This window comes from Callospermophilus lateralis, chromosome 2, assembly GCF_048772815.1.
Source record: "Callospermophilus lateralis isolate mCalLat2 chromosome 2, mCalLat2.hap1, whole genome shotgun sequence".
Classification (NCBI taxonomy): Eukaryota; Metazoa; Chordata; class Mammalia; order Rodentia; family Sciuridae; genus Callospermophilus; species Callospermophilus lateralis.
The window spans coordinates 194,087,373-194,159,461 of NC_135306.1; the positions used below are offsets into that span (position 1 = coordinate 194,087,373).

At 35.7% G+C, this 72,089-nt stretch overlaps 5 protein-coding genes and 1 pseudogene across 5 annotated transcripts; 1 reads left to right on the forward strand and 5 right to left on the reverse strand.

The window, feature by feature from the left end:
• Positions 1 to 917: 917 nt before the first annotated feature.
• Positions 918 to 1,850, reverse strand: LOC143391665 (olfactory receptor 4C16-like). The gene has a single exon (XM_076844425.1). It carries the CDS (start codon positions 1,848 to 1,850, stop codon positions 918 to 920), a length of 933 nt encoding a protein of 310 aa, XP_076700540.1.
• A 17,872-nt stretch (positions 1,851 to 19,722) lies between these two features.
• LOC143391666 (large ribosomal subunit protein uL18 pseudogene) lies at positions 19,723 to 20,614 on the forward strand (annotated as a pseudogene).
• A 1,320-nt stretch (positions 20,615 to 21,934) lies between these two features.
• Positions 21,935 to 22,831, reverse strand: LOC143391667 (olfactory receptor 4C11-like). The gene has a single exon (XM_076844426.1). It carries the CDS (start codon positions 22,829 to 22,831, stop codon positions 21,935 to 21,937), a length of 897 nt encoding a protein of 298 aa, XP_076700541.1.
• Positions 22,832 to 35,606: 12,775 nt separating this feature from the next.
• On the reverse strand, positions 35,607 to 36,521 carry LOC143391668 (olfactory receptor 4C11-like). Its single transcript, XM_076844428.2, has one exon. The coding sequence runs from the start codon at positions 36,519 to 36,521 to the stop codon at positions 35,607 to 35,609; it is 915 nt and encodes a 304-aa protein (XP_076700543.2).
• An 8,071-nt stretch (positions 36,522 to 44,592) lies between these two features.
• On the reverse strand, positions 44,593 to 45,534 carry LOC143390307 (olfactory receptor 4C15-like). The gene has a single exon (XM_076842763.2). The coding sequence runs from the start codon at positions 45,520 to 45,522 to the stop codon at positions 44,593 to 44,595; it is 930 nt and encodes a 309-aa protein (XP_076698878.1). The 5' UTR covers positions 45,523 to 45,534.
• A 14,415-nt stretch (positions 45,535 to 59,949) lies between these two features.
• LOC143390320 (olfactory receptor 4C15-like) lies at positions 59,950 to 60,873 on the reverse strand. The gene has a single exon (XM_076842766.1). It carries the CDS (start codon positions 60,871 to 60,873, stop codon positions 59,950 to 59,952), a length of 924 nt encoding a protein of 307 aa, XP_076698881.1.
• Between the last annotated feature and the right edge of the window lie 11,216 nt (positions 60,874 to 72,089).

The following is a 72,089-nucleotide window of genomic DNA, read 5'->3' on the forward strand; positions in this document are numbered from 1 at the left end:
TCGAATTCACAATCCTCGTGCCTCAGCCTCCTGAGCTGCTGGTATTATAGCTGTGGGCCACCAGGCTCAGCAACTAACCTTCATTCTACTCTTCATTTCTAGCCAACATACATATTCTTACTTTAATTGGAATGTCACCTGCTACAATAATAACTGCCAAATATTATTAAAAAAACTGTTATAATCATCATGATTCAAGAAAGTTTATGCTCCCCAAATTGGAAAAAAAAATAGGGATAAAAAGTATATTTTACAAAAAGAATCATTGCATGACTACAACCCCGGTAAGGAGAACAGAGCATCCCTAAGATCAAGGAGTCTTTCAGAAGCATGAATTTTCTCTCCATGTACCATCAGGGTCTTAGAAGGATCTAGGTAAACACATGTTAGGTTTTCAGTGTGTGTCCTAAAATGGGAAGGGGGTTTACCTAAAGTATATGTACTGTCCCTTAAAATAGGAAAACTCAACAGTCACTTGAATTTGGTACTTTCCACTGAGTCAGGAAGGAAAACTAAGTTGATGATGATTCCTGATGAGACCAAAACCTCTTACAAAGGAAACTGTTTGGAAGAGGGAAAACACTCCATGCTCTGGATCTAAGCTTTGGTTACAAAGAAGGGTAACTACTATCAGAGAATCCCACATAGAGACTAAAACCTACACACTAAAACCATGAGTGATGCTAGGTTGTTTAGCAAGGCCTCTGCGATCAGCAACATCAGAGGCAATGGGTCATATATACCTGTCTGTACCTCAAGATGCCCTCTACATAAGACATTAATTAGTGTCTGTATAGTACACTGTCTATAGAAAGAACTAATCCACAGGATCTAAGGTTTTAATATATTAAGCAAACAATAAAAAGATAATATTCTCTATTTACTTCTTCCAGGTCAATACAAAATAACAATGACATTCATCTCATGTCATCAGAGACCAATTTCTTGCTCCACAACTTCCTCATGGCATTTTTCACTTCTGCATTCCTCAGTGTGTAAATCAGAGGGTTGAGCAAAGGTGTTCCAATGGTGTAAAACACAGCTATCATCTTATCCATGGGAAAGGTGGTCGCAGGCCGTGTGTATATAAATATGCAAGGTCCAAAGAACAAGATGACCACGATGATGTGGGAGATGCAGGTGGACAGGGCCTTTCTCCTCCCTTCTGCACTGTGGTTTCTCAGCGAATGCAAGATGATGACGTAGGAGAACATGAGCATGACAAAACTCACTGTGCAAATGGCCCCACTGTTGGACACCAGGAGGAGGTTGGTCACATATGTGTCTGCACAGGCGAGCTTCAACAAGGGTTCCAAGTCACAGAAGTAATGATCGATCTCATTGGGACCACAGTAAGGCAAACGCAATGCAAGAAAAATCTGAGCTAAAGAATGCACACAGGACCCCACCCAGGCCACAGCCACCAACACACTGCAGACCCGACGGCTCATGATAGTCATGTAGTGCAGGGGCTTACAGATGGCCACATAGCGGTCAACGGCCATGAGGATGAGGATGAAGATCTCCAGGCAGCCAAAGAAATGGAATGTAAAGACTTGGATTATGCACTCACTGAAAGAAATAGTGGTCTTCTCTGAAAGGGCATCCACAAGTGTTCTAGGAGCTATGGATGTAGAGAAGCAGGTGTCAGATAAGGATAAATAGAAAAGGAAGAAGTACATTGGACTGCCAAGTGCCCGACTGGTCTTGATGGTGGTGATAATCAGCAAGTTACCCAGCAATGTCCCCAAATAGAAAAGCAGAAATGTTACAAAAACTATTTTCTTCCTAAATGGATCTTGTGTCAACCCAAGTAGGATGAACTCAGTCACATTATTGTTTAACTTCATGATTCCATGAATGAGGAGAAGGGGTGAGTGTGAGATGGTTTATCTGCAAAAATAAATGAATTATTAATGATGTACTATGTGATGTTATGAAATATTTAAAGATATATATATATATATATTTTTTTTTTTTCTCATCAGGGGAAGTCTGTGCTTCCTCCCTTCCTTCCTTCATTTCTTCCCTCCTTCCTTCCTTTTGCTTTTCTACTGAGCTACACCTCAAATTTTTCTTTTTTTATTTTGAGATAGAGTCTCATTAAATTGTTGAGGGTCTAACTAAGTTGCCGAGACTAGTCTCAAACTTGTGATCCTCCTGTCTCAGCTTCCAGAGTCTCTGGAATTACAGGCATACACCACCATGGCCAGCTGTCTAGGGTTTCTTAATAACTCACTTAAACACATGTTCCTCAATTTTAATGACTAATTCACGATATTATGAATCTCAAATATTCTTATCTACTTAGTGCTTTTCTATAACCTTCTTCAAATATAAATGCTGCTTAGTTATAACACAATTCTGCTCCATTTTTGCCAATTGGATTAATGTAAAATTAAGAGGTAGGGATCAATGTAATAATGCCTTCATTTTTTCCATTGTCAGTAAATATCAGGACCAATGTTATACAGATATACCACTCAATACCGACTTGGGGTTTCATAATATGAATATAAAGCACACATCATTGTCCTCCTATATAAAAATTTCATTTGTGTTATATATTTTTATTTTATATCATTATGCACATTTATATAAACATATTATTTGTGAATAGATGATATTGTCTACTCTTTGCACAACCTCTCCCAGGTACTTCAACTGGAAAAGTGAAATAGGAAACACAATCTCTTCATAAGTTTTTTCTATCCTTGAAATGTCCTCAAAATATGTGCTACTTGATATATAATAATTATTATATATGAAAGTTCTTGGTAAAATCTTAAATATACCCCATTTCCAAATTTCTTCTACTATTTTATTAGAAACTGTTTTGAGGATTTGGAGTCTTGATTACATTTAAATGACTACTCCATTTTTCATATTATCCTCATTTAAGTTTTTAACATATGAAGTTTCAAACTGGGGTGGTTTGGAAGGACATCACCTGGCAGTTGGTATAGGACCAGATCATGATTGTAATACCCCCAGTAGAGTTTTTATTATTCAATCTTAATACTCCAAGTTCTTGGAATAGAGCAGAAATCCAGAAAAGGAAAGAATGTGTTGTTATTCCTGTCTCTTGGTAATTTTTTTTTCCTTCTCAATAGACTTGAAATGTCCAAAATCAAAAGTTTTTACTTTTGACTCTATGGTCTTTGGAAAGGATCTTAAACTATAAAGGATCTGAGTTGATTATTACTCTTGCGCTGTGTTAATCATCATAAGAAGCTAATTCTTTCTTGTATTCTTTTGAAAGATGTTTCCATCATGAAATTATTGTACTTGAAAAATGTTAGGCCTTGGGGACATGAAAATGTGAAAGAATTTTGAACCTCCAATAGTCCATGATTTTAGCCACTCCTTTGAGTATAGCTTTTGGTTTATTTATTATCAATCCTATTAGAGTATACATTGCTAGAAAAAGTTTGTTTGCCTTATACAATTAGCCATGGATTTTTAAGCTTAATTAAGAATCATAAACATGTATGATTTAATTAATTTAGTAAAAGTTGTAGATCTTCATCATATATTTCATCAACAATTTAATCAATAATCAATAAACATCTTTCTTTCTGGAACTCTATTTCTAGCTATTTAAACTATCTTGAATTTATAAGATTCAACTTTAGAAAAATTTTTTTCAATGATGGCCATATGATAAAGGAAAAATATTTCTGCTCTCAAAAGTTCTTACTCATATCTTTTCTTTTTTTTTTCTTACACATGATTATGTATGTGTATCTCCTTCCTGGAATGAATATATTATAAACCTATGTGTTCTCAGGATATTATCTCCATTGTATCAAACTCAATATCTTGTCTAATTTCTTGTTTAAGTAGGTGTTCATTAGTGTTTCTAAATTGAACATTCTTAATTTTTAAAATGTAATATGTATCTGATTATTTTAGTACTCTTCTGATTGCAAAACATCTTCACATCATTAATTTACTGTGGCTTTCTAACCACTATGCATGATAGAAAAACAAATACGATTCTAATTTTTTTTTTTAACAGCTTGAGAGCCAAATAACATGGTGAATCATCCTCACAATCTAGAGCAGAAGATGTGGTCTGTAAGGGACCACACTTTATGAATGACATTGGGACTCTGACACCCACAAAATGATCATTCATCTTCAGAATTTGTTCTCATTTTTTTTATGAACCCATAGTCCTTAAGAGATGCAAGGAGAGACAAGACATTTTTCACATCCTTTTACTACTGAGGCACAGTTCTTTCCTCACTCCCAGAGAAGAATGGTAACACCTTTCATTAGATTCTTGAAACAAACACAAAATGGATTACAAAGGTCTGGAGACAAAACAGCACCAGGGACATAACATATCTTCTAGTAACTACTGTACTTACCTCAATCCTTCAAATAAGATTATCCAAGGGTAGAGTGGCTACACTGGCCCAAACAGTCAATAGACAATGTGTTGATGTTGGAGATCATAAATGGTCAGGAGCTGAAACAAAGCCATCAAGAAAAGGTGGATTAGGGTGGAAAAACCATTTTATCCCTTCCAAAGCAAAAATTAGTGAGTGACATAATCTACCCTCCTCCAGCTCCTCTCTCTGTAACTCAGTCCCATGGTTCCTGCTCTCTGGTCAAGTGATGCCCACCTGAGGATCCGGGGCCATCATAAATTCGATGCCATCACCTACACTTTGTATATCTGGTTGCCATAACTGTCATGAAATTAACATTTAATGGTTCTTCTTTCCAAATCTTACCAGACAGAGAACAGGAGCATTGTGGAGGGATGAGGGTCGATAAAGTGACATGTTAAACAAGTTGGGCAGGAGAAAATATTGAAGAATAGGGAAGACTTTTACCCAAAGTATTTTCAGGATCACTTCTATTACTTTCACTTTCAGTATGTGTGTGTGTGTGTGTGTGTGTGTGTGTGTGTGTTTGTGTGTATACATATATAAGTCATATATATTTACATAAGGTATTATGCTGTTATATATTGTGTTATATATTATAATAAACTAAATTTATATTCTTATATTCATCACATATAGTGTGTATTATATTTAATTTCATTTTTGTATTGGTCCCAAACATTCTGAGTAGTAATTTAGCTTCTCAAAGTAAACCTTATATGTAAACCAATTACAAGTTATGTCCTTATGTTGTCATTTAAGAAACATGCAAGGAGTAATATTTCTGTGGTGTGAGCTATAGCACTGTTTTCAACTTTATTGGTTGTTATTTAAAAAGTGTACGTCTTCCAGAAAACTTGGCAAGGTCAAAACTCTGTTAACCTTTCTTTAATTGCTTATCAGGCACAATCATTTCCAAGATTCTGGTGCCCATAAATGCTAATTGAGGAGTTATCTTGCCCAGTTGCCTTACATGGAAAAGCATCTGGGCAATTTTGTAAGCTCTGCCATCTCAGGAAGCAGGAAGTTACGATAAATTTTAGCACATGGAATACATACTTCTCTTCCCATACAGTAATGATATTCTTAATCTACCTGGTGCCTACAAAGTATTTGTTGAGTTCAAAGGATGATTTTTATCCTAATGATTGTATTTCATTTAGCTCACTTCCTTCATTAACAGTAGATCTGTAAAAGTTTGGGTTATTCTTTTTTCTTTCGTGTCTTACTCATGTATGAATGATATGATTACAAGACTATGAAAATGCACTAAAATTATATTAAATTAACATGTAGTAATGACTTTCTCAACTCAAAAAGATAAATAATGTATTACCTACCAGTTAGAGAATTTCTACATCTGCCCATCCCCTTTTGAAAGCAACCTTTACACAGAATACTAAAAAAGAAAAAAAAAAAAAAGTTCTTTCTGCATTCCAGAAGGAATCATTAACCCATAATACTGTAATATATTACCATCTTAAAAAAGAATTATTCCTTAAAGTTTCTTTTATTTTGCTAATTAAAAGCATTTTAGATGTTATCATAAATTATCTTTTGTCTATTTAGGCGATTAAGAAAAGCAATTCCATCCTCCTCATACCCAGTAACCACATGGGAAGAAGGATGTGGAGGTGCCTCGGCATATCAAAGGCATCAGGGAAAGAAGAAGAATGGAAAGTGTGTGGAGGAAAGGGTGATAGAGCATAGGAAGATGAAAAAGCAGTGCTATTGGCAAAAGAGAAAATGGCTCACCAAGAAATATGTCTTCTCCCCCAAGTGCCCTAAGTTACCATTGGCTGTGTCAGGAAACCATCTGTTCTAGATCCTGTAACACACTTGGAGCATATTGGCAAAGTTTTAACAAACAAAGGAAAGCCAGTTGGTTCCCCTAAATCAGAGGCTCTATTCCCTAAGGTACAAACACCCCCTTTCATGGATTCTTAGGCTTGTATATAACCCATGGTTTGAGTATTAATATATATTCCAAGTTAGCACTGAATCTCATATTTTTAAAAAATTCATTTCATTCATTTTACTAACTCCTGTTAGTAAAGAAGAAAACTCGAGAAGAGGATTAATATGAAAAATCCTCTATATTTTTGTTGTTTTAGTTAGATATATGGACAAAACAGTAATCCCCCAAAACTTGAGCTTTTATTTCTAATGTCAATTTCTAAATGTTGTTTATTCTGTCTTATATTCGGCAGAAAATATTTGAACACTAAAATAAACTGATGTCCTTTATTTGTGTCATAAAGACTTACATTTATCTTCTAAATACACTGAAATATGTGACCTAGAAGGTTAGACTTAGGGTTTAAAATTATTCTATTACTTACATGCACATTTATAAGAAATTTCCTTCCACTCCTTCCATAACAATGAAACATAACAACGAAAAATATTAGAAAATCATTTGAGACCTTAGTGTTCTTTCTTTCCTGAGCAAAACTTAGAATCAAAAATCTAGCCAAATAGAATTATATTTCCCATTTGGAAAATGATAATGAGATGTATTGTCTTTAATCTTTTATTGATTTGTTATACAACTAAAAAAAATAGATGAACTTTCAGAACTTTGAGTCTTACCTGCTACCTTCTAATGGAGGACCCTGTATGCAGATATTTTTATCCATAAGAAATGACTTAAAGTGAATATTCAAAATGGTTTTCTAATCAAAGATTATCTTCATCCTGTTTCATAATTTAAAAGACCAAAATGATTAATTTGCTGATATATAGAGGGTTGCAGGCATATGCCAAGAGTTTCTCTAGGGTGTAATTTCTTAGGGATATGAGCTATTCTGAGGGCATGACAATGATCCATTCTTTAGATCAGACCTGCTTACAGATCCCTTGAAACTCCAGCTGTGGCTGCTGGCTTGAGAAGCTGGGAAGGGAAAGGAGCATTCCCTGAGGGATATGGGAAGCTGTGGTCAATAGCTCCTTCCAACACAGTCCCTTGGTCTCCAAGGCTGATGCAATGCTCTAATTATTCAGAATATTTGCTGCCAGAACCATTTCTACACTAATGGGCATTGTTGTTTATCAATTCCCCAGTGATAACTTCTAGCAGCCAACAGTTTTTGGCAAGAAGCTTTGGAGCGGAATCCTACTACTGAACTACTGAAAATGGCTCCTACTAGCAGACTCCAATTCCCTCAACCCAGGAAAAGATTCTCTGAAGTCATTACATCATGATATCTAGCACGATGTTTCTGCCTCCAGTGTCTGGTCTCTTCAATAACTGTCACTAGGACCTTGCTTTCCATTCTCCCTGACCATAAATTCATGTCGATTCTCTGTCTCTGCAAGAGTGTCCTCTTGAGATGACTTTTATCTTCTCACACCTTTATCCTCACTTAAGACTTACATGTCCCTTGGGATTTTCCATTGTTTATATACATGACCTCAGAGAGCACCTTTGTAACAAGTAAACATTTTTTTTTCTCAAATTTAAGTATTTGATGAAGGATTTTAAATAGGGATGCTCTGAAGTTCAAGTTCATCTGTTTTTTTTTTTTTTCCCAATGAATCACTTTGACCTTAATATTTGACAGGCCAAAGAGATAAACACCTACATGAGAGTTATTATTGTTATCGCTGCTCTGCAATAATACAACTATATAGGTCACCGTCATATCCAAAGTGCATAATACCACTGTTACTACTAGTCCTGGACATAAGATTCATTGGCAATATTCACTTTCAAATACTGGTGAACATTCAAGATGTAACTTACAGAGAATATTTCCCTTTTTGTCTTATTTTCTCTGCTTCAATTTTCTTTTGAATATAAAACATTAACCAAAGGAACAGTCTTATAATGTGAATAGTTACAACATGAACCTCTTTCTTGCAATGCAAAACCAGGCAGGATAGGATAGCCACAGCCACAACTGATGGTACAAATATTAACAGTTTCACACACAAAAAGAAATTGTGCAATCTTTTCTTCCTCCCCTCACCTTTTTTTTTTTTTAACTTAATACTGATTGCTACAGAATGGAAGCCTGTTTTATCTTTCTGTAATAAACTAATAAGATTATCTAGTAAGGCTTCATAGTTCTGTTGTATCTCTGTGTGTGCTGCAAGTTGGAGCTGGTGACTCTTTCAAAGTCAGGTTTTAAGGTTTGCTGGTGATTCTGTGGCATTATTGGGAGGTGCTGGAACTTTTGGAGGAGGAGCCTTGTGGAAATAAATTATGTCAATGGGGATGCGCCATTCAATGGAGTGTTGGGACTTAAGCACATTCCTCTCTCTCTTTCTTTCCTTTTGCTTTTCCAGATGCCACAAAATGCCTCATGTGCTCCTCCAGCACATGTTCCCACAATTACTTACCATGTCACCACAGGCCCAAAGCAACAGAACCAAGAAAACATTGACTGAAACCTCCAAAACTGTAAGCCAAAATAAAACTTTCCTTTTAAGTTGATTATCTCAGGTATTTCATCAAAGTAATGCAAAGCAGAGAGACAAAGAGCATGCACATATACCCATATGCGCACCCGCGCGCGCGCGCACACACACACACACACACACACACACACCAATCCCCTAAAGTTTAGAGATTTTTTTAATTGGAATAATATTTCATTTTTGTTTTCTTGGTTTGAACATATATAAAGAATACTGACCATCAGAAGGAATCTAGAAAAATTATTCTAATGAGATGTTGAAGAAATGTTTCCAGAATAGAACAGGGAAGATGAAGAGGAGAAAAAAAAGTTAGAAATATGATACTTGATGTTATAACAATATACCTGATACTAGGTATTTTATACCATAAAGAGGTTTATTTAGCTCCTATTTTTGGAAGCCAAAAGTCCAAGATTGGGTGGCTTTATTTCTTTGGCCTTTGGTAAAGGCCTTATGATAGATCGCATCACAATGGCAAAAGCCTATGCTGAAGAGAATATGTAATGAAACAAGAAAATAAAACAATTTATGTATCAGGCTTGTTCTCTTCCTAGTAACTCATTCTCACGTGATCTAACTCACTCTTCAAGATCAGCATTATACTTTGTAATGGTGGCATCATCATAACCAAATTACCTTGCTCCAGGCATTATCTCTTCAAGGCTTCACCACCTTCCAATACCTCCACAGTGAGGACCTAGTTTCTAGCAGATGCACCTTTGAGGGACAAACTCAAACCATGCACTGGATCAACATAAAAATGCACAGTCACTGGGAAGGTAGAAAATAAGCTCTTCATTCCTGGGATTTGTGGATGCTTGAAGTACCAGTTCTTACATAGTAACATTTTCAGAGTTATCTCTTTGGATTATTTTGCAGCAGAGAATGTCCAATATAAATTGATCTAGGCTTTTCAGCTATTGAGAAACTAAAAGTCTTCAAGAGAGTTCTGTTCTTGCTGTGTAGCAGAAGGGATAGGTGCTTGAGTACATAGGGAGATAACTATAAATCAAAGGTATATGGTGACCCAACACAGTGTGTCTGGAGTCAGTCTGTGGAGCACATTGTGTGGACACTTACCCTCTGAGAACATGGGATCAGTGTCCCTCGTTAGGTTGTGGGGACTTATGGTAAAATACACTGTCAGTCTGAAGAGGACTTTGGATGGACACTCCTTCATCATCAAAGATGTCAAAGGAAATAAATTTGACTGGTTATCTAGACATAAACCAAAACCACTTTGTCTTCAGAGTCATCATATTATTTATTTTGTTGAATTTACTAAAAAAAATACAATTCACCATGTATTTTTTCATATATACTTTGAGTATTTTCTTGTTGCTGATATTTTTAGATGAAAGAGTGGATATTCTGTTTTTAAAATTCATCACTTCCCAATGATGGAAACTTCCAAATTGTGCTTGAAGGATTCCCAACCCAAGTGAATTAAATAGATAAATAGATAAAATAACATTATTAAGGATCAATTTTGTTGACTTTATAACTGCTACAAATAAAACTTATATAATTTTTTTTACTTGTTCTAGCCATTATTATTCCCCTTGATTAAAAATATTTAAAAACAGTTTTCTTTCCCTTTTAAACTAAATAAAATTATTGGAATCCCTGCTGGGACCAGCAGCTGGCAAAAATGACCACTTCTGCACCTCAATTTTGCAACCCATCCTAAAATAAGATACATTCTATCCTAAAGTTTCAAGGAGGAAAAGTTACCTGTGAACAGTGAAATTATTAAACACATTGCATCATAGGAGGCTGAGTTCCTCTGAAAACATGAGGACTACTAACTTGATCCTTCATGTCTTCCTATAAAATCTCCTATGACAAAAATAAAGTGCTAAAATATAAAGCTAAGATCCTTTCTTTCATCACAATTTAAAGAAATTTGCACTTTGCTATGTTCTTTTTCTTTGTATCTGTCCTCAGTCTTTAACTTTCCCTTTCCTGTAATGAAATATTCACTCCTAGAAGTCATCAGTAAAATCTTCTCTACTGCAAGGTTGTAAACTGAATTTGCTATGATCTCCTCTACTACATTTGTACATATTTTCCATTTATATTTGTATCTATTTTTTATTTGCCATGGTATGAAGAACATTCTAACAAACTTTTTGAATAATATATTCTTACAGCAATTTGAGATCTCATCTGAAATTTATTCCAAAATACAATATCTACTTTTTCTGTTTTAGTGATTTGTGTTCAGTTTCACTGTTATGTCTATCTGAGGGCTAATACCCGTGGTAATCACTGTAGCTTTTTTTAATATAACAGAAAGAACTGTCTACATTTTTTTTTGTCCAAAGTTGCCTGATCATGTTTTGCAAATTTATTTTTCATTTTGAAAAATTTTATCTAGCTAAAAAGCATATGTTTGGTCATTTTACTGGAGAAATTTTAATGCATAAGTTGACTTGTGGAGAGTTGGGTGTTGATGTCTTTGAACACAAGGCAGGATTAGTGACATGAAATGGAACAATGCTGGAGCTCACAAAGAACCTGGACCAGCCTGGGTTTCCAACCCACCAGGATAGAAAACCTTGTAATTCACAGTGCAGCAGGTAGAGTGTTAAGGTCTGTAAACAAGTCAAGATGGCGCCTGGCATTCTGCCAGAGGGAGTGGTTTGTGAAGTAACACCAGGGAGCCATTAAGTGTGGATATTCCTTATTGGTTGACTGCTGTATCTAGTTTATGTTAATTAAGATAAGCTGTGTGGAATGTATATATACCCCTCCTGTCCTACAACAAAAGGCTCCCACTCCTGCTGTATCAATGTACACAAGTTGCTCGTCACCCCCCCCCCCCCCAGTTATTTTGCTGCAGCCAGCCGGCCTGCGACAGTAGAGCACTGAGACATGCCTGCCTTAGCTGCAGGACAAATAGTTGTCCTAAAATAAACACTGCTCTAGCACTGCTTAACAGGGCTTAAGAACACTTATAGGAATGAAAAATCTCCAGCAAGCAAACAGGGCAATATGCATCATACCTGAGATGCCCCAGTCTGGCTGGGCACAAAATCACGAGCCACTCACAGCTTTGTAGATTCAAATAGCAATTCTTTATTCCTGATCTCACACCGGCCTTCTACAAACACGTTCTGGGGAAATCCATGTTCTCTGCCTAAATCCACACCTCCACTGAGCTTCTGTCTCCCAAAAATACTGTCTGAATCCCGTGAGAACTCAAGGGGAACTCAGGCAGCAGGATACGCCCTATTCCCAGCAGGAATAACCTTAAAACTGGAACCCGGATTGTCCTAAACCGGAACGCCCTAAATCCAAGGAGAGCCATAAACCCTGATCCGCCCTAAACCCGGATCCGCCCTGGTCCTTGAGCAAGGTCACTGCAAAATGTCCTATTTCCTCGAGTCCTTCCACTAAGCAACATGGGGTACGCTGGCAAGGAAATTGTCATACCTACTTGGCTAATGGCTTCCAGCACTGAGATCCTAAAAAAAACTAACAAGTATGTAAAGAAGCAAGAATATACAATCTAAAAATCAACCAAGCAAACTAAACAATGATAAGGATTACAGAACTGGCAAACAGGAACATTAAAGGGGTTGTTAAAACTGTTAAATATTTGCATTTTCCCTGAGGATAGTATGTGGAGATACAGAAAATGCAAAATGGACTGAAGTTGAAATACTAATGATTAAAAATACAACTGAGAAGAAAAACATGCCGGAGCACAGAGAGACAATCAGACACTGCAAAGGTTGATCACTGCAGCAGAAAAAAAATGGTGACCATGAAGACAGCAGTAGGAACCCTCTAAACTGAAGAAAAAAGAGGTTAGAAGAGAAGGCTGTGGGAAAACTTTGAATATTCTAACACATGAATAGTGGACTTCTCAAGAATAGGATGAGAGAAGGGATAAAGAATATATTTAAAGAAACAACGGCTACTTGTATTCTTGATAATTGCCATTTTAACTAGAGATGGAATCTTATGTTTATAGCAGCTCAATTCAGAATCGCTAAGCTGTGGAACCAACCTAGATGTCCTTCAACAGATGAATGGATAAAGGAAAGGTGGTAGATGTACACAATGGAGTATTTCTCAGCCATAAAGAACTTTTGAAAACAACACAGTGAATCCTGCTATCATCTACGTCTACAGGAACAGGTCTAAACTAGAATCAGATGTATTCATGTTCAAAATGGATTATATTGTCCTATGTAACTGAAAAGAACCAATAAATAAAAACTTTGAATAATCTAGGAGAAAGAGAAGGGACACCAAATTAACTAAGATTTAAGTTTTGGTGGATGGGAGAGATTCAATATAGAAGGTAAGTTGAATGATAGAAGAGTAAAGTTCCATATATTGCATACCTGAAAACAAAAAGAGAAAGAATGGCTAATTTTTTTATCCCAAATTTGATGACAACTATCAATCTATGTATCCAAGAATCTAACAAATCCCAGGCCAAAAAAAAAAAAAAGAAAGAAAGAAAAAAAGACCAATAATGAGAACTACGCTAAAAGAGATAGTGAAATAAATTGGCCAAATGTGATGATAAAGACAAAATTTTGAAAAGCATTAAAAAATAAAGACAACATATGTACCAAGGAAGAAAGATAAGAATTAAGGAGACTTCTTACCAGAAAAAACAATAACAGCAAAAAAAAAAAAAAAACAAAAAAACTTACATGAGAGTACAGTGGAACAACATCTCTCTCTCTCTCTCACACACACACAGACACACACACACACACACACACACACACACACACACTCTACTACTACTACTACATGACCTCATGTGTGGAAATTAAGAGGAAAAAATGTTGAATGTTCAAAGATAGAGAATAAAATGTGCCAGGTGTGAGACTTTGCCTGGAGGAAATGGTGTCCTGAAGGAGAAAGGACACAAAGCTGCAGAGATGTAAGAAGAACAAGTCCAGAGAGCTACTGTGGCATGAGGACCAGATTTCATAATATCTCATTATATTCAGGAATTTTGTAAAGAGAAGAAATTTTAGGTGTTTTGGATGAAAAAGGGGACGGGTAATTATGTAAAGTTATGAATGTAAATTTGCTTGATCATACTAACCATTTTACAATGATTAGCAAAGCATCCTGTTGTACATCTCAAATGTGGAAAGTAAATTTTTTTTTTTAAATATTTATTTTAGTTTTTGGTGAACACAGCATCTTTATTTTATTTTTATGTGGTGCTGAGGATTGAACCCAGCGCCCCATGCATGCCAGGTGAGCGTGCTACCACTTGAGCCACATCCCCAGCCCGAGTAAATATTTTATAAAAGTACTAAAAATCATCAACCTAGAATTAACAGCAAAAATATCTTTCAAAACAAAGGTGAAGTAAAATGACTTTGCTATATGCAAAGGTCCAGGAATGTATCAATGCCAGATTTTGCCACAAAAATATCAACAAGTTCCTTTAGTGAGAAGAAAAATCATTCCAGAAGAAAAACGGAATCTACTGGATGGAATAAAAGATACCAGCAGTAAATGGATGTGTAAATATAATAAATAAGCTAAAAAACTGACTTTGTTATAAATTTTAAGGCCTCGTGGGATATGAGAAATATGAGAAATTTATCAAAAAGAAACATCAGAAAAAAAAAGGTAGTTGGTTTTAAGGATTAGCATCATACTATAGAAATTTGCTTTGGCAGATCTCTATCGGCTTAGGTAACTACTCTGTTCTCTGAGACTAGAAACTGTCTCTCACAGAGCAGAAGCTAATGGGCCTGCTGGGGTCCCAGAGTGTAAGTGACTCCAGCAATCTGCTCCATGAAAACTGACTGGACCCACATTTGGAATAACAGAGAAGATTCAGTAGATTTCTACTAGTTGTAAATACAGCTAGAAACAAATATTTTGGATAAAACTAAGAACAAATGATATTCAAGTCTATTACCAGAGCAGCAACAGCTTCCCCCACATATCTAGATTGCCTCCAAATTTAAGATGTTTTAAAATCCACATGGAAATAGTGAAAATAGATCATCTGCAGACCTCCTGACCAAAGCCCAATAGTGTTCTGATCTCCCAGAGAAAAACAAGGAGACAAAGACTCTCAATCTGGAAGAAAAAGGAAAAGCTGTTTTTAAGAGATGACGATGTATCTATCTATCTATCTATCTATCTATCTATCTATCTATCTATCTATCTATCTCTATCTATCTATCTATCTATCTATCTATCTATCTATATATATATATATATATTTTACATGTGAAAGTTGTCACACCTGGGGACACTGAAGCTATTCCAATGTGATGATGAAGGTTCAGGTACAGATCAGCCTTGAGAACAATTCGATTTCATGAATAGTTACAGGAATAGACACATGCCCCATTCCCTGATGGGTTCTGCAGCTCTACCACCCTTTGATCAGTTTGCCATGATGCGATTTGCCCACAGGATGGCGCAAAAGGCAGTCGGCCTGGTCACTGCTCCTTCCAACTAATGCAGCTTTTTTTAACCTAATCACAGAAGGTTTCATAGATTTCCCCCTGTCCTCAGAAAACGATAATGGATTGTAGAAAGGTTTTATCGACTTGTGCTTCACACTTCCATTGTCATTCGGGATCTCACTTTAAATTCATGACCTGGATCTCAGAGTGAACTCTAGAAGCTCCCCAAGCATCACACTCTAGGCCCGTAGTTGATTTATTCCCTCACTCTCCTAAAGGACTGACTCATATTTCTCTCTGAGTTGCTGGAATATGCTGTTAGAATTTGAGGGCTGGGGTTGTGTGGCTCAGTGGTAGAGTGCTTGATTGTCTCCTGAAGGTCTGTGTCTTAATGGCTTGGTCACCAGCCTGTGGCACTATGGGAGGTGGTAGACCTTCAGAAAGAAGGGCATGGTCAAAGGAGGTTAGGTCACTGGAGATATCAACCTGGAAAGGGATATTGAGACCTTGGCCCCTTATTGTCCCTCTCTTTATTTTTTTCTATGAGCACATTCTCCTACCATAATGTACTGTGCTGCCACAGGCTCAAAGCAGCAGAGCCAAGTGGCCATGGACTGAAACCTCTAAAACTGTGAGCCAAATAAATCTTTCCTAATTTTTATTTTCTCAGGTATTTTGTCATAGGAATGGAAAGCTAACATGCTGATTCAAAAAACATTTGAGAGAGCATTGTAAGCCAGGTACTGTTCTAAGGGCTCCTAGACTACATCTTCTCCAACAAGCTTACCCTGATATCTAGATAGATTATCTAATCCTCTCCATTGATCATGTCATCCTGCTGTTTTTCTACCTCTAACCTTGACTTTAAGATACTGCATTATAATAATCTGGTTTTGTTCCTTTGCTTCCCCTGCCCCCACTACACTGCTTCTTCTCTATATATTTAATATAGATTTATATATAAAATAACATTTCAAAGTTTTTTTTCTATATTTCCAGTGACCTACTAAGCTGTTGGCTCTTCGAAGCCACAGGTTACATTTATCTATATATGTTTTCTATAGGGCCTAGCACATAAATTGGCAATGTAACTCTGAACACAGGCTTTCTGTATAAAGAGATGAATTTCCTGCATTGATCTGCTGTGAGGACAGAGTTCATCATAACACAAGGAACTACCTGGCTTCCCTGGTGACTCCCATGCTTTGGGTAAAAATAAAGCCTTTGGTCCCTTGATTCCTATCCATAATCTGCTTAATGTTTGTGGTTTTAGACTCAGCCTTGGCTCTGAAGAAGTGTTCTTTCTGTCCTAGAACAGAATTCCCATCTGCCTCCTCCTCAGCCTCCTTCTATTAGAACTGTCCCTCACAGCAGGGGTGAGGTGCATCCCTCCTGCTTTATTGACCAAGGAGGAGAAAGGGCTAAAGTGGACAGGAATCTCCTGCTAGTGGAAAGCAGTAGCAGGATTCTTAGAAGTGGAGATTGAGCTCAGACCCCCCCAGGTTTAGTCCCTCATCTCCTCTCCAGCTCCAGATGGGTTGGCTCCCATCTGCAACCAATGCCCTTGACATTGACAGACCTCTGTGTTCAAAAGCCACACATGGAAGAGCTTGTTCAAATGCAAAAGTTGTTCTTGCCCTGCTGTTTTGCTTTTGGGATTCTTGCTCACTCCTTAGTACTTCACCCAGATTACTGATGAAGAAAGGAGGGAAGGAAAGAAAGAAGAGAGGCTCTTAAGGACTTTAGTGCAATGAGTGTTTGCCAAGGTTTGGAAGGGAAGGCAGGATGACTCAAAGGTACTTGAGGCTACTGATAGATTACCTATGGCTGGGGGAATGTGTTGCACCCCTGGCACAGAGTAAGTACACCGGCTCCCTAGCAATGTTTCCAATAGGTCATCTATTTGAAAAAACTAAGCAAATGCAAAGGCCAAAAAGAGATTAAGGAGAGGTACAGATACTTCATAGGAGGACTTCATTATCTATGTTACACTCTAATAGTTGGTGAGAAATGCTTTATTTTGTCAGACTCCCTCATGTCTATTTTATGGTTTAGAAACATTTTTTACTTTCATTCCCATCCATCACTAAAGTGATAAGAGGTGAAGCACCACAAACCCTTAGAATGTCTAAACTTTGCAATCTGATCTAGAGAATCTTTGCTAGTCCTATAACCTAGAATATCCAGTGACCTTTTCAAATCATTAAATGAGATGGAATAGGGGAAAGAAATAGAATTTTTTTGAGCAGCCTCTAGCTTAAATAGGCCTTTTAGCTATGTTTACACAGAGGCACAGATGTACATATAGGCACATAAGTAGACTAGAGTTCAAAAAGGTGATTAACTCTTCCAACATTACATAGTTCAAGTGAGAGAACATAAGTCCAACTCCCTTTAAGGATGTCACCCTGAAACTCAAGGTCTTCATCTCTCAAGGGAAGGAATTAACTAGTTGGTGTCAAAATAGTCTGGTTCCTTCTCCTTTACTAACTAGTGTTCTCCTGGCATTTGAACCAACTGACTTCATCTGCATGATATTTGTACATTTTGCATAAGAACACTGAAGTTTACTCCACCACTAGGGCATCACAGGGCACCCACATCTTTAAAAACACTAATCAAATTCTAATTATAAAATCCTCATTAAAAGTACCTGCTCCTAGCTCCTGACTTAAGTAGTGAAGATTCCTTGCTATAATCACACAGAACAGAGTAGAGGAGGAATAGAAACTCAGGGTCAGGGATGGTGGAGGGGACCTATTCTTAGAGACTGTACCTGAAAGACCTAAGCAATTTCATTCTGCTTGGGATCTTATTTTGCTTTGAAAGTTAACCTCTGACTTATTGTAGTCCTAACGTCAGGAAAAAAAAAAACTACAGAAAAGCTCTGTGGAAACAGTTCTCTGAAAAGCTGGAAAACCCGCAGATAGGCCAAGATAACCACATATCTGAAATTCCAGATGGCTTCCTCCTAGGTGTGGTGACCAGTATCTAAACTAGAAGCCCTGCAGTTTGGCACGTACTCCCCTTGCGACATCCTCATGGTTTAAACCAATCAGTTTAAATGAATCCCCCCTACCCAACTTGTTCCCGCCAGTGAATGTGCTAATCATGTTTTAGAGTTGTTATTTGATTTTCCCACGGTCTGTGATGATTTGCTAAAAGAGGCTATGATGTATGTGAAGTCCCTGCCCTCTCCAAAGAATGTATAAAAATGCTGCAAACCCTGGGCTCCGGGCCTCTCAGCATCACCAGTTGCTGTGTGTGTGAGGACCGAGCTAGCTCGCAATAAACACCTGTTTGCTGCTTACATCGATCTTGGGTCTCTGGTGGTCTTTGGGGGTCCCGAATTCGAGCATAACATACCCAGGTAGGCTGGGTACAGAGATGACTACTTGCCCTTCCTCTGTAACAGGTCTAGGTAGTGCCTGAGATTCTGCTGTACATGGCCTGCAGGTGGAACAGGTATAGAGAGTAGCCAACCCTATTCGTTTTCACTGAACTGCTAGCTATAGGGGGAGGAAGAGGAAGAGATCTATACTGGGTGAGACCTGGACAGGGAGAGACACATAGTGTACTACTGTGTTGATAAGCTTAAATTTAAAAATTAAAAAAAAAAAGGAAGAGAGAAGAAAGGAAAGAAAGGAGGAGAATAACCAAACAGGATTTTTTGAATCCTGAAGTGATCTGTAAACCCCCAACTTGGCTACCTCTTTAGTGATTGTCCTTATTAGAGACAATGTAAATCCCTTGGTAAACCAGAAAGGTTACTTCTTTATGAGGCTCCTAGGTTCTTAAATCTTCTACTTTAAACCTTTGTATGAAAACAGTAGAAACTCTAATTCTACAAATTTAATCAAGATTACATAATTGGGTGACTCTTCCCCCATTTATATCCCAAGAAGCTTGTTTCCACAGTTAGGAGCAAGATGTGTCAATAATATCATGGAGTTCATGGACTCTCTGAATAAGTTTACTTCATGTGAACGAATCATGTGTGTCATAAGATCTTAGGTTGTACTGCAGATGACCTGAGAATCTTCAAACGTTCTTCACGTTTAAATGGCTGTGAAAACTAACCGCTCAGAATTATCTTTATATTTGGTGAAATCCTTAATGCATAGACTTCAGTTGTTGAATAGAATTATACCATAGAAAATTACCTTCAGAAAAAAATGGCAATTATTAATTGGATTAATTATATTAATTGCCTGAGTACATACATATTGATTGGTATTAAACCATACCAATTGTTTGCCTTCAATACTTGTGAACATTATCTACAAGGAACAATTATTCTCCAAATAAATGACTTCGCATTATGAACCAAAGTCTATGCTTGAGTTGTGACATGAGATAAATCAAATTTTGGTTGATTTATGTTTGCACTATTCTGCAAATTTTTTTTTAAATTAAAGAAATCAGTTTTTAAGAATTGAAAGCTGGAGGTCTGTATGGAGTGTGGACCTGAGTCTCTGTTTTGCAGGATGGGGCTTGTTAAAGTTGTCAAGAATAAGGGCTACTTTAAGAAATACCAAGTTAAATTTAGAAGAAGAAGAGAGGGCAAAACTGATTGCCATGCTCTGAAATGCTTGTTGATCCAGGACAAAAATAAGTACAATACACAAAATACAGAAGGATAATTTGTTTAACTAGCAGAGATATCATTTTCCAGATTGTTTATGCCCATATAGAAGGGGATTTGATAGCCCAGGCAGCATATGCACATGAACTTCTGAAATATGGTGTGTAAGTTGGCCTAACAAATTATGCTGCAGCATATTGAACTGGCCTGCTGCTGGCTGCAGGCTTCTCAATAAGTTTGGCATGGACCAGATCTATGAAGGTCAGTGGAGGTGACTGGAGATGAATATAATGTGGAAAACATTAATGGTCAACTTGGTGCCTTCACCTGCTATTTGGATGCAGGCCTTGATAGAACTACAACTGGCAATAAAGTTTTTAGTGCCCTGAAGGGAGATGTGGATGGGGGCTTTCTATCCCTCATAGTACCAAATGATTCCCTGGTTATGATTCTGAAAGGTAGGAGTTCAATACTGAAGTACATCAGAAGTGCATCATGGTTCAGAACTTTGCAGATTATATGTGTTATCTAATGGAAGAAGATGAAGATGCTAATGAAAAAAAATTCTCTCTATATATAAAGAACAATGTTACCCCCAGCATGATGGAGGAGATGTATAAGAAAGCTCATTCTGCTATATGAGAGAATCTAGTCTATGAGAAGAAGCCCAAAAGAAGTTTAAAAGAAGAAGTGGAACTGTCCTAAAATGTCCCTTGCCCAGAAGAAAAATTATGTACATAGCTCAAAAGAAGGCAAGCTTCCTCAGAGCTCAGGAACAGGCTGCTGAGAGCTAAACCAAACAATTTTTTTCCTGTATTTTTTCAGATAGAGATAATACACTTATTTAACAACAACCCCCACCCCCCCCCCCAAAAAAAAAAAATAGAAGAAGAAAAACAATGCAATTTGGACATCTCCCAAGGTATGGCTAAGGGGAGATGTAATGAGGACTTTCAGTAAGGTCACCATTCCAGTAGGGTCACTTGGAGGGGCAGAGCATTTTGAAGATAGCCACTAGATGTTTGAAGAGCAGAAAAGACATCATTGATGATCCTAAGAAATGAACATTTTCCTCCTACATCAAGGATTCTACAATTAGAAAAGTCAGAGATATTCTTGAAGAAGCTTGTGAAAAGGTCCCAAAGGGAAGAAAAATATAAATCTTTCAATATCTGCCAGTTTCAGAGACAATGAGCCAGTTTGTTAAGATACAAAGTCAAGTAGGATTTTTCTTCCTTGTCCCCAGACTGTGCTGTCTGCCTTTTCTGTTTTAGGCTCCCTGACTTCAGCTGAAGGTGAAGAGGGGAGGAATTTTTGACAGTTTGGTTAATGTCATGCACTGGGGATTTTACTTTTTGGCTTTGCCTCACATTGAGGGGAAATTGGGTTCTGTGTTATACAACAGTGAGAAGAAAAAAGTAAGGAGAAATTTTTGTGAGTTTTCATTCAGACAGATTAAAAAAAATCTCTCCACTGTAGTGAGTTTGAAAAAGCAAGAAGAGACAAGAATCAAATTTTTATTTCCATTATGCCTTGCTTACATAAGATCCAATTACACTTTAAACTCCATAGGACGAAATTCCAATGCTTTAAAAATAATCATAAGCCACCAAATAAGGAGAATTGTGAGTACACATCTGAAGTGAGTGTAAACAAATGTGTCACTTGTGAATAGCTCTGACAGCTTTGATGATATCCTCTTTGAATGTTGATACTTACTCCACCTCTTCTGTAAACAAATATTTGGAATTGTTGGTACAGTGTTGTGACATTTTGTGTTCGGTGGATGGAGCTCATGCACATAACAAAGTACATCACATTTTCTTCTATTAACCAGTATCAATTCCAGGTATTACTTGGTGCTAGTGTAAGTAAACTCATAAGTTCAGGTACTGATAGCTCAAGTGTCTGTGAAATTATGAAGTGGGGAGTGGTTAGCATACATTCTATGTATAGATAGAATTATTTTCAAAGGAAAATAGTGGTGTTAAACATTCCCCATAAAACTAAAATCCAAAGTTAGGAAACACTAGATCATCTTTTCAGGCCATGCAACAAAAACTAAACTGAGAGGACGTATGCATTATAATACACATAATATTTATCAATTTAAGTCATACTTTGCTACACCATAACTTTTTCATGGCATTTTTCACTTCTGCATTCCTTAGTGTATAGATCAAAGGATTCAGTAAAGGTGTCCCAATTGTATAAAATGCAGCCACCATCTTGTCCACTGGAAATGTGGTTGGTGGACGAGTGTATATAAATATACATGGACCAAAAAATATGACCACAACAATAAAGTGGGAGGTGCATGTGGAAAGAGCTTTCCGCCTTCCTTCTGCACTGTGGTTTCTCAGAGAGTACAGGATGACAATATAGGAGAAACTCACCATGCATATGGCCCCACTATTAAACACTATGAGCAGATTGATGACATATGTGTCCATGCAGGCAAGTTTCAACAAAGGTTGCATATCACAGAAATAGTGGTCAATCACATTGGGGCCACAGAAGGGCAATCTCAAAGCCAGAGAAATCTGTGCTGAAGAATGCATGCAAGATCCTACCCAGGCCAGAATCACTAATGCATGACAGACCCGCTGGCTCATGATGGTTGTGTATCGTAGGGGCTTACAAATGGCCACATAGCGATCAAAGGCCATGATGATGAGCACAAATATCTCCATGCAGCCAAAGAAATGGGCTGCAAAAACTTGAGTCATGCACTCATTGTAGGAAATGGTCTTCTTCTGAGAAAGGGCATCCACAATCAGTCGGGGGGCTGTGGTTGTAGAGAAGCAAGCATCTGCAAAAGATAGGTAGAAGAGGAAATAGTACATGGGACTCCCAAGGGTCTGGCTTGTTTTAATGGTCACCACAATGAGAAAGTTCCCCAACAGGGTCATGAGGTAAAGAATCAAGAAGATCCCAAATATTGTCTTCTGTTTTCCAGGGTCTTGTGTCAGGCCAAATAGAATGAATTCAGTCACGCTGCCGTTATGCATCACCCTGTCAGTGGCTGTGGGCAGCATGCAGTTGACAAATGTTTAATCTACAGATGAAAGAAATTACATCTTGAGGAGACTGTGGTCTTACTTCTGAATTCTGAGTTCTGTTTAATATTGTGCTATCTGCAATGGCCTTTCTGTGAAACAAAATCCCCTATGACTTTTTGTAAGCTGATGCCCAGATCTCTCTAACATTTATCTGTTGACTCAGAAACCCACTGGATTGAACCAAAGCTTTTGGTTTTGTGGAATAAAAAAGTTTATATATCCTTCAAATATTTTATTCTTACCTAGATTGACAATTGCAGAACTTATTCTTTCCTTGGGTAAGTTACTTAAATTCTTTGAAACCTAGTTCTTGTACATCAAAATGAATTATAAGCAGTTGCTCTATGAATTCTGAGCTTTCAGAAGAGTTTAATAGTGCTATGCCTACACATCTGCACACATAATCACATATATATATATATATAGTATATTAATGCACTTTACCTCTATATTGTGACATTTGAAAAAAAAATCAACAACACTATTCCAATACAACAAGGCATTAATATTGTTGGAAAATCCCACTTGATAAGAATGCTCTCAGTTTAGTTCACTCATTTTGGTGTCTGTGATCTCTCACTCTATAGGTATAGTTTATATGATTGAAATAATATCATGCCATTTTATATTATTATTTTGACTTGTAATTGTTTAATAACCCATCTCGATTTATTTTTCATAGATTATTTGCTAATTTAATAGTGGGATAGCATATCAATCTTTACATGTATTTGATCATTTGCTCATTGAGTTATTTATGCCATTTCCAAGTTTTACTCTCATAATGATTTTACAATTAACTTTAGAATTATTTCCCAAGTGCAATATTATTACTCAAATTTAAAAGGTTACCAATGTTATTAACAACTATTCAAAATTATTTTCAATATTTTGTGCGCCATTATTAACTGTATAGTTGTTATAGAATAATTCATGATCATGATGTAACATTCATAATGTAAGAGAAAAATTAAGACCGCTCTTTAGATTATTTGAGTCTGCTTTTCTAATCTCTAGAAATAATCACCCTTATTTCCTATAAGTAAATCCTGAAGCACTATAGACATTGTTGTATGTATGTTTATCTCTCTATTTTTTTCTCATATACAAGTATGACCAGTATATCAGTCTTGATAATTTTTCTAGAATAATTGAGGCATTTGCAAAAGAAAAGTTATGATGTTACTTTATTATTATGCCAAAATTGTCTTTTAATATATAAATTATATCATGTTTATAAAATTGAATCCCATGATATTCACATATTATCAACCATGGTTACATTTTTTGTAGATTTTTTCCTGAAAATACTGCCCTTCTCATCATACATCATTTTTGGGGGGTCAAATCTAAGTAGGATGCATGTTAATCTCTCCAATCATCACTATATTTTTAGATGAAAAACAAGGTTTGGCTTTTCTTCTATGTATATTTCTTTTTTTCTGTGACTTTTCTTCCTTTTTATTCATATTTCATTCTTTCTGTGACTTTGCTTCCTTTTTATTCAATCTGTCAATTTCTTCAATCTAAATTATTCCAGTGTTTAAAAACATTTAAAAAATTATATTTATTTTCTACTATGATTTCATAATTCTATTTTATTTCAAATACTGAAAAATTATCAGAAAAAAATGGTCACTTTTTTAACAACTTATCTGAGCTTTAAGACAAATATCGATAGGATCATTAATTTTGGGTGACTGTATGTAATTGATTTTTAAAACAGTACAAACCATCTTTAGAGATTACTAACTCCTATAGAATGGATTCATTAGTATAGAATTTAAAATTATGGAAGAACATGATCTGTAACTTTCATTGAAAAAATCAAATTCCCAACCTGATTCTCTGAGATGAAACCATTGAAAACCAGAATTAGATGTGTTTTAGTTCAGAGGCCTGGCTTGATCTGAATCCACACTGCCTAATTTGAAGCCCCAGCCACTGCCCAACAGTGATGTGACACACTTAGAAAATCCCTTGATATAGACATTTAAAACATACATAATATGATAATCTACCTTTTAGCATTACTTAGATAGCTTCTGCCACCATACCGGAGATGTGCTATGGACTAAGTTCCATTGGAGTAGTCTCATTATGACCATTACTCCTGGTTTTCCAGGATATATTGCCCAATGTTCATAAGCAATCCCAACTGTTCATTTACTCACAATACAGCTGTACAACAGTTTAAAAACATGAATTTGTTGGGGCTGGAGTTGTGGCTCAGCGGTAGAGCACTCACCTAGCACCTGCAAGGCCCTGGGTTCTATCCTCAGCACCACATAAAAATAAATAAAATAAAGGTATTGTGTTCAACTATAACTAAAAAATAAATATTTTAAAAAACCATGAAGTTCTTTTATTGAGTGTCTGAAATTATGCCTATATAAGGGATCATAACTGTTTTCTTGCTGTGGTCAGAAGGTAGGAATGACTGTTCCAAATATCTTCAATAAATATAAAAATAAAATGAATAAAAGTACTTCATATTTTTTAATGTACAGGGCCTTGGATGAGAGAGAGAAAATAAAATAAGGCTTTAGTTGTAAAAAGAGTTGGGATCCAAAGATACAAAAATCAGAGGAGAGAGAACACTTAGGATGAGAGAAATGAAGCCACATTTTAATGGAGATGAGAGGGAAAATGCTTCTTGTAGCAAATAGATCAATGTAGAATTTCTAGTTAGTCTGACTCCAAATACATCACAGAAAAGCTTGGAAAAGTAACTTTTCCCCCAGCAAAGTACCCTGAAAGCCATATTGTAATGTTTGGACATCTTTTCATTGGCAAAGTATAAAACTTGGAGGCATAAAATATGTAAGATCAGATTTTTGTAAGATGAATTCATCACTTAAGAATAAAAATTACTCCAAGTAATTTACCTGGATTCAACCATTAGTTGTTATTGCTAAAGTTTGTACAATTGGGACATAGAGCTCATCTGTCCTAAAGTCTCTACCTCCTTCAAGATGTTACAGGTCCACTGAAGACATCTGGTTTTCTATTCCCTGCATTTAGAAACTCAGGGAAAAATACAAGTTTATTTATCATGGTCCCCATAATCTAAAGGCATTTCAAATACAACATGCCAGAGGCTTAAGACTTTTTGATTACTTTCCTAGAGGCAGATGATAGGTGCCCACTTTCAACCATTGTCTGTGAAGAATAACAACATTAAACATCCTCTTCAGCTTTAACAGAACAATTTTTATGCTTCCAAAACATAGAACATAATTCCTTTTGTACAATATTTAACACTCATTAAATTCTAAATAAAATGTTTCACACAATTTAGTGGAATAAAAATAATATCAAGCTTTGGGTAACATAAATATGTAAGTTTCCATTGCAAGAATTATTATATTCTAGAACTTTAGTCCTAGACTACATGCATGTCAATATTATCAATGGCCAATTCTAGAATTCTTTAAGTAGATCTTCCAGGAATTCATTGAGATCCTATTCTATGTCTCTAAATGGGAAGAAGGACCCAAATTTGGTATTCCTTCCTCTCCTCATTTCACACATCTCTTTCTCTTTTAGCTTCCTTTCTATTACTTGGAAAGAAAGAGTGGGCACTTTAGAAATACAATGATTGATAAATACAAATAAAAGCATTACTGTAGTTTCCAATGTAATGGTTGATATACTCACCTTGGCTTTCAATACCCTTTCCCAGTGCTCCCATCTTACTGTCCACTTGTCCTCCCAGTGTTCTGCTCATGCAAGATCCAGGCACACCTGACACTTTCTGACCTTCATGTGTAAACCTAAATAGCCTCATTCCCTGAATCTTCCATACCTTACAGTCAGATGATATTTCCTCTGCTCTAACCTCCATTCTCCATTCCCATCTCTGTGTGTGTGTGTGTGTGTGTGTGTGTGTCTGTGTGTGTGTGTGTGTGTGTGTCTGTGTGTGTGTGTGTCTGTCTGTGTTAACTGAGATGTATATTTCCTAAATATACACTTTGGTATTTTAAACCTCAATATCCTTTGTTTATTTTATGTGATATCTTGTAAGATGAGTTGCCTCATTGTGCTGTGTGTACTTTGGTCTATGCTAGAGATAGAATTGAACAAAATTTTCAGGCAGAGAAAATCCAGGTCCAGAATCCAAGACTTTGTGCTCCATGGAATCTGTCCTTAATACTGCATTGCCATTTCCATGCAAAGTATCATACTTCAACCATCCAGGTGGAGTCAAAATAAACCCCCAAAACCATACACAGGAAATGAAGGAAACCACCCATATACTCTGGATATGTCCTTTCCAATGGACTCAATCTTCTGAAATCAGCATTTTGAACATGTATTTGAAAAATAATAGTGAGGAAGGGATAGAAAGTTAAGCAAAGGATATGAGGAGTCAATCCAAAGGGGGGAAAAGGTACTGTGAACAATAATTAAAGAAAGAATTTTCAGAGGATGCAATAAGGGAAATCCTATATGCAAGGATAAGCAAAGAAGCATGTTAAAAATAAAGAATATTTTCTCCTAGGATTTCACTGAAGAGTCTTGCTTCCCTCTCCTCCTCTCATCACACTATTTTCCACCTCACTCCCTCTAAAAGAATGCATTAATAAAGGGAGACGATAAATAAAATAGCCAACACTAGTATCCTCTCCGTCAGGACACTTAGTGCCATTAGCATCAATGCAAACTGACTGCATATGATTTGTGTACAAACCTATCCTTATCCTGATGTCAGACTCTGCAAATAAAGTAGTTCGCAAGTATTGGTTAATACACCACTGCTCCCTTCATTGTGTCTCCTTTTTAAATTGCAACTGAGCTTGAGACACAATTTCATCTGGAAATATTGGATCTTTTCATCATTGGAGAAAATATATCCCTGGAACTTTACTCTTCTCAGGAGACAAAACCAGAAAACAGCAACTGCCCTAAAATCTGGACCCAATGGGAGGCAAGAAAATTTCAGTGTCTCCAAATTCCCTCCCCAAGCTCCTATAGTCCTGTCCCATACCTTTTCTCTGGAAGTCGCCCTGCACCAGTGCAGATCCCAGATTCTTCACCTTTTGTTTAGGCCCAGAATCAGCAACTGTTCCCAAGGGTAAAAGAACTCACTTGTTTTTTGTTGCAGAATTAAACTCACTTTATTGAAAGTGTTGTCTCTCTAGAGCCTTTCTCTTCAGTTCTGCTTTATTTAGCAGGTTGCCAGTACCCCATACAAGTGATCTTACCCATTGTGTGTAGATTTTCCAGTTGTTCACAACTACAAGTTATTTATCTATCAATTGCAAAAGCTCACTCATATATTTTTAACAATTTTAACAAGTACTTGTCAACCATTTACTGTGTGCCAGGAACTATTTTAGGGACTGGGAATTTAATAGTAAAGATTAAAAAAGAAAAAAAAAAGAAAGAAAGAAAGAAAGAAAGAAACCCCTACATTTTTTATAAATTATATTCTATTTTCTACATAATAAACACAATAAATAAATTGTGTAACATGATGGTATATGGTGATGTGTTATGTAAACACGTAACAAAATAATTGAAATAAATAATAAAATAGGAGAAACAGGAGACACAAAATGGATGAATTTGCATTTTTTTTTTTTTTGGTACCAGGGATTGAACTCAAGAGCACTCAACCATGAGCCATATTCCCAAACTTTTTTAATATTTTATTTAGAGACAGGGTCTCACTGAGTTGCTTATTGCCTCATTGTTGTTGAGGCTGGTTTAAAACTTGCAATCCTCCTGCCTCAGCCTCCCTAGCCACTGGAATTTCAGGTGTGTGCCACCACACCTGGAGAATTTGCATTTATTTAAGATAAAATATTCAGAATTAGGGAAACACATTTGTTTGATCAAACAAAAGAAGGAAGCAAGCTATGCAGACATCTGTAGGGGGAATAACTGAGACAGAAAACGACCATTCAAGGTCACTCAGGCAGAAACATAAAAAGTTGGCAGTGGCAGCAACAATGACTTGTGTGTTGGGATGAGCTTAAAAATGCAGTTAGAGGCACTAGTACAAAGGAGCAGAGAATGGCTGAGATGTGGTTGAAAATTAATGGGTATGGAATTTGATGGTTATGTCAAGGTCTTGGTTATGACTCTGAAAGTAAGGAGCTGAGATAGGTCAAAGAACAAGATTCTTGAAAGGAACATGGTCAATTGGTCAATTTAGGAGCCAATACATGGGAAGGAACTTCTCTGTGATATTAAAATCACCATGATACATAGCAGGTTCATGTTGAGCGATGGTGAGCAGAGACCAGCACCTTCAAGGTGCGATGGCCCCAGAAGCATTTGATGACTTTTCTAAGGGAGAGTGGAGTTTGGGATAATCAGAGTGAGATGAAAAAGTAACTAGAGAAGAGGTGTGAGCTAGAAGTGGTGATTAAAAGCACTCACAAAGTCTCACCTCTAAGATGTTGGCATGAGACCTGTGGAGAGGAAACACCCCTCACTTAAGGAGAGGCAGAAGGCCAGGAGAACCAGGGAGGCAAGAAAGCAAATGTTCACAAAGAGATTGAAAAGTCAGGGGATTCTGTCCATTGCTGACCTGAGATCTAGGAGTTGTAATGAAAGGAGCTCTTAAGAAATGAGAGCTATTATTTTAAAAGGAGGAATCTGTAGTTCTGTAGGAGACTTAAAACATGGATTTAATATATTCTTCTAAAAATGATAGTTTAATTAACATTTCTCTCTTGTTGGAGAAATATTAATATAATTTCTTCAAATCCTGGGAACTCATAAAATTTGTGGACTTGCTATTAGGCTTTTACAAAAAGCATAATCCACTAGAATGTTAACCATGAATATGGGATTTTTTTCAATGCTTCTTAGAATAACACTTAAAAATAATGAGTCAACCAAATTGAATTTGATTTTTGAACAGAAAGGTTTATTGGATGCTCCTGGTGCCAGGTGCCTATGAAAGACTGTCCACTAAAATAAAATTTTCCCCTTTGCAGTAACAGTAGAGTATCAGCATTCATGGCCACCAAAGGAGAGTCTACATTCACCAGCCCTGCTTTACACGTAGGGGTAGCTCTGTGGCTGAGGTCTTGTCAATTGGGCATAAGCAGAAGAGATACGTGTAACTTCCAGGCTGAAATCTAAAACGTTAGACTTGTGTTCTTGGATTTATCTCCCCTTCTGGACAGATGGTGTCACAAATGCAGTGCTCTGTGGCAGTGCTTCTTAATCTGCAACATATACCTGAAACACTTCATGTTAAACTCAAATACTTCATCAGTTCAAGGCTGAAGCTTGGGATTCTGCATTTTTAATGAGCTCCCAGGAAATGTTAGTGGTTCCAGCTATGATCATTTTGAACATGAAGGTACAGCTTCACAGGTGGTCAAGCAACAGACTGAGAGATAGCTGGATCTGTAAGTTAAGAAGAGGAAATGCTCTGCCAAGTTGGACTATTTACATGGGACTGTTACATAAAAAGAATAATTTCCTATTTAATTTTTTTTTAGTTATAGATGGACACATTATCTTTATTTTTATTTATTTATGTTTATGTGGTGCTGAGGATTGAACCCAGGGCCTCATGCATGTGAGGCAAGCGCTCTACCACTGAGCTACAACTCCAGCCCAACTTCTTATTTTTTAAAGCATGATATCATTGTATGTCTCTTTGTTAGAAGTTTATCCTTACTCTTAAGTATTTATGGAACTCAAAAATATACAGGAGGGCTTTTTCCTCTGTATATAATAACTCTACTCCTGGGAGGGTACCTGGGTTACTGATATGGTCTTTCTCATGCAGAGATGGCATTCCTTCTGTGACATTTTTAAATTACTTTTCCCTTAAGAACATGGATTTGTATTAACAATGAGAATTCAAAATGCTAGAGTTTAAAACTCTTCGAAAAGGATATATGGAGAGAAAAGTTAAGGCAATATAAGACATTGCTTAATCTTCAGAATTCAGAAATTCATTCTTGTTGCACTACTGTAAAGTAACTCTGGTCTTCAGAATTGTACAGCAAAAATCAGATCTTTTAAATAAATACCTAGTTGTATCAGTGGAGTAGAGGAAGGGGATTAATGGGGATTCAGGAGGGATGGGCAAATAAATAAATGAATAAATAAATAGCCCAGTTGTGAACAATCTCTCATGCTCTTGCTCACTGTAACCAGATAAAAAGGGCCCACCATTAAAAGACAGAACACGTGTTTAATACTTTCCAGGGAAAATTCAATTGGAGAACAGGACTGACTGCTCACAGTGTTAGTTACTTAATATTGTGCAAAAAATGACCACAAATTTAGCAGCTGAAAATAACTCACATTTATTTTTTCAGTTTCTATAGGTCAGGAGTTGAGCACGACTTATCTGGATCTGTCAGGGGTCTTTCACGACAATATAACCAAGATTCAAACAATGCTGTGGTCTCATCTTAAGATTCAACTGGACAAGGTCTATTCCAAATCCTGTGTGTGCCTGTTTGCAGAACTCGGTTCCTCTCTGGAGACTGACATGAAGGCCCCATTTTCTCAGTGGATATTGACCCGGAGACAGGTCTTAGTTCCCTGCTGTGTGATACTCTGAATAATAGTTTACAACCTGGCAGCTTACTTTATTGAAGCCATCAAGGTGGAGAATCATGAGAAAGATGGAAATTTCTTGCAATAATAAAAGAAAAGTAAATTACCATCTAAATATTTATGGGTGAAAAGAGAACCCTAGAAATTGAGAGAATAGGGGTTCCCAGAGAATGGGGAGTGCCTGGAGACAGGCAGAGGTGGATCATTGGGAAATGTTATTGTTTGATAAGAATAAGTTTTGGTGTTCTGTGGCATAGCAGGTAAACATAATTAACAATAAAACACCATGTATTTCAAAATACTTAGAAGAGTTTAATTTGAATGTACTCACCACAGAGAAATGATAAAAGTGATAAATATGCTAATTATACAAACTTGATCACTACCCAATGTACACATAATACATAAATAAATTATCACATTGTATCTCATAAATATGTACACATATTTGTGTTGTTAGATACATAATATATAACAATACATAATAAAAAGAACAATTAATAAAGATGATCTTATTTCCACCCAGTGATTATGGGGCTGTAGATAATCACTACACACTAGGCCAGAGAGCTTTCTACTGCCCAGGTCATCACATGAAGACATAAGTCTTATCTATCATTTATATTTTTCTATCTGTGTACACATTTTTATTAATCAAATTATTTTTCTATTGCATATACTTTTATTTTGTAGGGATCATATTTTCTTCCTTTTGAGTAACTTGTAGAATTATAGGGAAAAAAAGAACTTCGTATAAACCCCAGGTCTAACTTAAGTGATTCGCCCAAATAATTGCAATAATACATGTGGAAACATGAAAATAATTATAAGTGCTATATGCTTATAACTCTTAAAAAATGTAAAAATTAAAAATAAATACAGCAGTAAATTGTTTAAAATTAAGAAAACAAATGTTATTTAAATTGAGTAATGCTAAGTTAATATAATTTTGTTTTGTAAACCCTGCTCATCATTTGCCCTCCATTCACAAAGTAACAGTGTTTGATACCTTGTAACAATGATCACGTTCAGGCACTCAAATTATGCAATTATACCTGGGTATGAGGTATTCATCAGATAACCCAAATCATGCTTTTATATATTTTGAAAGTATCAACTCAATCAACTCAAAACATAAAATTAAAATTTAAAAATCCTTCTGGAAATTAGCAGAAATCTAGGTAGAGCTGATGGGAGCTTACTTTTATCAGGGTGTAGGAGAGTTGGTAAGAAAATATACCACACCCTGGATATATATTGAAGGTCAACTATTTCTTTCTAAGACATTTGGTGTCAACTGTTAGAACTTCATTCCATCTATTTATTTTTTACTTCAATGCTTTGGCAACAGAAAGAACAGATTTCATGGGAAAGACTGCAGATGTAGCAAGAGTGAGGCAAGAAAAGTTAGCCAGCAGCTGTGAAGGCACTAATAATTCTACGGAGGAAGATGTCACAGAAATGTGACATTCAGATGAGAGCCATCAACACAGAGATAGTGCATGAAGCCTGAAGAACCCTCATTTTAAATGTGGGAACTTTAATGTATGGGATGACTATGCTTCTCTGAGGTGTTGTTGCCTTCAACACAGGTTCAGAAGAATCTCAGCTAATCTTTTTTTATTATTATTATTATTCTTTATTTTATTTATTTATTTATTTATTTTTTAATTAATTTTTATTGTTGGTTGTTCAAAACATTACATAGTTCTTGATATATCATATTTCACACTTTGATTCAAGTGGGATATGAACTCCCATTTTTACCCCGTATACAGATTGCAGAATCACATCAGTTGCACATCCATTGATTTACATATTGCCATACTAGTGTCTGTTGTATTCTGCTGCCTTTCCTATCCTTTACTATCCCCCCTCCCCCACTCCCCTCCCCTCTTCTCTCTCTACCCCCTCTACTGTAATTCATTTCTCCCCCTTATATTTTCCCCCCTTTCCCCTCACTTCCTCTTGTATGTAATTTTGTATACCCCTGAGGGTCTCCTTCCATTTACATGCAATTAATTTCCCTTCTCTCTCCCTTTCCCTCCCACCTCTCATCCCTGTTTAATGTTAATCTTCTTCTCATGCTCTTCGTCCCTACTCTGTTCTTAGTTACTCTCCTTATATCAGAGAAGACATTTGGCATTTGTTTTTAAGGGATTGGCTAGCTTCACTTAGCATAATCTGCTCTAATGCCATCCATTTCCCTCCAAATTTAATGATTTTGTCATTTTTTAATGCAGAGTAATACTCCATTGTGTATAAATGCCACATTTTTTTAATCCATTCGTCTATTGAAGGGCATCTAGGTTGGTTCCACAGTCTTGCTATTGTGAATTGTGCTGCTATGAACATGGATGTAGCAGTGTCCCTATAGTGTGCTCTTTTTAGGTCTTTAGGGAATAGACCGAGTAGGGGAATAGCTGGGTCAAATGGTGGTTCCATTCCGAGCTTTCCAAGAAATCTCCATACTGTTTTCCAAATTGGCCGCACCAATTTTAATTAATCCAGGAAGGAAGAGCTTCCCAATCATCCCACAAATGTTTGTGCTAAAAGCAGCTTATCCAAATATCAGGAAACCTCCTCTGTTGTGTCATTTCAATTACCATGTCTTCTTTGTCCTGTTTTCAACTCCTAAGCTTCCCTTCTATTTATATCATAAAACTAAACCTGGGCAAGGTAAGCGGTTTGCTGACAGTCAATGTCATAATACAGAAAATTGCTGTCTATAAAATTTGGACTTTGAGGTTTTCCAGCAAAGAATATGTAAATCTTCCAAACTTCTATTAATGGAGTTTGAATATCTATGAGGAAGCATGTCATGATTCATGGGAAGAATCCCAAAGGGGTACTGTGTAGATTTACCTGCTGTAGTTTAGGGGGCAGTTCTCAGATTTGTAGGAAAGCACTTATTTTCATTCTGGGTCCCCAAAGTGGTCTTTTACTGTCGAGACCTGCTTGACTGATTCATTTTTTTGTCTAAACACAGTTGAAAGTATCTGAACCAAAATGTTTATTGAATGAGAAACTACAAAATATTTAAATTAATACACCAAATGTTTATTCTGCTCATTGGTAACTATCCTTCTCTCTCTAGATGAATGTCCATAGGAAACCCAATTACTATATGAAACTAACTTCATACCAGCAGAATTTGACCAACAGGCATTATTGGATATGGGCTTCAGTAAACAGTCTGAAATGTCCAGTCTGAAATGACATGTCTGCCAGTCAGTCTGACCAAAGGAAACATTTTTCTTGCACTAGGACTGTACCTCAGAACTAATCCAAATTGTGTTCCCACGATGTACTTCGTGTGGTATTTTAAAGTGTACATCTTTACTCTGGATTAATAATAATGACACCAGCTCTTTTTCTTTACTGTAACTCTTTTTATAATTATACCTAATTTGTGATAGTGGTAGTTTTTATGACTCAAAATTTTACAAAAGATTCTCAATTCGTCAACCAAAAAAATATGGGCAGTGAAGATTAGTAATAAAAAATTCACCATAAATACATAGAATTCATGGTTCAATACTCAATGTGCTTTATAACCAGTTTTAATTTTATTTGAATAGAACAAGTTGTCACTCTATGTATCTTCATGGGAGGAATAAAAGACCATTTTTAAAAGTTTATTACAAAAATAATGAAGTATCAAATAGGTATTAACTACACAATACTAATGATCCTTGGGGAACATACATTTCTTGGAGTAACTTTGGTTATTGATTGTTAAGCCATATAATATATGACACAGATTTAAGAGTACCATATCTGATTTCCCCCAAAAAATGAATGTTAAAAATAGATGTTCAGAAAGAAAATAAAAAACAAAAGTCCCAATTACAATAGTGCATTAAAGAAATAAAATTACAGAAACAGCAAGATCTGGCTTATAAAACTTCAAAAGGGAAGGGGAATCAATTCAGAGAACAAAAGTCAGAGGGCTGGTGCACCTCAAATATGGCTGTACTTGGTAGTCTGTAATTTTAAGTAATATTGTCCTAAAAAAAAAAAAAATGGATACATGCTCATTCTGCCTATTTTGCCAAACATCCTACTGGAATAGAATTATACAATAACATTGGGATGAGGATTTTATTCTTCTCTATTGCTGCAATTTTACTTAAGTTATTGTAGAATTAGAAAAGAGTCTTCCATTTTTGGCTGCCTCGAGTCAGAGTTTGTTGAACCATAACTTTCTGATGGCATTTTTGACTTCTGCATTCCTCAGAGTGTAAATCAGAGGATTTAGAAAGGGTGTCCCAATTGTATAAAAGACAGCCACCATCTTGTCCATTGGAAATGGGATTGGAGGGCGAGTGTATGTGAATATACATGGAACAAAGAATAAGATGATCACAATGATGTGGGAGGTGCACATAGAGAGGGCTTTCCTTCTTCCTTCGGCACTCTTATTGCTCAGAGAGTGTAAAATGAAAGTGTAGGAGATAAGAAGGATTATGAAACTCACCATGCATATGGCCCCACTATTAAACACTATGAGTAGATTGATGACATAAGTGTCCATACAGGCAAGTTTCAACAAAGGTTGCAAATCACAGAAATAGTGATCAATCACATTGGGGCCACAAAAGGGTAACTTTAAAGCCAGGAAAATCTGTGCTGAGGAATGAATACAAGAACCAACCCAGGCCAGAATCACCAATGCACCACAGACCTGTTGGTTCATGATGATTGTGTATCGCAGGGGCTTACAAATGGCCACATAGCGATCAAAGGCCATGAGGATGAGAACCAAGGTTGCCATGCAGCCAAAAAAGTGAACAACAAAGATCTGTGTCATGCACTCATTGTAAGAGATGACTTTGTTCCCAGATATAGCATTGATAATCAATCTGGGGGCTGTGCTTGTCGAAAAGCAGGAATCAGCCAAGGATAAGTAGAAAAGGAAGAAGTACATGGGACTCCCAAGTGTCCGGCTGAACCGAATGGTCATCAAAATGAGTGAGTTTGCCAACAGAGTTGCAAGATAGAGAAACAAGAAGACCACAAACACTATTTTCTCCTTTAGAATATCCTGTGTTAACCCAAATAGAATGAACTCATTCACACTGTGATTCAGCTCCATGGGTAGAGTGAGTAGAGAAAGGACACAGCTGAGAAATGATTTATCTGCAAATAAAATTGATAAAATGATAATTTGGCAGTAGACGTCAACGAGAACTTTGTCGTTTCAAACACATAATACAGTGATTCTCCCATTTTTTCATGTATTATAAAGAGTAGGAATTTTTTTTAATTGAAGCCCTTACTTTAACCATAGGCATTGATGCAAGCTCTTCTTAGGTGGGCCAAAGAATATTTGGGGGAAAGAAGAAAACCTGCAAGTGATTGCGCTCTCTGCCAGTGTCTGAGAGCTAATGAATATGTAGTAGCACCTTACTTGTGTCATCTTAATGTCTTGAAATGTTCATTTCTATAAAAATTAAAGATTTTAATGGACACATATTGTACACAAATGCATATGATATATATGTATAAATACTGGGACTGCATCTCAATTACTGAAACTATATATAATGTCAAAGTGTACATTGGAGATGTCCTCTTGAGAAAACATGTTTTTTGATATGAACCTCAGTTTTTGCTCATTTTTCCTCTTCAATATCTTGACCAAATTATGTTTTCATATGAAACTATTTCTTCAACTTTTGAGTTACCCCAGTCCTAATTTTAGTTTCATTTTCAGTCAGCACACATATGGGAATATGATATATGAATAAATCATTAAGGTTGAAATTATTAAGGAAATTATTAAATTTCCTTAATAATTAATTTAACTTTCCTTAATAATAATAATATTAAATTAACTTTCCTTAATAATAATAATATTAATTCTAAATTAATATTTAATAATTTTAAATATTAATTTCCTTAATATTTAAAACAATCCACTACATATGTTGGATATATGATATTGAGTCTCACACTGTAAATTTGATGTGCCACTCTGCCTAGAACCTGAATAAGGACTTTATTATAAATGATTTTTCCTAACATATTTATCAGAATTTTTTTGCATTTGACCATTTTTGTTTCTTTCAAATCATAATTCTAAAGTTATATTGCAAAATTTCACTATATGGATAACCCCCATTATTTTTCTCTATCCTCCTTTATATGCACACATATTTATACAATTTAAATCATCCTATAATACTTTATTCTCTAGTTTTCACAGAGTATTCACAACACAATTATCCCTTTTTTTGATTATAAATTAACATTTGATATTTCACAACATACATTTTACTATTTAATTTTAACATTGTTTTTATATTTTAACTCTCATATATATATAAACATTTGCCCAAATCTCTTCTTATTTATATACTTTATTTTTAATAATTTCATCAATATATATTACAAACTTCTGAGGCATAAAATGTGTAAATTTTCATAATTACTAATAATCATTGTCTAATGCCTTTCCAATTTTGTTGTACTAATATTTATTAGAAACATTTTCATCATGGTATTGGAGTATTTTCACAATAAAATATCCAAAGTTTACATTGAATTACAAAATTCATAATTTTTCATCTCACTCTCCAGAGGTAACATACCATTCCTTATGTATTCTCCTAGATTTTTTATAGTTATATGTGTATATGTATATATGGTGTGTGTGTGTGTGTGTGTGTGTGTGTGTGTATGTATATATATGTGTGTGTGTATATATATATATTTGGCTAAATATCCCTTTTATGAACACATTGGATCATTGTTTACCATAGTTTCTAAAACTGTAGCAAAATAGCATTTTTAAAAAATGAAATTCTAAAATTAAGCATTATCTTATTTGGTTGGCTAATAGAATAAAATTAGAATAAACATTTATTTGTTTTCTGAGGACAGTATGATATTTTTGTATATTTTCATTTCTTATATTTCATATGTCTGAATTATGTATGTCTTTTAAAATTGTTTTTGATATCTTGCTTTGAGCTCTTTCCTGTTTTGAATGTTATATCATTGAATCTATGAATTTTCCCCTTTATGATTTAACAAGTTATCTTACTTTGGGAGTCATCATCTTTATTCTGTCTCATAATATTCCTAGCACTTATTTTAATATGAATTCTGAGACAGTCTACATGTGTCTGATTAATTGCCAGTCCATCAATGAATTAAAGAGCACTATCACATCTGTCGCCAGACCCTCTCAGATCTGCAGCCACCATAGTAGGGCATGGAAAGATGTTCTCAAGAACTTTGCCCTCATGGATGGAGGGATTACAAACTTCCAGATAAGATAAATAATTACATAAAAATTACACACAGCTTTATGCAATTCTATCAAATATCTCTTCCCCAAGTCTAAGTAGCCTTAGAAAATGAGTTAATTGGTTAGTAAAATTTCAAACATTAGAAATAGGTAAAGCTTTGGCTTAAAAATCTATGTTCTGATTCAATACAAAGGCTGTTAGAAAGTCCTGGGGAAATGATGGACAACCACGCTGTCCAGGCCATGCTATTTTGGTTTATTTTAAATAAGAGGAAAAAAAAAAAGATTTGGAAGGCAGCACTTTGACAGGCTATGTGCATAAGCTCAGATAAATACTGCCTCAGGTTTTTTATTGAAACCAGTCATTATTTCATAAAACTCCTGAACTATCCTTTCTCTCTGATAATACCTTTGGGGTATTGCCATTGTAGTGGAGCATACCATTTACTCTTCTTTAATTTTTAATTTTTATTTCTACCCATTAAATTTTTAAGAAGTTTTAATTATATCTGGACCCAAGAACCTTCTTTACTTTTGTCTAGAAATAAACATCTACCTCTATTCCCTTTGCTTTGATATTACTATTCACTTTGTGTTGATGTGAATAAAATACCTCATATTACCTATTTTCCTTGTTTCATTACCTTATAGCTTAAACAGAGTTTCACTTTTGTTATTTCCTTTGACATGAACATTTTCTTGCAAGAAAAGTATGTCCATTAGCCTTGTTATTTTCTGGGTATGAAATTTGACCTGTAACCCATAGAGTTTTATTGAAGCAAAACAAGAATGAAATGCTGCTACTAAATAGCTATTCTCTTTCCCGTCCACCTTACCTGTCATATAAAACAGCAAATACCAAGTATTCATGTCATTGTATCCTCAAAAAGAGAAAACTTGAGCTATCAGAAGATGCCAGTAGATTTTCAAAAAAAAAAAAAAATTCTGACTTGATCCCAAAGTCAAGTTCTGCAAATTTATAATGAGAAAAATATCAAAATAAAATTAGATAGCTAATGAATGATAGTGAAAGGGAAAAGGGCAGAGACTCAGTGAATTAAAGTAGGAGACAGGAGACTGATAGTGAACAGAGAGCCTCAGAGTCAGAGGGTAGGAGAAAGAAGGTCTAGAAAGGGGAGGTAAAAGGGGCTTATGACCCAAAATTTCACCATAAAGCTCAGTCTCTTTCTTTCCAACCCATTTGACCTAAAACCAGGGACGTAAGTTGGTGGTGCATTTTGAACAATGATGACCAAGGGTCCTGAAACTCCAAGTGTGTGGAGAGTGGAGTCCTATCACATACTTTGTTCCAGAAACCACACCACTGACATTAAACTCTTCAAGTGAGATGATCCCAAGATCAGAAGTTCTGCCATGCTCCGCTCAATGGTGTTAGCTAATTCCACCCTCCGTGAGCAGAGAGCTGTTGAAGAAATAGTATATGTTCCTGCTGAAGCTAGGAGAGTTTTAAGAACCCTGGAACACCGTCACTCTTGTTTGGGAAGATACTCCCTAGAAGTTCTACCTTTCATAGAAGACACAGTATTCCTGACAGCCTTGAGAAGGCAATGTGAAGAGAACATTTCAGATAAATTAAAATCCTTACCTTTTTTTCTGTAAAGCAAACAGATGCTTTCCAAAGAACTTCACCTTTCATTTACAGGAAGCTGAATCACGTGAAGCCTGGGTACAGCTTTCTATCAGAGAGGTTATGGGATGTGGAGAGAGTATGTGGAGAGCTCCTCCCAAAGCACTGTGTCAGATGAAAACAACAATTTCTGCACTGGAGCAATGAAGAAAGTTGTAAAACTTAGAGGAAGTTTCTTAATTTGTCTCTTGAAAACAGTATGAAAGAAACTACCCCTGTGCTCTGAGAAACCCTCTGAAACCAGCTATTTTTTACCAGTTTATCTTTGGTAAAAGTGTAAGTAAACACATTTCTTTTTATTGCACTGGATATTTATAGTAATTCAACAAAGGTTTTAGATTTGTAAGGCATTTATCCTCAGGAGCTCTAAGAAAGCCCTATTCCCAAGGAGTCCCAAAGGATATCCGTGAGTTACCTCCTTGACAAGGCAGGCACTGTAGAAAATTAGCTAAATTTCAACTTGATATGAATTGTAACTGAGAAAACCTTGCTCACTTTTTTAATGATCTGCTTAAGTTAGTCTCTTTTGGAAACATGAAATGCATCAAAGCCACTTAGATGTTGGTGGACATGAGCCCTGGCCCCACCACATCCACTATCTAAATTTAATTAACTATATTAATATTTTCAATTTCCAATTTGAGCTTTTGTAAAGGTCAACTAATAATAATATTTATTTACCCCATTTGTCATATCATCTATGTTTTAAACTAATATAGAGAGAAAAAAAGAATGAGAACTATTGAATACTTTTCTTATGCATTTTTTCTTTTATTTCTAAAGATATTTCCTTTGACACAATGAAGAAAGCTAGGCCTTGGCATGTGAATGTAATCATAAACTATTAAAGTTGGGACATTATGAAATTACTTTCCTAAGATGGATGGAGACCAGGATTTGCTACCTAGTGTCCTGCCAGTTATGCCATTGCCTTTGAGATGCCTTTGATGAGGTTTTCATCAGAGATCCAGAGTGAGGGTGGTAGAAAAAAGCAGGAGTCAGATTGCAAAACACTTCACACTTTAGCTTGTGTGTCTGAGCACCAACTAGCAAGCAAGTGTATGAGAGAAATGTCTTAGGGAAAATGATACTGCCAAACTGCCCCCCCTCTTTTTAATTTCAAACAGGCTGGAAGAATTTTGAGAACAGTTTTTGGTGTGTCACTTAAAGCTTTTAGACCACTGTTCGCCACCAGTTTAATGGGAGTATGAAGACAAATTTATAATTTTATCACTATATAATTTTATAAAAACTTAAAGATATAACATAAAAGTAGTAATCCCCGACTCAGAAAAAGTGCAGAATAAATTATTGTGTTCTTATTAATCCTTCTTCAACATGAGGAATTGAGGTAAAAAAGTGAGAGAAGACTCACTCAAGGTGACAAAACCTATTAGTAACAAAACATGCTTAGAATCTAAATCTCACAACTATGAGTCTAATTTTCAAAAATTATTATTATTTTAATAACATATCTATAGCAATGGCATAAGATTTCTTGTCCTGTAAAACAAAAGTCAGCTAGGCAAGAGCCTGAGTCAATGATCTCACCAAGTCCCTTCAACCTCTGAGTGAATTCTGTGAAGACTCTTTATAAATATTTCTTGTGGACAGAAAGGTTGAGATACCTAACAATTCCACATAAAGCCAAACCAGGGTACCCAAGTTTTGACTGAGGGCAGTGAACTCTGGTCATTCAGTCATGAAAACTATGCAAATCAGAATACATGACAACTAATGTTTGTACTCTTTTGTATTATTATTATTATTATTATTTGGTACTAGGGATCAAATCCAGGTGTGTCTCTCTACTGGTGAGCCACACCCCTAGCCATTTTTTTTTTATTGCAAGTTTTATTTTTAAACAAGTTCTCACTAAATTGCTGAGACTGGCCTTGAACTTGGCCTCCTTCCTCAGATTCCCAAACCACTGAGATTAAAGTTGTGTGCCACCATGCCCAGCACTCTTTTGTCTTTTGATCCATGTGTATCTCATGTAAAATCTCAGAGTGAATTAGGACCTTACTTTAAAATTCGTTCACTTAATATCTTACTAAAGTTAGTGTTCCAATGAATAATAAAGAAATTATTCAGACCAAACCTAATCAATAAAATGGAAATTTGAAGTGATATATTATTTTCCTGAGATCCGAAATAGCTAAAGATCACTGAGAAAAACTTTTGTTTTTCAAGTGATGAATGGAGAATGAAAAAATATTATAGAAAATAATTTAACATAGAAGAAATAACTAAAAATAGAATTTATTTGAAATATCCCCTTCTAAACTATGTCAAAGGGTGAACTGTAGTTTTAATCAACATCTGCAGTATAATGCCAGCAATGTCTATATTCACTTTGCAAAATTTCATTAGGTTAATATTAGAGATGGATTTAAACTTTACTAAGTAAAAATATATCATCCATTCATACAGTCAATGTATGTTTAGTAAAACAGAGATGCCTCAGTGAACCTAACAGAAAAAAAGTCCTCCACCTCATAGCTTACAGTTATGAAAGGAGACAAACAGAAATACTAGTATACAAATTATATGGAGGGTGAGAGAGTGATACAGCTCTCAAAGAACAGAGAGGTGGTGACGAGGGGGCTTAAGGAAAGCCACAGTGCAGAGTTCTGCTTTTTAAGATGTAGGCAATGTGAGATGCAGAGAGAATGAGAATAGAATAAGCCAACACACTGATGGAAGAAGGGTCCAAATCAAGAAATATGTGCAAAGGCTGTGAGCTAGGAGATGACCCTGTGTGTTCATTGAAAGAAAAAGAGCCCATAGGGAGGGAGGGTGTGAGAAAGAAGCAGTCACGGAGGTCACAGTGACCCAAATTGTAGAGTCTAGGAGGTCACTGGCAAGACCCCACCTTTTCCTCTAAGGAAATGGAGAACAACTGTGAGATTATGAGCAAAATCATGTTTTCATATTACCTATGAGTTAATACAGCATCTTTCCTGAATCATTTCCTGTTGAAAGGTAGAAACCCACTCTTCTTCTTTCAAATATCCAGAAACATTTTCTTAAATTTCCTCTTTTTATATTGGCAGTGTATTCCTGAAAATTCTTTGACTAATTCTGGTAACTATAAGGAGCCAACTTAGTGGTAGCCCAACAAGATCACTGAGATGAGTGTCATCATGCCTAAGCACATCTACATAGAAGACACCATGGAGATCTAAAGCCATAACTATTATTAGGAGAAACTGAAATATGTCAGTACATAGGTTTTTTTCCAGAAGCTACATGGTAACCTGAGATTACTAAACTTTAGCAATAAGAATGACTTATTTATCTGCATTTAAATTATCTCTTTATTGATAATTACACCAATAGAATTATTTTCACTTGGTAGTCAAAGTCAAGAAAATTAAAAACATACAAATTGAAATGTGATCCTTTTTTAAAATTGATGTTTTACTCTCTGGTGCCTCTGGCTACTATTTTGTCTTCAAGGGGAGGAAGTCACGGCCCTATGTACATATCTTTAGGAAGGCATTGCTGGTATAGTGGTGTTTCAAGAGTTTCCTTGGACTGTACTTGATTAAGAAATACTGATTGCTGACTCCCATATGGAGTGTGCCCCACTGTATCCCCACAACAGTTGATTGGTGGTTGTCTCATATCTGAGAGGAGCTATCCATAGGCAGAACTGGACCAATCAAATCCTATCTCCCAGGAAATGCAAAAAGGGACTCAAAATTTTCAGCCCACACTGAATGTTAAAGTCACATGACACAGGAAATCCTTCAGTAGAAGTTTTATGAATCTCTACTCTCTGCTTGACTTGAGTTCTTCAACAGTCACTAAGATCATTGTCATCAATCTTTTATACCATGAAATAGTGTGAGTAAATTTCTGTTAATAATAGGCAGAATATTTTTGTCTTTCCTCTGCAAAGATTTTGCAAGTAAAGTGAATGGAGAGCAATCAGTAGGTAATTTCTCTTTTCATTCTTTATTTCTTTCATTATTAGATTCTAATAAGGGTATAATTCAACTATTTTTGACTTACATATAAGAAAGCATACAATTCAGTTACTTTTAACTTACATATGAATATCAAGTTGCCAGCTCAGATCTTATACCTGATGTGAAAGTAAAGATCATTTTCTGACCTCTACATGAAGGCTTTTCTATAAATGTGTATTACCATATTTCTATACAAAGGAAATCCTATTAAGTTTCAATCAGAAAAACAAAATTTACTTATTAGGTCAGAAATTTAATTTTTCAAGTGTTTAATGTCTACCTTTCATCAGAAACAACTAACTACCAGTCTCTTCCACACTTTCCTCATGGAATTTTTTACTTCCTTATTCCTGAAAGTGTAAATCAAAGGATTAAGCAAGGGAGTTAGGATGGTGTAAAATATGGCTACCATTTTGTCATAGGGGAAGGCAGATGGAGGTCTTGCATATATAAATATGCATGGGACAAAGAACAAAACTACAACAGTAATGTGAGATCCACAGGTGGACAGAGCTTTCCTACGCCCCTCAGCACTCTGAGCTCTCAGGGAGAACAAGATGATGCCATAGGATACAAGCAACAAGGAGAAGTTGATGATGCAGATAAACCCACTGTTGGCGACCACCAGAAGGCCTAGGACACGAGTGTCAGTGCAGGCCAGCTTCAGTAATGGGTACAGGTCACACATGAAATGATCAATGACATTAGGTCCACAGAAGGGCAGCTGGAAAGTAAAGAGAATCTGTATGATGGAATGCAAGAAGCCCCCTGTCCAGGACACCCCCACCAGAATGCCACAGAGCCTCCAGTTCATGATGGAAGAGTAGTGCAAGGGCTTGCAAATGGCCACATAGCGGTCATAGGCCATGGCTGTGAGGACAATTACCTCTGCTCCAGCAAGGAAGTGCTCAGCAAAAAGTTGAATCATGCATCCTTTATAGGAGATGGTTTTCCTCTCATAAAGGGAGTCCACAACCATCTTTGGTGTGATGACAGAGGAGAAGCAGGCATCCAGAAAGGACAGGAATGCCAAGAAAAAGTACATGGGGGAGCCCAGCAGTGCAGGGCTACAGAGGATGGTCACTACAATCAGCATGTTGCCTCCAACGGTTGCAATGTAGACCAACAAAAACACAACAAATACTATTTTCTGAACTCTTGGATTATTTGAAAGGCCCAAGAGGACAAACTCAGTTACAGTGCTCTGGTTTTGCATGATTTCCAAGGAAAAGGTGAAGGTAAAACTGTGATCATGTAAGCATATAATATGGATAAAATAATTGCTTCAAGCTATTTGTAATGTTATAGTCATCAACTAGTTGCTGCAACATTAGGTGGACTTATCTCCAGTGCTTTTGTTATCACTGAGAACATATTATTAGATATTTATTGAAGGCTGTTGTAGATCAGGCAAAATTGAGGTATAGATAAATTCTTGTACACTTTATGAAAACTAGATTTTCAATATGGTAAAGAAATTACTTTGTCAAAATCCAGCTTTAACCATTGTGTAGGAGCTGCCTAGTGTATTGTTGAAAGGCATTCTGAAGCCACACTCAAGTTGCAAACAAAGAAACACTATTATTTATTAATCACACCTTCCATAGGCATTTAATGAGGCAGGGATGAGTAGCCTGCCATGCTCGATTAGAGGACTCCTTCATCCTTCCTCTACCATTAGAAGAAGAAATAAGAGGCAGTTGAGTTCCTGACCACCATGGATGCTTTTCAAAAATTTCTTAAAATCATTGGAAAGAATTGGTCCTGTGAATGAGATGATTCATTCTTTATAAAACAAAAATGTATATAATAAAGTGCATAGCTCTACTATACTTGATGCATGAATGCCTACAAAGTTTTGAAATTTTACTTGCCATTTATCATTTAAAAATGTGAACAAAGGTTAATAAAAATAATGTCTATTTTATGCTGAATAAATGGAAGAGTGCAGGGAAATCAATTGCTTAGGACTCACAATCTGTGTGAGGTTTTATTATCCCTATTTATTGTAAAGGAATATGTATTTAAAGCTTAATTTGAAGCAACAGACAGATGCTTGATTTACAGTTTTAACACTGAATCTCTAGCTCCAAAATTCAGTTCTCTCCCAGAAGATCAGCAGAGAAAGGACTAGGATGTTTTCTTTTCCAGCAGTAAGTTCAGGGAAGCCATGATCTCTCTACAGTTTTGGTCCACCTTGAAGTTTAAAGCATATTATTCCTTTGATCATGTTTGAATGAAGAATTTTAAGAAGGAATCAGAACGCATCATGAAGCTTCAGCAGGCACTTGTCCAACCACCTACAAATGCATATTGGCAACATGTAGGTGAGGAAAGGAATAACTGGGTAAATAAAATTCAGAGTCTTGAGATTTTATTATTATATATTCATTATTTATTACAATGTGACTCTATCTGAGCAGATACAATCCTTCAAAACACATGGTTTCAAATGTATATGACTTTATTATAACATAGAAATGTTCATAAGCAGCTTATGCACTCATCTCCAAGGATTATAATGATGATCAAATTTGGTAACATATAAATATAAATGATAAAATGTTCTTACTTGAAAACTAGGTGTTTTACCCACAGGACGCTTTTCCATGATTCCCCATATAAATACTACCAACTCTTGAAATCATTTGCTTCTGGTTGACACAGCTTCAAAAGGTGACTGTATTCTCACGGTGCATATGACAGAATCACAAATAGCATTTGTGTCTGTGAATATTTATATACATATATGCATACATATGTATTTTTTGTTGTTAAAATATGGGAATAAAACCATAATTGGGTTTATTCAAAAATGAAAAATGGGCCTATATGTATGACTTCCCCTTAGAGCCAACAGAAACAAATTGGAATATTAATAAAGCTAACATGCACAAGTGTGTGCCTTAGCATATGTCCTCTGCTAGTTTCACAGCAGCCATTATCACTGTGATTTCAATTCATTCCTCACTGAGGTCTGCAACATGAGCCCTGTTTCCACTGTGAGCTCTGTATCCACGGCTCACATCTAATCACCAAGGAAACAAGAGTATGAAGTAAACCCTACAAGTTCACTGACTCAGACAACAGCCCTAGAAGATCAATATGTAATTTAGCAGGGGTCAGTTTAGCCAAACTCATGAAGACCTGGCTTCCAAAGTTTCTGAGACTAGGTTAATCATAGCTCTCAAAACATCTAAAAGCCTCAAGTTTATGCTCTGTGAATGAGTTTAATAGGAAGGGCTACTCACCTGGTGCTTGTGAGAGTCCACTGAGGCCACCCACTAGAAACATCAATGCAGTCAGAGATGCAGATAGTGGGGGAGGGGCCAGAATGTCCTGCCACAGCCAGGGACACAGGGACACAGAGCACAAATGACAACCTTTGCTCCTGACTCCTGTCTTACCTCGACAAGGCTGACCAGTGCTTTTCCTCTTGTTGATTTACAAAGGTCAAATATTTGATTGATGGTTGTTTGCAGTGAAGAAATGATACTTTTTAAATACACAACACCTTTAAATGTCTTTAGTTTTCCTTGAATGCATTACTGTGACCCTGAGACCCACCTGGTTCCATTCCTGTTTCCTGTACAAAGAAATCCAAACTGAGTGAAAAGTTAAAAGGAAGACAGGTCCCTATGTTAGTCGGATAATTAAGGAACTCATTTACTCATTGTCTCATCAACTTTACCTGGAAGTGTTTTAAGGAAAAATACCATTTTAGGGTTGAAGATTCCTCAGATACAAACAAATCAACACTTTCTTTTTTCAAGTACAGAATTTCCAAAATTAGTGCTAAAACTTCAACAACAAAGAGTATAGTGTGCTCGTGTTCTTTGACCACAAATTTTGTGATTTTAGATCATTAAAAGGTAATGTCTTAAATGTACTGTGCTTTTCTGGACTGAATCTTACTATGGAGACTAGTGGAAATTATTTAAATATAGATAAAGTTTTGTATTATTCCTATTATTATTATTATTATTAAGTGGTACCAGGGATTGAACCTGGGGCACTTAACCACTGAGCCACATCCCCACCCCTTTTTATTTTGAGACTGTCTCACTATGTTTCTTAGGGTCTCAATAAGTTGCTGAGACTGCCTTCAAACTTGTAATTCTCCTTCCTCAGCCTCCTGAGTGGCTGAGATTATAGGCATGCGCCACCACGTCAGGAAAAGTCTTGTATTATTTGCTGACATCTCTTAGTCTTGTCAAACGTGCCCATGGTAACATAAGAAAGCAGTATTAAAGGAAATTAAGTGAGTAACATATTAGAACCCTCTATACCATCTTATTTCTGTTAGTCTAAAATTATACCAAATAAATACTTGAGCACAAAGAAAAAAATCTGTTCAGTTTTCTGTCAAAAAGGTAGCAATCCCAACTTCATGGTTATAGCTGTGTGCTATTGAATGACTATCATGCCTAAGCTTTCTGATCCATAGAAAGCATAAATCTAAAGGAAGATGTGAGTATTCATATCAGCAATATTTTAAGCAATGTCTGCATAAACAAAGTGAGATAAAACTGAACCAGTCATAAGAATAAAATACACTTATTAACATCATACTTTAAAAAATGACTCCTGCTCTAAAATGTAAACAAAATTTATTCATTCATTTAATACTGCTAAAAAAATTATAAATTATTCCAGAATTATAAGCATGTTTGTATTGCTTATACTAGTAACCACAGACATAAAAACTTATTCTATTAATGAAAAGAGATGTAGAAATTTTACATTGGAAATTTATACAGTGTTAATATTGGCAATTAAGAAATATCTAAAATATTCAGCAATTAAGATGTCCCTATAAATGAAATTATTACAATTTATCATAACTTGATACTATCAATAAAACATTAATAACATGAAAAAACATAAAGCATTTTATAAGTGAGAAATGCAGACAAAAAGCAAACACTGATTATTTATAAATATTTTAAATATAATTTTATAATTTAGAAGGGGACACATAACAATGAAAGATATTTTATTTGGAAAATGTGTTTTGTTACTATTGTAGGAATATTTATAATTAAGAAGCAAGATTAAAAACGGAAACATCAATTTTCCTTAAAGTTCAGAGATAAAATATGAGCTTTATGGTTAATTTATATGCACAGGTGGAACTATTAGGCTAACATACCATAGCATCTTATATTAAAATTTTATACTATTGAAAACTTTCCAAAAATGACCACATCATGGACCCAACCCTCTCTAACCTATACATATTCTTCAATATCTAATTTAATTCTATATTATGATGTAGGTAACAGGTTCCACTGTCCATATGTCTCCTAGAACACTCCTTGTTCTCTCTCCTTCCTTGATACCATACTCTTGAATATGCTGACACTGTTCCTGAGATTGCTCAGGGGTCCCTCAAATCATGACTTGTGGCTAGTAGCCACCTCCTTGGGCAGTGACTTTGGGAAGTTGACCTCTCTGTGTCCCACTATTCACACTACTCACTTTTTTTCTTTCTAACAAAACTAATTATTTAGCAGCAAAACTAATTCTCACACCAACTTTCTGCAAATAATACAATTTATGTTTTAAATTTTATTATTTACATATACATACATATATTTGAAAACTGTAAGAGAGGTCTGTAATTAGGATGTCATTACAGGCAGTATTTTTGTAATTGTACCTCAAGCAATAAATTTCAGATAATTTACATGCACATGGATGTACATATCAGTCACATTTTCATATATTTTATTAAATAATTATTATTACTAATTCAAAAATAAACAAAAATCCTATCTATAATTATCTTTTTAAAAAAATTCCTTAAATTTAGCATATATTTGATCTAAGATTCTTCTTCACCAATTAAAGATATATCTCTTGTCCTGCCCGATTAAGCATTTCCTGTCTGATTAAACATGTTCCCCTTCCTGGCTATCTAAGATATACATTATTTTCAGATAGCTGGTCCTTTCCTCTGCCCTTAGTATAGTTGTGCCAATTTCCTTAGATATCTCAACATTTATATTTAATGTGGGTGAAAAAATATCCAGTCTCTGCTGGTTTTCTTCTTCACAGATCCCTGAACTTCCTTCTTTTCATTTGTCTTAGCGATTTAGCTAATGGTAAGGGTGAGACCAAGCTATGACACTTAGTCCTGAAGCAGCTCTATACATCAGTCACTTGAACTTTCCTGAATAATTCTGCAATAGGAACCCAATGCAATCTATGACATCAAGCACACTTAGCAAATTACATAGTTAAATTAGAAGCTTTCATTCTGTCTTATGAGTCCCTGTTTTTTATCTTTAATGTCCTTCCCTTTGCCATTTGTTAGTTTACGGTTTTAGCAATAGTAAATTTTGTATCCTCTATCAGTATCTATGATTGGCACAATAGTACTTAAATTTACCAAGCTCCTACTAATGTACTTTAATACAGATTCATAAAATTCACCTTATAATCTAAAGCATTAGGATGGGGGTTAGAGGATAAATGAGAATGTATTTAGAAGGAACAAATAAGATGTAATTGGAGAAATAGAGGGAAAATATTCATTTGAATTCCTGAGTCATTAGTTTTTACTCAAAGATAAAAAGCTGAGTATGGATTTCTTTAGACATGAAGCAATAAGAGTTCCTAAAGCAAAGGAAAGGAAGAAAAATAAGAGAAAGGTTTGAATTCTGTAACAACTGCTGTCTACTGGGTCCTTTCAGATAGATGTCAAGTGCTGTCCTCTCAGCTCCACCTGCATTGTTTCATCCCCTGATGCATCTGTTCACCTAGATACTATCCCCACTAAAGATGAGGAACCTGGGGTTATGCAGCTAACTCAGGTGTACACAGTTATTAAGCAGAAGGACAGTACATGGCATTAACCATGAGAATATAACCATAACACCTGCACTTTGAAGCACTATATCACCATTGAAAATCCTTTTTAAAAATTCAGAAGTGTGAATTAGAAATCTCACCATGCACAGTTCCTTAAACATTCTGGTAATGGCCAAAACATGATGTTCTTTTTTCCAACTCTTCATTCTATATCTAAGAGAGGAAGATATCTTTGGCCGTTGAGGTGGAGAATGTTTCCAGTGCTGTTCAAGTGCTGCCTTCAACAAGGTCTTAGAAAAAAAGAAAAATGAAGTAAAGTTTCTGCCTTGGCTTCTAACTGGAATTTAAATAGATTTCCTGAGAGGGCGAGAGCCTTTGGAATTGTTTCTCAGTCTCCCCAGGGCTTGGGATTTTTCTATTAGCCTGATTAACAACACACTTTTGTGTGGCTTTTCACTTGCTCAACCATTTATAAAACTTTTATGTCCCTTCATAATAGGAATTTTTTCCTTCTTTTTATTTTTTTAATTTCTCTTGGGTTAATGAAAGATGTTTTCATTTCCTATGTTATTCAGGAATAGAGTACAGTGTATAAGAGATGGAATATAGTATTTCTGTGCAGTATTAGGCAAAGTACTCTTATATTACTAAGTATAAAAATTGAGTTCTATGATAAGAAATCCTTTCATCAGTCCATGAAGAAAATGCATACTGTTTGTGGACTAAGATAACAAGGAGAGGAAAGCATTTTACAAAGAAGTATCTAAGTGGTATTCATTCATTGATTTTTTTTTCTTAAAAACTGTTCTGGAGAATCCATGACTTCAGAACTAAAAATCCAGTTTCTACAGATTAAAGGAATTATTTTTCTCTTTTCTTTTGAAAGATGATAAGGCAGATCTGTGAGATGTAAGGGAATACAGCATGGAGACCAATGCTTGAGGGAAAACTCAGAAGCAGCTTCTGAGGATCTTTTAGGAGGACCCACAACAACCATTTGCTACTATTTTTATTTCTGTTCCTCCCCAAAGGAAAAAAAAGAATCAAAATGACTTATGAAAAAAAAAAAAAAAGTTAGGGCTCAGAAGCAACAGTGTCAATAGTTCATACTATTAAGAAACAAGTGTTATTCTTTTTAAATTGGAATTCTACCTGTGAGTAACTACACAGAAGAACTACCTGACATGGGTCACATTCCTGGTCAGGATGATATTTCAAAAATGCCAGTCATTAATAAGGTGTTACCAACACATCTGGACTTCAAACGATACTACAACCTCCTCTTTAGTCTTTATCCTGCTTTGCTTAATCTTTTTGTCTTTGTTTCTGTTAGAAGAATAGAATTGGATAATATGGAAACAAGATCACAAAGATAGAATGGTGCAGATGGTAGAATAAATATCATTTACATAGTTGTGAAAAATAAGGTGACTTTTTTTTTAGTTTGACTCAGAAAAGAAACAGACAGAGGGAGCCACAATCATAAAGAATGTGAATGAAACGAGGTGAGCGGTAGCAGTCTGCCCTTCCACAGTTTAGCCAATATTCTCTTCTTTCCCACACATTTTATGTTCATGGTAAATATAATTTATTAATTAGATAATTTTGTCATTTTTTTTCTTGTTTATGTTTTTGTTAGTGCATTGTAGTCAGATGTAATAGTGGAGTTAATTTTGACTTAATAATAAATGCATATAATCTAGTTTGCTCATTTTCAACTCCAGTGCTGCCCCTTTCCTTCTGCTCTTCCTTTCCCCCTGAACCCCTTTCTCTGTCCTACTGGTCTTTCTTCTATTTATTTATCATTTTAAAATTCCATCTTCAAGATTAAATTTAAAAATTTTAAAATATTCCCAGAGACAAATCATTTAATTTTGGGTCAATTTCTTGTTTGTTTAAGAATTTTTTATGACTTATTTTTATAGCAAAATGTAAGTAATAAACTATGTTCTGAGATTGGGTAGGCTCAGTTCCCTACTTCTTAGGACATTTTTTTTTTAATTACCAATGCCACATTTCAAACACAGGCATATATCCACACATATTTTAAAACTTTCTAATCAATTTCTGTGAAAAGATGTTTTGTCATTATGAGGGAAATGAGTGGTTGGCTATAAATTCATTAAAAAATGATTTTTGGTAAAATCAGGACCTCTTTTGTGATGAGCAGGACAAGCCAAATGTTCTTACAAGAATAATCCTTGTATAATCAGCAGGGTGTGAAAAATAATAAATAATTGGACTAAAAAGTGTATTTTTGAAATTCTTGAAAATTTGGATAAAGATTTAGAACAGTGAGCAAACAGGAGGTATGAATCAGAGAATGTGAAGACTCTTCCTACTGAGCTGGCATGTCTCCATCATGTCCAGAAATCATCTCTTCTTTTTCTCTGCAGAACCTGTTTATGTTGAAAGAATGCCTCTGAAGCTCCTATACTACCATTCTTAAACTCCATTTATTCATCACACTCAAGACATCCTTATAAGGAAAATAAAAAGAGACACAGAGAAAAGATGTAGAGGCAGAAAAGATGACAGAATGGCAGAAAGGCCAAGCTGCCAAGCTTTATTTATATCAATAGGTTACTTTAGGTCACTGGCATCATTATTACATATTGTTCATTGTATCACTAGGCAGGCTACAGACAGCAACATTATGCAGCTTATTCCTCAGTTACATACTAAGTTGGAACGTGCAATGTTAGGAGCTTTGTATAGCTCTCAAGAAAGTGGATTGTACAAAGTTACTGTTATATGGACAGGTTTAGGCTCAGTGAAACATTGTGGTTGTCTACCAAGATAGTTCCTTTATTCCCAGGAGTTATGTGCCTGATACAAGTTCAAGGCTGATAAGACTTTAGCTCAGATCCTCCTCATGCAGGGCATTGCCACAACAGCTAGGCACTGTACATGTATTATTTATCTTACTACCTCCTAGAAGAAACTGCAGGGCATTCTAAGGGTGGGAAACAGAATGCCTGCTACGCCCAGGAGTTTGCTCACGGGAAGAATGCTTCCCTCTATATTTTCACAGTCAGAATCCTTACACATCCCATCATTTATTGGGCTGCGAAGATTATTGTCCTCCAGGGACTCTCTCACATATACTTTCTTGATAATGATCACAGATATAAATACAATGACCAGAGTATGGAAAAAAACATGTGAACAATAACTCCTTTCTTGTTTATGCCAAATTGAACTTTTAGAATGTTTTAGTACAAGGATAAAACTACACATTCTGACCATATTTTTCCTTGAATTCCTTAGGCTTTAATCTCTGCATGCCATAATGTAATTTTTATTGAATGTGTCCACAGCCTTGTAGCCACACACTGCAACAAGCAGACAGAGAGGGGTCAGATAATTTAAAACCATGCAAACTTGAATTTAGATAATCACGTTTCCAACTAGATGCTAAGATATACAAATAAACTCAGAGTGAGAAGTGTGTTATCTCAGTGATCAGTATGTAGTCTGAAGCTGCCTCCTGTCAAACCACTCCCACTACCCAATAAGGATCTGACATTCAACCAGGCCCTTGATCTTTACCTACAGAACATAAATGATTCTAGAAACTACCTGTAAGGTATGCTAGGAAGGCTGGATAATTCAATATGTGCAAAGCATACAGAAGATGTGGCTGTGCATTATGTACAATTGGAGTAACTACATTCATTATGATTATTAGGACTGGCTTTCTTAGGGTTAATTTTTATTTTTCAAAAATGTCAATTTCAACAATTTACTTAGCAATGATACAGTTACATGTTTTAAGCTGAGTTTGGTGGAACATGCCTGTAATCCAATGGCAGAGGCTGAGGCAGGAGGATTGTGAATTCATAGCCAGCTTCACCAGCAGTGAGGCACTAAGCAACCCAGTGAGACTCTGTCTCTATAAATAAATACAAGATCGGGCTGGGGATGTGGCTCAGTGGTTGGGTGCCACAGCCCTGGTACCAAAACAAACAAACAAAGGGTTATAAAACATGAAATTCCTTTGATGAGTGACATAAGTTATATTGGTATCATGGATCATCCTAATTTTTCACAATGTTCAGAAGCTATGAAATACAGCTTCAAATAACTTTAGTAAATATTTAAAAATTAATTAAAAGTACATGGCATTTAAAAGATTGAAATGAGAAGAAAGAAAAAAATAAAAATGCTTTCTTGGACAGATAGATAAACAAGAAAACCTAGTTAGGCAGACTCCAAGGTTATAGAAGGAAAACTTGGAAATAAGTTGTCCTCTTAACTATAGTCCATGAAAGCAAAGTTATGAAATTTTTATGTTTTCATTAAAATTTGGAGGCATAGAAACATGATAAAGTTTTGACTAAGTCATCTGAGAACAAACAGCCGTCCGAATTATTTAATTGAATTTTATTGTCCTTGACAACTTAAATTACACACAATTGGACTTGAAGGTTATCTTTCACAAAGAGCTTATTCACTTTCATAAGAAAGAGGCTCACTGAAGATTTCCATCTTTCTGTTTCCTGCACTTAGTAATTCAGTGCAAAATACAAGTAGACTTATGATGGTCCTCATAAAATAAAGTCTGGTGTGCAGAGCATCCCAAACATGATCCCTCAAATGCCAATTTATTTCTTATCAAAGACTCAAAAGAGTTTTCTCTCAAGTATTCTCTGTGGGGTATATGAAAACTAAACATTTTCCCTCAGCTGAAATATCCATGTTATTTTATTGTGAAAATCAATAGACCATAAATACTAGATATTCAGGTTAAAATGTCACAAATTCCAATATGATAGTTGCCAATCTTAGAATGCTTTCAGTAGATCCTCACAGAGCATTATTGAGATAGTTATTTTATTTCTCTAAACAGGTAAAAACTTCAGGTATTATGTATTCTCATTACTTTTTCCAACCTCTCTTAATGTTTTGCTTCATTTCTGTCATTTAAAAAATAAAAGTAAACTGGGCATAGAGGTGCATGCCTGTAATCCCAAGGGCTTGGGAGGCTAAGGCAGGAGAATCACAGATTCAAAGCTAGCCTCAGTAACTTAGTGAGGCCTTAAGCAACTTAGAAAGACCCTGTCTCAAAAAAAAAAAAAAAAAAAAAAGGCGGAAGATAGGGCTCAGTGGATAAGCACCTACACACACACACACACACACACACACACACACACACATTTAAAAATATGGTGATTCAGGCCAGGCATAGTGGTATACATCTGTAATCCCAGTGGCTAGGAAGGCTAGAAAGGCTGAGGCAGGAGAATCACGAGTTCAAAGCTAATCTCAGCAACAGCGAGTCACTAAGCAACTCAGTGAGACCCTGTCTCTAAATAAAATACAAAAAGGGATATGGATGTGGCTCAGTGATGGAGTGCCCCTGATTTCAATCCCTGGTACCCACCCCCCCCAAAAAAAAAAACATAATGAAATAGCTCTTACAGTTCTTACACGCAGTGGTTGAGATTCTCACCATGACTTTCAAAGTTCCCTGTACCACCATCTGCCTTTCCATTTGTCCTCCTGAGCTTGAGCTCATGTATGTGCCATTCACCTCCTGAATACATTCCCTGATCACTCCCTGTCTCACACCATTAATTCTTCCTCTGCTCTCACCTCCACTGTCCATTTCTACTGTGGACACAGTACCAGTATAAATACCTTTTCCTCAGAAAAGCCTTCACAGATTGCACCAGGCAGGTAACTTACTTGCTAATGTCCTCCACTATTAAAACATGCACATATTTGTCAAATCATATAATCTTGAAGACATCATGCTCTCATTTTTACTTTAACAATTTTTATTTAAACTGTTTTACAATACATTAAAACCATGGAGCACAGCTAAGGTTAAACTGGATTGGTAGAGTTTTGTAGGGAACATCAGAGATCCAGGATGAGAATCTGTGTATACAAATTCCATGAAATGATTCTCTAATACACCATCCCACATGCCACACAAAGCCCAATGCTCCAACCATCTAGGTGGAGCCAATATAAAATCAAGAAATCAGAAACAGAGGAGAAAAACAAAGCAAACAAAAACAACAACAAAAATGCTAGTCTGTACTTATGTTTTGACTGTACTAATGGACGCAATCTTCAGCATGGCTTAAAGAGAATGTAAAGTTTATATGCATATTTGAAAAATAATAGTGATAAAAAATTTAAATGATTACAGTATAAGGGGAGGAGTCAGAGCCAAAGGGAAAAGAATTACATTTTTACAAAAGGCCAGAGAAGAAAGTGAATAAGGGAATCAGGGTAACACTTAAAAGTGCCAGAGTGAGTAATGATGCACATAGTAAGCAAAGAGTAGTTTAACAGGGAAATCCACTGCAAGACATTGGACAAAGTCAAGAATGTATCTAGCTAATCATCCCACAAAATGTCATTTCTGAAAAGATTTTAAAATTAGGATCTTTGAAGAAAGAATAGAATGAATCAGGCTTTAATACCCTATGGACATATATGACCATACAACTAGTGTGATTCTACATCATAGACAACCAGAAGAAAGAGAAATTACACTCCATTTATGTATGTTGTGTCAAAGTGCACATACTATCATGCATAATTAAATAGAGCAATTTTTTAAAAATTGGGATCGTGTTCTACATGTACTGTCTGCTTTCACATATCCAGAGACATTTTTTTTTCTAAATTCACATCATTTACATTAACATAATGTGTTTCTGAAAACTCTTCAAATAATTACAGAAACCTTAACAGGTTAAATTATAATTAGCAAACAGTTAGATGGCCTAAAAGCTTTTTAGCATTGGAATGAGCTTCACCATGCCTAAGCTAATCAATATCGAAAACAAAATGGAAAGCCAAAGCAACAATTGTTTGGGGAATAATTTTGAAGTATGTTGTTCAATAAACTAGTGGAAATGAAAAGAGTTTGGTAGATGTCTTTCAGTATTTGTTTATCCCCCTGCTGAATATTAGTGGATTTTTCTCCTTGTATAAATCTACGGAGTCCACAATAAAATGTTAGGCATTAGAATAATAATAATAAAAAAAAAAACTTGTTTGAATTTGAGCATATGATGGAGCAGACATGAATTGGTACTGATCTATTGGCCAGAATAGTGCTTTACCCTATAGCTACATTTCAAATCTTGACTTTACAGATTCATAAGGCAATGGAACTAATCTAGCAAATCCACATTTCTTGAGCTAATTCTTAGAGACAAATAAACTGAAATATGAGGACCTTGGAAGGGAGAGGACATGAAGAAGCTACCCCTTCTTTTAAGATTGGCAGATGTGAAGAAAGGGAAAGGCAAAGGAGAAGCATGCTGTCATTTCTGAGCCTTGTCACACTCTTGATTTGCTGCAGGGCACCCACATTGTCCAGGAGAGATTGCAGATTCACAGTTTAATCTTTCATGGACATTTTTTTTCCATGAGTGATAAATGAAATTACATGTATTTTTTGCATGTCTATCATGAGGAATAAAATAACATCATATACTCTTATACTTTAGTCATGGCCTATAAGATTAAATAGAGTAAAATAAAGACAATTTATTATTATTATTATTATTTTTGCTGACAATACTCTCTGGCTTGTTATCAGTGATTTTTTTTTTTTTTTTTTTGCTAGGGAAAAAATAAAATATTTAATTCTCAATAACTTCACTGCATGTGGCACTTGACAATCTGAGTCTAACAGATATAGTAATAACAGTAAATGAGTTTATAAATTTGAATGATATTCTCATTGATTATTGCTAAAATGAATTACTTGCACTTTGGTATACGGAATCAGGGAAATAAAAATCACCAACTAAACTGTAATTAAATATTTCTTTGAAAATCTGCTTTCTTTTTAACATATTTTGCATTTTATTTTTAAAGGGTACATGCTGTCACAAATCTAAATATACAGTTATGTGTAACAGACATAATAATTTTAAACTAACATTCACACATAATGTGTGGTAATTTCCTTAGGCTTATCATTAACCTTTAAGTAGTATTTTATTTATTTATTTATTTACTTACTTACTTAGTTATTTTTTATTCTAATAAGTTATATATGGCAGCAGTCTGCTTTTATAGCTCATTCTTCTGGGTTCTATTCCCTCTGCAGGGCCATGAGGAAAGTGTGTTCCTTATACGTTTAACTTTAAACTAGTACAGATAATAGTGTGGTGTCTCAGGATTTGCTTCTGATTGTAATAGAACAAAAGACCCTCATTGCTCACTTCCATGAGGAATTGTTCCAACTTCTGTACCATAGCTGATTGGTATGAGGTGTCTGCCTGACCCAAGGGGATCACCCCATAGGCAGGATTGGACCAATCAGATTCTATCTCTCAAATTCAAGAAGAGACTCAACTGTAGCAGATGGTAATAGTTTTACCACTAAGAAGAATTGAAATGATGTGGGTGCCTTGAGAACTTTTCTTTCTGAATTTTTTCTGTTTGCTAACTCCTGATGTTTTACATCAGAATCACCGATTTCAGCTCAGAGAAATTGTTCTTTTTGCTTGAAATGTTCCTAATTTCTAATATTTTCTTTCACAAAGATTATTTTCCTTCAAAGCTTATGAAAAAAATTCTCACAATTTATACCACAGAATTAATAGACATAAGAAAGTATAAAATTGAACTATCTTTGAGTTACATATGAGAGTATTAACTAGGCAACACCTAGTTAAAGTCTGATCTCCAATTGAAAACGTTTTAACTTCCCCACACAGTAATTTCCCCTTAAAAGCATGTGATTTCTTTTTATATAAGAAACATGAAAAAAAGTATTTGAGTGTTTATCTAAATAAATACGAAGTTTTTTATACTTTATATTTTTAACTGTAATATATTATTTTTATCATAAATCAACAATAGTCTTCAACAATTTCCTCATGGCACTTTTCACTTCCTTATTTCTCAAAGTATAAATCAAAGGATTCAGCAATGGAGTCAGGATGGTGTAAAATATTTCCACTTCTTTATCAAAAGAGAAGGCAGAAGGAGTTCTTGCATATATAAATATGCATGGGACAAATAACAAAACCACAACAGCAATGTGAGATCCACAGGTGGACAGAGCTTTCCTCCGCCCCTCAGCACTGTGTGTTCTCAGGGAGAACAAGATGACACCATAGGAAACAAGCAACAAGGAGAGGTTGATGATACAGAGTAACCCACTGCTGGCAAACACCAGTAGACCTAGGACACGAGTGTCAGTGCAGGCCAGCTCCAGTAATGGGTACAGGTCACACATGAAGTGATCAATGGTGTTAGGCCCACAGAAGGGCAGCTGGAAAGTAAAGAGAATCTGTATGATGGAATGCAAGAAGCCCCCTGTCCAGGACATCCCCACCAGGATGCCACAGAGCCTCCAGTTCATGATGACAGAGTAGTGCAAGGGCTTGCAAATGGCCACATAGCGGTCATAGGCCATGGCTGTGAGGGTAATCATCTCTGCTCCACCAAGGAAGTGTTCAGCAAAAAGTTGAATCATGCATCCTGTGTAGGAGATGGTTTTCCTCTTGTACAGGGAGTCTGCTATCATTTTTGGTGTGATGACAGAGGAGAAGCAGGCATCCAGGAAGGACAGGAATGCTAAGAAGAAGTACATGGGGGAGCCCAGCAGTGCAGGGCTACAGAGGATGGTCACTACAATCAGCATGTTGCCTCCAACAGTTGCAATGTAGACCAACAAAAACACAACAAAGAATATTTTCTGAACAGTAGGATTCTGTGAAAGCCCCAGGAGGACAAATTCAGTTATAAAGCTTTGGTTTGTCATGATTTCTCTTGAAATAGAGTAAAACTGATGATAGAAATCTGCAAGTATAATAATAATTAAAAAAAACCATCAGACTAGTTTTTAAAAGTAAAACCAAAAAGCTGATATGTACTTAAGACAGTTTTGTTTTTTGTTTTGAATTTTTGGTACCAGGAATGGAAGCCTGTGTTGCTAACCACTGAGACACCCTCCCAGTGGGTTTTTCATTTTTCATTTTGAGACAGAGTCTCTCTAAGTTGCTTAGGGCCTTGCTAAATTGGTGAGGCCAGTTTTAAAATTATGACCCACCTGGCTGAGCTTCTTGAGCTTCTGAAATTAGAGGAGTATGCCCAGATGCTATAGTCCTCATGAAACTTTTATTATTGTATGAGTACTACCTATTGAAATATTATCACTGAGAACAACATCAAGTAATCAAGGCCAGCCATAGCTCAGGGCTCACTGTCTAGGAGCTAATCTGGTTTAAGTGTTATTATCTTAATTTTACTAATGGGAAACTCAAGTTTAAAAAATGTAAGTTCAAGCAAACAGAAGATGCTTGACATGGGATGTCACCCACAGCACCTCTGCCCTCACATCCAAGGCATTTCCACTGGATCAACAAGGAAAGGATGGGGTTTGTATTTTCTATCAGAGACTTCAATGCAGGCTTGTGAACTGCATGCTGAGGTTTATTTGCAAGTTCCTTTTATATTCTTCTTCTAACAAAGCAAGCAATTCTTCAATAACACTTTGCCCACATTGCCCAGATAACATGCCTCAGCGGATACACAGAGCTAACTTCAGATCGTTCCTGCTTATTTGATAAGTACCCTCCTAAAGTTCCTTGTAGACATTATTTACTCCCCTGAGGATGCATCTATCTCTTCAGAATGTACTGTTCCCAGGACAAGTATGCAGGAAGCTTCTTCCTCTTGTCCAAACCATGCAGAACTTGTGACTTGCGATAAGGGGAAGAGAACGTTTCCTCCTCCTAACTGAGGTTTGCCTCAGCTGACCTAAATCATAGCCACAGCTCTTGCAAAGTGTCAGGCCTGAGGGAGCTAAACTCTGCACACTCGAACCCCAACACAGGCTGATCTTTCTAGAATTTCTATCCACTTGTAAAGCTTAAAGCCTCTGATTCTTTGTTCATGTTTCAATGAAGCACCTTGATAAAGGAGATCCAACAAATGATGAGGAATGAGAATCTACATCTGATCCTCTAAACATGCAAACCAGCAGCAACCACATAGCTAAGGAAGAGAATAGGTTAGCTGTCAGCCATAGTCTAGAGGCTTAATCAATCATTTGCCAATGCTTACATGACCTACTCTGATCAAGTATAACTCAAGATGAATGTTTCAAATTGTTGAGACTTTCTTATTGTCAGATGGAGATGTTCATTTATAGCTTACCTGCTCATCTCCAAGGGTTATCATGAGGGTCAAATTTGAAAGGGTGGAAATGTTGCTTATGATGACCATCATAAGGTTACAAATTGGTTACAAACTAACCAATTGAATTATTATATACTCACTTAAAGAAACCAGTTGCCTTGTTTGCAGAATGCTCTTCCATAAAGCATCCACATAGTTACTTGAACTATTGATATCACAGTCCACAGACAGACAGAGCTTCAAAGAATGATATGTTCTCACCTGTATGTATAATCAAAATGAATCAGAGAAATAGCATATGTGTGTGTCCATATTAAATTTTTTACATATATATGTATTTTTAAAAGGCTAATAGAAATATAATGGGTTTATGTGAGAATAAAAAAATGATTTCTATGACTCCCTGAAACAATTTAAAATTTTTACATAACTAATATATATTTATGTAAATTAATACTTATTTGTTCACATACTTTAAAACAATCATTTCCATTGAGTTCTCAGGTCTTTCCTGACCAATGTCTGTATTTTGAACTTCATAGCCACTTAAAAGAAAGCAACAACCTTAAAGAGCATCTGTAAGTTCATTGGATCAGGTAGAAAATACTTATTACAGAATAAAGAATAGCAATACATCATTCAGCAGTGTTCATCTTAGCCTAGCACCAAAGTAAGAAAGTCAAAGAAAGAAAATGAGTGAGAACATCAGTGGATATGGGTTCAAATCCAGATCCTTCTGTTTATTCTATAGCATGGATCAGGTTACTTAAAATCCTTAAAATTCTGTAAGATTCTAGTTGTACCTCTGGTACTTATGGGTGTGATGTCTACAAATAGGTTTCTTGTGTAAATCAGATAAAGTCATATACATAAAAACACTCACGTTCATTAGCACTGAAGAATTAATATTTTTAAATGCACTGTACATTTAAAGGTCTCCAGTAGCCCCTGACTATGTTATTGTGGACTCAGACCCACCTGTATCCAAGCCTTCTTCAGATTGCTTCATTGTGCAACAGGAACCAATGGAGTGGGAAGTTGAAGACAGGACCCTAAAGTCATCTAATAATTACAGACATCTTATCCCTACACTTCTGTTTTCTGAGTGGTCTAAGAGCAAAACCATTGCATGACTAAAATGTTGTTTAATATAAATGAAACAATCCCTTCTTTCCCAAATGAAAGTAATTCTTAATATTAGTGTTAAAAATCTAACATGGAGAATATGCTCTGCTCCATGGTTCACAAATACAAGGTTTAGAATTTTAAATCGTTAAATGTTACTTAATGATATAATTAATTATATAAAGAAATAAAGGTAAAATATTTTGCAGCAAGTCAAGAAAGAAACAAAAATAGAATAATTACTCCTTCACTTGTATTAATATTTTAAATAGAATTTTACAAGCCAGAAAATAAAATATTGCAGTGAGAAAAACCTAATCTGCAATAAATATCTGGATGTAATTATAAGAATATTTATAATTGAACATAATTAACAAACACAAGACTCTCCATTATCGGAATGGTTCAGAAAGAGGATGTGAGATTTGGGGGAAATTCATTTGCAAAGATGGAAGCAACACACTACCAAAAAAATGAATCTGAATTTAAATTTGCAACCCATTGTAAGGTCTCCATTAATGGCCCTGCCACAGGCCCAGCCCTCCCAAATCTTTATGCATTTACTGATGTCAGATGTAAATTCACAGTCTCCTACAGGTAGAAGTTGAATGTGACTGCATTTGTCCTGATGGTTTCTAAATATTGTTATTGCACATTGAAAGAATAAAGTACTATTTGTATTTACCCTGCGTATAATTTCTTTAAATCAACCATATTTCATCAATTCTTTTTAGTTTCAGGTAATAATAGGGTTCATTTGATATAAACATAAAAAGCATGGGATATACTTTGCTTTATCTGTCCCCAGTGCTCCCCCATCCCTCCTCTCCTTTGTCCTCCCTTCCCTTACCTCTGCTCTATTGTTCTTTGTGCTGTTTACTTACAGGTTTTTTTAACCATATTTTTGACCCAGGATGTTAATCAACAATAATAGATAAATTCCCTCAAAATTCATATCCTTTTTTTTGTCCCTCAATGTTGCTCTTTAGCTTAATCTAAATGTTTAATCATTTATACTTATGACATATATATTTCAAATATATATATATATATATATATATATATATATATATATATATATAGAGAGAGAGAGAGAGAGAGAGAGAGAGAGAGAGATGTAGATACAGATCATACATACATACATACACACACACACACACACACACATACAGGACATGCTTCTGTAATTTGAGAAAAAAATTCTGTAATAAACATCTGGATACAATACAACAATATAAAACAACCACTGGTGTGCTTCCAAATGGATTCCTGAGCTTCCTTGCTTCCTTTTCTGTTGTCTCATGGTTTAGCACAATTTAAGGTAAGACAAACCACAGTGGCAAGTGCTACAGTTCAGAGCTTAGCCACTTAGATTTTTCTGAACAATTCTGAGGCAAAAATCTAATGCTACTTAAAATATAGAATGCACATAGGAACAATTAAACAATTAATCCTAAAGACTGCATTCTGTGGCTTAATCTCTTTTTTAGGCTTAATGTTTATCCCTGAGCTTTTTAGTAATGTGCTGTGGAAATAATGAATGTTACATTCTATATCTATGACCTGTGACTGTAACTGCAAGAATTATCTTTACTAGATTAATATGTGAGTACTTTTTCTAAAATGTCTGAAAAGACTACTTTTTAATCTAAAACATTGCAATAATGCAAACATTAGCAGGCAAATGACCTGTTGTTACTTTTAAGTGGAAGCTAAATAAGCAGATCTCACAGAACTAAAGAGAAGAACCATGGTTCCTAAAGCTGGGAAAAGTGGGGTGGAAGGAGAGCTGCGGTGTCCTAAAATAGGCAGCATAGCTCCTACTTTAGGATAACCAGAGTTGAAACCAATTGACTGTGTTTTTAAAAAACTGGTAGTGATGATTTTGTGTTTCCCTAAGTCAAAAACATAATACATATTTGAGGTGACAGGCAATGGGGATTACTTTGCTCTAATCAAACTGTTCCCATAAATATGTACAATCATTATGTGTCCATTAAAATAAATAAAGAAAAAATTAATAAGTATGAGTAAAGGTCTACATATTTGGAGAAACATTTCTTATCCTTTTGTAGTGCACTCAATGAAATAGAGATTCTCCCCCACCCTACCCACTCAAAAATATGCATTGGATGTGTTTCTAAGTGTTTGAATTTATATTGAAGATAAATGCCTGAAAATGGATCTTATTTCATCAGAGTTGGTTTTAACAAATCTCTCCCTCCAAAAAAAAAAAAAAAAAAAAAAAGATGCACTCCAAGAGCCACTGTTTATTGTATATTTATTCTGTGTCAACTATGTACTCTGTGCTCCTAATGTATTATTTATTGACTTCAACATCCCTTGACCTTGCTAATCTTATAATGTTCATTTAACATGCCTGAAGTCCTAAAGGTCATGCAGTTATACCAAGTGCACAGTTATTGACACATTGATCCTGTGCCCTGCTCTAAGCACTACCACATTAAGCACAATTGTAAGCACTGCACCTTAATTTGCAAACATCGATGAAAATCCAAATCATAAATCTCACCATGTGTCAGTTCTTTTTAAAAATTCTAGTGATGGCGAACTCAATGGAGAAAATTAGCTCAGTGAGCTGCAAAACATGATGTCCATATCCAAGTCTAAGAAAGAGGAAGAGCACCTGTGACAGTCAAGGTAGAGAATGTCTCCATTGGTCCTCCAAATGGTCTCATAAACAAAGTAAAAGAGAGAAAAAGAAATGAGCAACATTTCCTCCTGAATTTCCATCTAGACTTCCCTCATAGGTCATGAACCTGTAGAATTACACTTTGGTTTTCCCCAGGGAGAAATTTTCCATCAGCATGATGTGCCAAAACACAATTTTTTTTTTTAACTTGCTCATGTATCTGCAAAACTTTTGTCCCAAGCAATTAAAGGTTGTGTTTTCTGTTTTCCTGTCTTACTGACCTCAGATTTCTATCTGAAGATGCTTTCATTTCCCATGATACTCAGGAATAGAGCCCTGGGTATTTGGGCACAGAACATACTGTCTCTTGCAGTATTCAGGTCAAATGCCTGTGCATCTAGTAAATTTAAACACAAAATTCTATGATAAACACCATCCATAACTTCATAACTTCACCTAACTACAACAAAGATTATTTATGAAACAAAACTATTTCATATAAAATATATGAAGAGGTATGCATTATTTGCTTGTTAGTTTTCTCTCATAAACTGATCTTATAAAATAATAATTAAAAAACAAAATTTACAAAGAAGATTTAAGGAATTTTCCTTTTTTAATTTACTTGGAAGATGGTGTGGCAGATGTAACTAAGGTAAAGGAACATAGCATTTAAAATGATATTTGGCCTGATTTCCCTCAACCACCCCATTCACAATATCCTCAAAAAAAATATTTGGGAATCAACCTAACAAAAGAGGTGAAAGACCTTTACAACGAAAACTACAGAACACTAAAGAGGGAAATAGAAGAAGACCTTAGAAGATGGAAAGATATACCTTGTTCATAGATAGGCAGAATTAATGTCATTAAAATGGCCATACTACCAAAAGTACTCTATAGGTTTAATGCAATGCCAATCAAAATCCCAATGGCATTCCTCACAGAATTAGAAAAAGCAGTCATGAAATTCATCTGGAGAAATAAAAGACCCAGAATAACTAAAGCAATCCTAAGCAGGAAGAGTGAAACAGGTGGTACAGCAATACTAGATTTCAAACTATACTATAGAGCAATAGTAACAAAAACAACATGGTACTGGTACAAAAACAGGCAGGTAGACCAATGGTACAGAATAGAGGACAGAGAGACCAATCCACAAAATTACAACTACCTTATATTAGACAAAGGTGCTAAAAGCATGCAAAGGAGAAAGGATAGCATCTTCAACAAGTGGTGCTGGGAAAATTAGAAATCCATATGCAACAAATTGAAATCGAATCCCTGTCTCTCACCATGCACAAAAGTTAACTCAAAATGGATCAAATAGCTACGAAGCAAACCAGAGACTCTGCATCTAATAGAAGAAAAAGTTGGCCCTAATCTCCATCTCCTGGGGTCAGGCTTCAAATTCCTTAATAGGACACCTATAGCACAAGATTAAATTCAAGAATCAACAAATGGGACATATTCAAACTAAAAAGTTTTTTCTTAGCAAGAGAAATAATAAGTGAGGTAAATAGGGAGCCTAAATCCTGGGAACAAACTTTTACTCCTCACACTTCAGATAAAGTGCAAATCTCCAGAGTATACAAAGAACTCAAAAAGTTAAACAACAAAAACATAAATAACCAATCAACAAATGAGCCAAAGATCTAAACAGACACTTCACAGAGGAAGACATACAATCAATCAACAAGTACACAAAAAAAATGCTCACCATCTCTAGCTATCAGGGAAATGCAAATTAAAACCACTCTAAGATAGCATCTCACTCCAGTAAGAAAGGCAGCCATTATGAAATCAAACAATAACAAGTGCTGGCAAGGATGTGGAGAAAAAGGTACACTTGTACATTGCTGGTGGGACTGCAAACTGGTCCAGCCAATTTGGAGGGCAGTATAGAGATTCCTTGGAAAGCTGGGAATGGAACCACTATTTGATCCAGCTATTCCCCTTCTTGGACTATACCCAAAAGACCTAAAAAGAGCATACTACAGGGACACAGCTACATCAATGTTCATAGCAGCACAATTCACAATAGCTAGACTGTGGAACCAACCCAGATGCCCTTCAACAGATGAATGGATTAAAAAAAATGTGGCATTTATATACAATGGAATATTACTCATCATTAAAAAATAACAAAATCATGGCATTTGCAGGGAAATGGATGGCACTAGAGCAAATTATACAAACGAAGTTATCCAATCCCTAAAAAACAAATGTCGAATGTCTTTTCTGATATAAGGGAGGTGACTCAAAACAGAGAAGGAAGGAAGAGCATGAGAAGAAGATTACCACAAAACAAGGAAAAGAGGAGGGAGGGAAAGGAAGGGAGAAGGGGAAATGCACGGAAGACGGAAGGAGACCCTGATGGGTTCATAAAATACATATACGATGGTGTGAGGGGGAAGGGAAGGGAAAAAAAAAGAGTGAGAGAGAGATAAGTGTCACAGTAGAATGGGTAGAGATTAGGGATGGGAGGGAAGGGGAGGGGAGGGGGGATAGGGAGGGCAGCAGAATACTAACACTAGCATGCTGTATGTATACACATAGATGTATAACCAATGTGATCCTGCAATCTGTACACATGGAAAAATGAGAATTTCATATCCTATTTGAATCAAATGTATGGTATGTCAAGATCATTGTATTGTCTTGAGCCACTAATAAAAGATTTTAAAAAAAGAAAGAAAGAAGGAAAGAAAGAAAGGAAGGAAAAAAGAAAGAAAGAAAGAAATCAGACAAATGCGAAGAGATAAGAGGAAACTTTTTAGGGTGATCAAATATTAATCATCTTAATAACGAACTGTGTGTTACTTGGCTGCATGTAATTGTGAAAGCTCATTAAACTGTACATTTCAGACCTATGTATTTTAAGGCATATAAACCACAGTACATAATTTATATTAAAAAATAAATAAATAAAATGATGTTTCGGGGAAAACTTGAACACAGATGTTTAAATTGCTTCAGGAGGATCCTTACCAAAAATTTGCTGTTATTGTAGTATTTAAATATTTCATTCTATCTAATTTTATGTCTCCTCACACACCACAAAAAGTGCATAATTTAAGTGATTTATAAGAAAAGTTGAAATCCAAAAGGACCACTAATACCACAGTCTGTGGACTTAATCACTACATTCCAAAATGTGGTATTTGTAGAATGTGTTCACAACCCTGCAGCCACACACTGCAATCAACAGGAAGAGAGAGTGGTCAGGCAATTTAAAACCACAAAAACTTCAATTTAGATCATGAGGTTCTCAACTAGATTCTGATACACACAGACAAAACCAGAGAAGTGTGTTATCTCAGTGATCAACATGGAGTTTGATGCCACACTGCATTTGATCAAAACATATCCCACTGCCCACCAGAGATTTTCATTCAACAAATCCTTAGATTAAGTTAGTACCACAGATCATCCAATTTTTTTTCTCAATGATCAGAAATACAAATTATAGATCAAAATAACTTTAGTAATTAGAAAAAATAAAATAAATTTAATGTGTACAGCATCTTGAAGATTGGTGTAAACATAAAATAAAAGTGAAATAGGTTTTGGGTTGTGCAAAATATTGGTATATACACATGAAAATATGAGGAGTGAAGGCATTTGTAATGATAAAAAAGAAACAAAGCATTGATGGAAATAAGAAGAAAAACTATTTCAGGGGGCAAAAAATTCAATTTGGAATTTTCAGTTATCCAAATTTTAACTTTTCTTTAAGCAAGTATAAATTCTGGAGCCATAAACAAATGATAGCAGCTCTTAAAGGTTAAGTCAATACCAAAGAAGAAAAGTGATCCATAATTATTTAATTGATTTTTAAACCTAATTTATCTACAACTAGAATTGGTGATTATACGTAATAAAGAACCTACTCCTTTTCAGATGCCAGACACCTACTGAAGACAGCCATCTTTTTTTTTGTTCCCTGCTTTTAGTAACTCAATCCAAAATATTTAAGCTGCCTTATGGTTGTCCCCATAAAAATAAATGCTGGCATGAAGTGCTTCCAAAGTACCATTGATCCATGGCTTTGAACTTGCCAAGTTGTTTCTCATTGAAGACTCAGAAAGGTTACTATCAAGTGTTATCTGTGGGTGTGAAAAGAATAAACATCTTTCCATAGTTTAAGAGGATCATTTTATTTTTTCAAACATAGAAAACAAGTTTTGCACACTAATTTTTACTTATCAATTCTATATTAAATGTTACATACAGTTAATGACAAAAAAAATCTCTCTCACTTTAGGTGAGATAACCTTGGTTTTCAAATGCTCATGGTGAGATGCTCACCATGACTTTCAAAACTGCCTGTACTGCCATCTGCCTTTCCAATTGTCCTCCTAGGGCTTACGCTCATCCACGTTCCAGTCTAACAATTGCTGTCCCTCCTGAATACATTCCCTGATCACTCCATAACTCACCATCAACCTTGCCTCTGCCATTCTCCCCCCACTACAATGTCCATTTCTACTGTGGACATAGCAGCAGTTTAAATACCATGTCCTCAGAAGTTTTCCCAGATTGCAACAGGCAAACAAGCTACTCACTAATGCCTTCCACTCTTGAAATGGTTGTGCATGCATATATGTGTGTTAAATTCAATCATATAATTTTTAAGTATAATCTTCTCCCATTTTTGCTTCAACATCTTTTATTTAAAATATTTTATAATATCTTATACCTACATTACCCAGCTCAGACTAAACTGGGTGATAGATTTTTGCAGGAGCAGAGATCCAGGATGGGAATCTGAGATTTCAAATTTCATGAAATAACTCTCTAAGTCACCACCCTACATGCCACACAAAGCCCCATACTTCAATTGTCCAGTTGGAGCCAACATAAATCCAAGAAACCTTAGACAATTTACTGAGGAAAATTTTAACCTGTTCACAAAATTTCTTGACTAATAAAAATGGATGTAATCTTCTGGATAGCTCAAAGAGACCATCATTTTGTATATCTATTTGAAAAGATAATAGTAAGGAAAATATTTAAATGATTATAGGATAAGGGGAGGAGTTAGATCCAAAGGCAAAGAAAAAGACATTTTTACTAAGAGGCAAAGAAGAAAGATAATCAGGGAATCAGAGGTTAAAACCCACAGTATAAGAGTGAGTCATGATCCATGGCTCTGTGATGGCATGGGGAAAATTTGCTCACTACACATATAGCTTGGACCTGGGGTTGCTAGTAGTGCCCTGTCTCAGGAGCTGCCTTTATTCATACTACAGTAAGAGACTCTCATTGCTGACTCATCTGTAAAACTGCCTCATATACTCTCCTGTATGCCTTGATATAAGGTGGTCACATGACCAAGGGTACCACCCTCATAGGCAGGATTGGACTGATCAGATTTTCTCTCTCAAATTCAAGAAGTGACCCAAACTCTAGGCGATGTTACTGGGCTCACCTTTAAGATGAAGTGAAATGATGCAGGTGACTTGAAAGCTCTTCTCTCTGGTTTTCCTAACTCCTGATGTTTTATATCAAAATCACTGATTTCTGCATCAGAGGGAACATTCTTTTCACTTGAAATTTCTAATTTCAAATATTTTTTTCTATAAAGTTTTATTTTTCAATGCATAATATGAATGGAAATCATTATATGTTAAATCGCTTCCAATTTTAATAAATGTAAGAAAGTATAAAATTGAACTATCTTCAGTTTACATACGAGAATATTGAGTGGCAACTCCAAGTCAAAGTGTGATCTTCAATTAAGTTTTCACTGCTCCACATAGAGTAATTTCTCCTCAGAATTATGTAATCTCTTTCCATATGAGGCACATGTCACAGAAAGTGTTTGTCTAAATAATACTAAGTTTTTTACACTCTGCATTATATTTTTTAAGAGAGAGAGAGAGACAGAGAGAGACAGAGAGAATTTTTTAATATTTATTTTTTAGTTTTCAATGGACACAACATTTTATTTTATTTTTATGTGGTGCTGAGGATCAAACCCAGTGCCCCATGCATGCCAGGTGAGAGCGTTACCACTTGAGCTACATCCCCAGCCCTGCATTATATATTTTATA

What these genes read in the sequence shown, in the direction of transcription:
- LOC143391665 (XM_076844425.1), bottom strand. Translation starts at nt 1,850, where the DNA reads ATGAAGTTAAACAATAATGTGACTGAGTTCATCCTACTTGGGTTGACA.
- LOC143391667 (XM_076844426.1), bottom strand. Translation starts at nt 22,831, where the DNA reads ATGCATAACGGCAGCGTGACTGAATTCATTCTATTTGGCCTGACACAA.
- LOC143391668 (XM_076844428.2), bottom strand. Translation starts at nt 36,521, where the DNA reads ATGGAGCTGAATCACAGTGTGAATGAGTTCATTCTATTTGGGTTAACA.
- LOC143390307 (XM_076842763.2), bottom strand. Translation starts at nt 45,522, where the DNA reads ATGCAAAACCAGAGCACTGTAACTGAGTTTGTCCTCTTGGGCCTTTCA.
- LOC143390320 (XM_076842766.1), bottom strand. Translation starts at nt 60,873, where the DNA reads ATGACAAACCAAAGCTTTATAACTGAATTTGTCCTCCTGGGGCTTTCA.